This window comes from Leptodactylus fuscus, chromosome 3, assembly GCF_031893055.1.
Source record: "Leptodactylus fuscus isolate aLepFus1 chromosome 3, aLepFus1.hap2, whole genome shotgun sequence".
In the NCBI taxonomy this organism is placed as follows: Eukaryota; Metazoa; Chordata; class Amphibia; order Anura; family Leptodactylidae; genus Leptodactylus; species Leptodactylus fuscus.
In genome coordinates this window covers 229155301-229227389 of record NC_134267.1, presented here as the reverse complement: position 1 = coordinate 229227389, position 72089 = coordinate 229155301, and the positions used below count along the sequence as shown (strand labels likewise).

Genomic DNA, 72089 nt, shown 5'->3' with positions numbered 1-72089 from the left:
CCATACGTTCCCTGACCCAAATATTCAATGACATCGTGCTACCTGGTGGTGTCCTCCAACCTTCACAGTTTGGACGGTGATTTCCATTACAGATTTGTAACTGATGGTTGATTTCTTGGTTTTATGGCCTAAAGAACACACTATATGGAGGATTACTATGTGGCCATAATTCCTGCTTCAGTTCGCAGCATTTATATTCCAATGAATATTTGTCATAAATATGAAGCTTGTCCTAACCAGAGATATGTAAGTAAGATGGGAAATGTTCTTATTCCAGGGGCTCAAAGTAAGACTGAAAGAGAGAAAGCTCCATGACACATTCTGCTCGGCCCTTTCATATTAGGGGACCTTTTCATGATCACTTAGATATGGTGGATCTCACTGATCTCACATGACTTTGCTGGGACGCCTTGAATTGAAAGAGGTTTTCTGGGATTTAATGGGTCAATTATTAGGCAGGGGTCTGACACATGGACCCCCGGCTTATTAGGTTTTTGTAGAGGTCGCAGTGTTCATGGCAGCGCGCAGTCTCCCCAGCAATTACAGCAGTGACTGCCTGAGGCCGGGCCCACGTGGCATAAACTGTGTGGTCTGGTCATGGGGTTTTACAGTCCCTGGAAAGTGGACTAGAGGGAAAGCCTCAGTACATGGACCAAAGGCAGCAGCAGACCTTCCCTCCATCCTCTACAGATCCATTGGAAATGGTCTGACAAACACTTGGAATATAATCTGATACTGATATTCTGTACTGCTGCCAGATTTGGTTCTTTCTACATTAATTTTCACACACATTTTGGATGAGTGCCATCCATTTCTACACACTGGTATACATTGTATTGGCAGATGTAACGTTCTCTGAAATGTTAGATCCGTTCCATTATACTGGTGTGATGCAGTACTCGCTCACTCCATGAAGCATCTTCTGGTCTGTCTAGCATTTTCCAGTAACAATTTCCAACAATGTCCTCCTACGTGGTTTCAATTTCAGACCCGAGGTCAGTGAAGAATCTTCTGACATGACCAGAGGATTCTCTTCTAGATCCAAGTATGAAATAGTCACCACATCAATGGAGAACACAAGTGATTGGAGAAGAGACCATAGCCAAATTCCTTGTGTATATCAGATATAGCAAATCCATATGGGAAAGATAATGTCTATATAGTGGGGGGAACGGTAACATCATTGGCTGCAAACATTGTATACAGAACAGAGGTGTAAAATACTGTCACTACATAATAGACATGACCAGAGGAAAACGTGGATAATGTAATGTATAATCCACACACAGTTCCTTCTCATTATTGTAAGGCTGTGTATTCCTACATCCTATCTACAGCGTCTTATATGTAACTAAGGGTTATATTGTATTAAGTAGGACATACACAGCAGACCTTTCTTACCTCGGACTGGATATAGTCCATCTTTTCTGCCTTTGCCACCTCCTGAGCCATGAAATAGGATGTTTGAGCTGATAAATATGGGAAATGTTCTTCTTCCAGGTGCTCAGTGACCCTGAGACCGCCAACCCCATAGCAAAGACCCTGCTCAGTCCTGTCCTTCCTCTGGAGCGTCACAGCCAATGGTTTACCTAAAGACACAAATAGGATTTACAGCGACCTCCTAGATCTCACATGGAAACTTTTACATTAGACATTTTCATTAATGTATTTCAATACGGTGGATCTCTCTAATCTCAGTGATATCCACCTACAATCTTATGTCTGAAGCCATGTATCTATGGCCATGTTGGGATCCTTTAGCTTTAGAAGGGGTTTCCATCCTAATTCTCAGCTGAAAGCCAACAGTTTTCTTGTAAGGTATACGGCCTCCTATAGGAATTGCTTAACCGCCCTGCCGAGTTCCCAAAAACAGTTTGCCTTCCATGAATTCTTCTCTACGCTTGCAAAGTGCAAAGCTCACCCCAAATACTGCTGGGATTGTAATTGAATAAACAATATTACCACTTCTATTTTTCAGAACTTTCTTACTTTGCACCATTTTTCCCACCCCTAAACACTTCTGACCTATACTGTATATTTCCTAGATTACTATACAGGACACGTATAGCCGGCTGTATTTCTGCTATTAATCATAGACCTATATTGTCTTCCATGATCAATACTTGTCCATATAATCCCTGTCCAAGATCTCAATGCCATTGTGCTACCTGGTGGTGTCTTCCAACCTTCACAGTTTGAGTGACGACATAACCGTTTAGTTGGATAATATCCAATCCATTCAACAATACCGTACCCCCTTCAATGAAACTGCTTCTGGTTCCCACTGCTTTACAAGACTGAAGAATTTCATCCAGGATTTTGCAAGAAAGATTGTGCCATCATGTCCCAACAACCCATATCCAACCATGTCCGTAAGTGGTTATGACTTCAGACCCCAGAGTCAGTGCAGCATCTTCTGACATGAGGATTAACAGAGGATTCTCTTCTTTCTCCATGCTTGGCCTAGTATCTTATATTGTTACTACTTCAGTATCCAGTGTCTGGCATGTCCAACAATATGAAAAGATAAGACTGTAGCTCACCAAAATCTTCACAGGTTCTCAGGGTGCACGGCCAAACTCCTCTGGACTAATGGAGTAAAAATCCAATAGGTCCGTACTCCCAAGGAAACCCTTAAAATTTAACATTTAATGCGACATCTTAAAATCGCATATGTTCAAACCCTGCTGATAGGGACGAACACCTTGGGGGCCTCAAACACATTCTTGAGGCAGGGTTACCATCCAAGAACAGTTGATAACCAAATCACCAAAGCCACCAGGATACCAAGATCGGAGTTATTTTCCTTTTACCAAATCTTAAAATCGGGTATACAAAATAACAAAATGATACAAAAAAGTGAAAACGCGCAAATGTGATTTAAAAACCCATCTGGCTGACGCGTTTCAGGGTACTTCTACCCCTTAGTCATAGCCTATTTTAACTTTTTCTTTTGTCGGTCTTATACACTTAGTTGGAAACTCTTAATTCCATGTGAAGGTAATTAATTCATTTGTAAATGTATACGTTTTTAAAGGTGGTTTTTTTTTTTTGTTTTTTTTTTTGTTCCTCTTTCCCTGAACCGAACCCATGCTTTTCTTAAAAAATGATTTATACATCCATCAGTCCATACCACCCCAGAACACATCAATCCACTTATACCTCCTCTCTCCATAATATCTACTTCTTCTGAAGTTTTAGAGAAATCCTATCATATTCTCATGTTTAACCCCTTAAGGACCAGGCCATTTTTTGGTTTCGCATTTTCGTTTTTCCCTCCTCACATTTCAAGAGCCATAACTTTTTCATTTTTCAGTTCACAGAGTCACATGATGGCTTATTGTTTGCGGGACAAATTGTACTTTGTAATGGCAGCATTCAATATGCTGTGCAATGTACTGGGAAGCTGGAAAAAAATTCAGAATGAGGTGCAATTGGAGAAAAAATGCATTTGCGCCATTTTCTTATGGGTTTAATTTTTACAGCGTTCACTGTTTTGTACAAATGACATGTTACCTGTGTTCTACGTGTCAGTACGAACGCGGTGATACCAAATTTATATAGTATTTGAAATGTTTTGATACTTTTAAAAAAATGATAAACTTTGCAAAATAGAAAAAAAATTTTGTCATCATGTTCTAACACCTGTAACTTTTTCATATTTCCATGTATGGAGCTGGTTGTGGTGTCTTTTTATGCGAGACAAGATGACGTTTCTATTGATACCATTTGGGGAAAGATCTGATGGTTTGATCACTTTTTATTCAATTTTTTATAGGAGGCAAAGTGTTGAAAAAAACGCTTTTTGGCTGTTTTTATTTTTTTTGCCGCTACGCCGTTCGCAGTACGGGATAAATGTTTTAATATTCTAATAGTTCGGGCATTTTGGAGCGCGGGGATACCTAATATGTTTATGTTTAATGTTCTTTAATTACTTTAATAGCTAATCTAGGGAAAGGGGGGTGATTTGAACTTTTATATTTTATTTTTTTAATACTTTTAAAAACTTTCTTTTCTTCTGTTACATTTATGATCAGACCCCTTAGGTACCTTGAAACCTAGGGGGTCTGATCGCTCATACTATTCACTGCAATACTACAGTATTGCAGTGAATAGCAGAATCGCAGCACTTCTATTAGAGGCTGCCTCTGGCATCGTCTAATAGATCTCATGCAGAGACAAGCCTGGAAGCCTTCAATAGGCTTCCGGCTGTCATAGCAACCGATCACCGCCCTCATGTGACGTTCAGGAGGGTGGCGATCAGGGAAACATGGCGGCGCCCATGCCGCCTGCGCTGTTTACACGCTGCGGTCGCGTTTGACCGCAGTGTGTAAAGGGTTAACAGCAGCGATCGGCTCGGGCACCGACCGCTGCTGTTATTGGCAGGTCCTGGCTGTATTATACAGCCGGCATCTGCCGTGTATGGAGCGAGCTCAGCGTGTGAGCTCGCTCCATACATCCCCATGCGACCCATGACGTACAGTTACGTCAAGGGTCGCTAAGGGGTTAAGGTTCTAACACTAGATAAACCATATTGACCAATAGGAGCTCGATCACGTGACTCTTTATCCAATCACCGATTACTATAAGATTCATTCATATTTTTCTATGAGATTCCATTCCTATGCCCTAGTTAGGTCACCTGACAGGTTTACACCTATCTTGGTAGGCCTTTTATATACGTATGTACAGCTATACCTCATTTATATCTCCCTAGTTTTTATTCATTTTATATTCTATCCATTATTCCCCAACTCCCGATCTATATTTGTATATTGAAAAAATCTTCATTACTCAGATGTATTTCTAGTTACCTATATCTTTTAGTTTAATAAATAAGCGCCAAATCCGTTCTGACGTTCATACCGCTTGGATTACGACTAAAGACATAATACACTTCCCTTTTTAAAAGGGTATTACTATGGTTTCCACCTCTCAGATTTTTCATCAATTTTTTCAATTCCAAAAAACCGCAGTGTATCTGTATTTCCTTTGTGTCACGCGGCACCTGTGTTTTCAGATGTCAGTTTTTTACTGTCCCTTTATATGTTCTAGGATACGGGTTTTTAAATTTCTAGAAGTACATCCTATGTAGTCTCTACCACGTTCAATGCATCTTATACAATACATTACATTTTCAGTATTACAATCTATATGATCTTTAAGTGTGATTCCTTTGACTTGATGGTGTATCTGCATAAAGTACACTTGACCATACCGCATTTCGTAAAACCGGGACTGACCTTATAGGAGTCTGAATATGGTCTCATAGGTAGGTAACTTGGAGATGGTATATTCCCCAAGATTACACATTAAATCCCTTCTCTTAAAAATTTTTCTGTTACTGGATCAGTCTGTAGGATAGGTAAATTTCTTCTTAGGATTTCTGAAATCTTATTAAATTCTAAACTGAATGCTGTTGATAAAATGAATTGAGTCCTCCTCAACCTCTTTTAGTCATTTAGGAAATTAACTCGTCCTTTCTTAAAGCTCTATTCAGTATCCAGTTCGAGTAGCTTCTGTCTTTGTCTTCAATAGTTTCCTTGCTTAATTTATCCAGTTCCTCCCTATTACTACAGGATCTTTTTGTTCTCACTAGCTCTCCAACAGGGATACCTTTTATTGTATGGTGTGAATGGCAACTATTTCACCTAAAAATTGTATTCCCCGATGATGGTTTTCTGAACAGGGTTGTTGAAACTGAGCCCTCATCCACTGGACCTGTGAGTCTGACATCTAGGAAACTAATAGATTCCCGTTCATGGGCATACGTAAACTTAAAACCTAAAGTCCCATTTGACATGTTGGCCTTCCATGGCACATTAATGGAGTCCAAAACTGAGAGCACTGAGCTTCATGAAGACAGGTCTTGGGAGAAGAAAATGTTAAACCTGCATAAGGCATCTTCTGTAACATTCTCCCAATTATTCGGTATACGGGTACAACCAGAAGTGGTTTGCCAGTAGATAAAAAGCTGATACGTAATGTCAGATTCAATTGCTTCCTCCCAGGGATAATAACCTGTTAATCCAACAAATAGAAGGACACCGAAAGCCCAGATGTCTAAGTTAGGTCTTACAATTAACCTTCATTGTAATTTAGGTCACAACCCTCGTGGCATAAATGTTATGGTGTGACGACATGGAAACCACGCTCCCCTCTTACCGGGTCATGACTGCCTATTTGTAGTGTCAAGCACAGAAATGAACCCCCCCTTTTACACCACCACCTTCCTACCATATGTTGGCACCACATTCTTACATGGAACTAAAACCATAAATTATACAACCATATAAATCAGTATAAATAACCAGTATCAATAACAGCCCTGAACGGAGGTCCTTGGAACTACAAAAGAGGGTCTGGCACCCACCAATATGTATAGCCAGATGTCCCATTTTCTTGCCACCATCTGTAACCCCCAGCTCAGTGGCACTGCACCTTACTACTTAGGTAAAGCTACTCTAACTCGTGTTAGACCTACCATGCAGCAGACCATCCATTACCATGACCAGACAATATTTATTGGGGGGAGGGAACCCCACTATGATTCTCCCTCCCCCCCCCCAACCAAATTTCACCATCTCCAAGGACCCCCACCCGCCAGAGCAGACACTCTTTAACACCTTAAACGTGCGACAAAACACCCTCTCAATGCCATCCTGTAGACCCAATATATAAAGGGATACAGTTGAGGTCCCGAAGTGTGACGTTAGGGTCCCACCCCGTCTTGTAAATGAACTTCACACCAGATTGTGCAACTCAATAACCATTTATTGTAGAGTAAACGTTTTCGGTCATAGGACCCTCTTCAGACTCTACATCAAAAATACAAAGACCATAGTGTTACAAAATTAATGTAGGATAAATACAAATATCATAATGTGCTGGTGATAGTGCCAGTAACAATATATACAAATATACAATAGAGCCATGTATAAGATAAGGTAGGGTCTTTGAACAGGTTCCTTCATTTGGAGTCCATAAGCATGTATGATAGAGCAGATAATGAGTAATGACCTTGTGTAATGATATAATACATCAAGGGTAGATGACATAAAACATAACGTTGTAAGCTTAATACGTATCTATATTGAGGTAAAACAACACTATCTCCTGGTGTGATTCTAAATACATAAGGTTACAGTTGTCATAACTAGAGATGAAAGAACAGTAAAATATTCGATATTCGTTTCGAATAGCCGCTCAATATTCAACTATTCGATCAAATATCGAACCCCATTATAGTCTATGGGGGAAAATGCTTCATTTCTGGAGATCCCACCATTAGACTCAGGAGAGTCACCAAATCCACTATCACACCTCAGCAAATGATGACAACACATCTGCAATGCAACTGGGACATCAGGGGAAGCATGTCTGGGGACATCTAACACACCAAAGTCCCTCTATTACCGCACTATCACAGCCTAACTATACACTTTCCACATTCAAAAAAAACCCTCTATCAACGTGGGAAAATATCTGGAAACCTTCTTTCTTCTCCAAATGGATGGACACAAACCCCAATTTAAGCTCAACAAACAGTAACAAGCACCCCTTTAAATCACGTTCCCCATGACAATCACAGATGGAATAGGCAATGGGAAATCCTTCAGTCCCCACCCTGAACTGTCATTGTGGATGTGTGTGTGTGTGTGTGTGATGTGGTAAGACCTTCCAAAATTCACATTTCTAGCCCTTAATATGAGCCCTTCCAAATTAAGTTAGAGGCCCTTAAGCTGAGCTACCAGCAGAGATTGAGGCCCTTCAGGTGACTTCAGCCTTTTACCAGCAGAGATTTGTTGGCCCTTTGGGTGAGTTGAGCCTTGCACGAGCAGTGTTTTATTTTTTGGCCCTTGGGGTGAGCCCTAAAAAATTGATTTGCAGGCCCTTGGGGGGTATCCATGAAAAATTATTTAAAATTGTTCTTTAACAATTTACATAACGGTGAAGGGGCTGGGGTTGGAGGAGGAGGAGGATGAGTGAATTTGGTGCTGGCAGCCCCTCTCCAGTACCTGGACTGTGGACTGGATACCCAGCTGGATATCCACATCCTCGCCCATGTCCCCTGCTACATGATTTGCAGTTTATCTGTATACAGTGTTCCTGCAGTGTAGCTCTGAAAAGAGCTGTTTTTTTTCCTGCCTATAAAACACTACAATCTGTTTCTCACACTGAGAACAAGCTCTCTATCACTCCAAAATGAAAATGAGACAAAGATGGCCGACACTATTCTTGTGACCTCTGATTCATATGTTTTCGGCAGCCAATGGGTTTTTCCAATTTTTTTACAATTCCTCCGTTGTCATAGTTCATGTCTCACCTTCCCTGCACAGTTATTGGTGAAGGCGAGGGGAAGGTGGGAGGGGATACAAATTTTTACTGTTTGCGGCCTGGTATTCGATTGGAATCAAATAGCTACTTGATCGAATGGTGTTCGCTCATCTCTAGCTTCTATATGTTCCAGAACTTGAAAACGCAGTTGGGCAATGGAATGATTTTTCTCTATGAAGTGTGCAGGCAACAGTAACTGCGTGAATTGGCATTTTATATTGGACTTATGTTGCCTTATGCGGTCTCGCACATGCTGGGTGGTCTCCCCAAGGAATGCGAGATCGCACGGGCATTTGATCAAGTATACTAAGAGTAGATTGACACGTGAAGAACCCTGATGTTTTGTAGATGCGCCGTGTGGTGGTGCACATTTCATTTACATTCGAGCACTGTAGGCAACCAAGACACGGGAATGTGCCTCTCCTTGGGGTGTCCAAGAATGTCTGCCTTGGTACCCTCTGCAGAGCTCAAATCTGCCTTTACTAAGGAGTCTCTAAGATTTCTTGGTCTTTTGTAGCACGGTAGGAAGTTCTGAAATTCCTTTACTTGTGGAAAGGATCACTGCAATGTGCCCCAGTTTCTGTGGATGATTCTGTGAATTTTGTATGCAAATGATTGGCATGTGTGGATAATAGGAATGCGTTTAGAATTGTCTCACACCATCCGCCCCTATCTCCCTTAATACTCGTTCTGGATAACCTCTCTCACTGAATTTGTTGTTCGTTTCTACTAGTCTCTTCCCTCATTATAGGACTATCTACCATCCTGTTCACCCGCATGTGTTGTGACTTAAGGAGGGCTCTTTTGGTAGATGGTGAAAGCTTTTGAAATGCAACAGACTATTCCTCTCTATTTCTTTTACATATAAATCAGAAGTTAGGTTCCCCATCGTGTCTTTTGTAATTAGTGTGTCTAAGGAGTTTATACCAGAGTTGTTTTAGTTGTCTAAATTTCAGCTCAGTCCATACCCCGTTTGTGGTCTTTGAATCTAAGGAGGGACTTCACGTCTCCTATCCAGATACAGAAGTTGTCTATAAAACTCTTCCAAAGTTTGCAGTATCTTTGGAAATGTGGGTTATTATTAGAGATGAGCGAACAGTAAAATGTCTGAGGTTCGATATTCGTTTCGAGTAGCCCCTCAATATTCGACTACTCGAATCGAATATCAAACCCTATTATAGTCTATGGGGGGGGGGGGGAATGCTCGTTTCTGGGGTAGGCAACGTTCAATCAAATTATACTTACCAAGTCCACGAGAGAGGGTCGGGCTGGATCCTCCGAGAAGTCTTCTCCTTGCAGCGTCCCCGCGGCGTCTTCCGGCTCTGAATTCACTCTGCCAGGCATCGGGCCTGGGCAGAGCCGACTGCGCATGCCCGCACTACAAGCAGACATGCGCAGTCGGCTCTGCCCAGGCCCGATGCCTGGCAGAGTGAATTCAGAGCCGGAAGACGCCGCGGGGAAGCTGCACGGAGAAGACTTCTAAAGGTAGGAGAAGAACCAGCATTGATTGGCCGACTGTATAGCATTCAGCCAATCAATGCTGGTTCTGCATCGAACTTTTACATTCGAACAGCGAGTGGTACTTGATCGAGTACGAGTATTTCGAATACCGTAGTATTCGATTGAATACCTACTCGATCGAGTACTACTCGCTCATCTCTAGTTAATATACAGTATATCCATTCGTGTTCAAAGTCCGCCATGTACCCGTTAATATAAGCTGACTACATGGAAAGTAACTAACATAGCCTGTGGAGGAATAGGGGTAGCTTGGTGGATGAAATTCAAAAACATTGTGGTATCTAGGAGGAAGGATGGAGTATTCTTAATTTGTGGTGTAAGGATTTTTTTCACGAAATATTGCCAGGGGGATAGAACCGATTCAGCGGAGGCAACTATGGGTTGGTCTGGTGGCTTGTCTAGTCTTTTGTGAATTTTTGGTAGTGTATAGAATACAGGGAAAACCATTATAGGTGAGTAAACTATAAGGGGACGTTTAAAATATAAACTTCATTGAAAAATCATTTAAAAAAGACACACTATAAAAGTGTGAATGATAGGATAAAAATCCACCAAAACTGAGTAACTGAGCTAAGATATAAATGATAGGGTTAAAAGTACCTAGCTGTATAGATTTGACAGCTATTGCACTAGTCCCACAGCCTGTTTCCAGTGTTTACTGACAGCTGCAAAGCTAAATGCAGCTACCACACTAAGTACTCCAGCCACACTATGGCTGATAACACCTATCTAGCCTAAAGACAAATAGACTGACCCTACTAATATTTAACTCCACCAAAAACATACACCTTCCCCGGAATCCCATAGAACAATAAGTAAATAAGACTCCAATTATGGATAAAATAGTGGAGGTCGGCCACAGCTTTATTGAATGGAAATTACACATATGAGCAGAACTTTGATAACCCCGATGACCTATATGATGCGTCACCAGGATGCCCAGACACTGGTGTGCATGTAAGAGATGTTTTCATGGGTGACGCCTCTACCTTCTCCTGATGACTGAGGCTAAAGGGGATAAGGTCCTGGCGATATGCCACCAGCACGCGGTGTAAACCTACACCGGGGGCCGACCCCCCTCCAAAAGCATGAACAATGCCCGTTCAATGCCGTCTTCAAATCCAGATAAGATGTCCAAGCCAATATCTGTCAAATGAACCCCATCTCTCCGCAGCAAACCATGGTTGCCCCCCTCCAGTTGGCGATGCTGGACAACCACTCCACCTCTAGCTCTTACGTGGCGCGAAACTCGACTCGGTTATGCGACTGGCCCGCTCCAGTGCGGCCGGGTCCCGGGCATCCCGCCAGCGGGCCCTGGGGACAACCTCCGACCAAACCAAGATAAAGTCTATAAAGAAGGCCGGAAAGCAATCAAAGTCCGACCTGATCAAAGAAGTTAGCTCAGACAGCCGAACAACCCCCAAGTCATTGCCATCAGCATGGATCACCAGCACCACCGGGGTCTGGGAGATTCTACCGATGCAAACCACTTGGGGCAGGAATTGCAACCAACTCAATCCACGGACTCCATGCCATCGCAGTTCTGCGTTTTCAAAGCCGAGCTGCAAACCGCCAGGTCTGACCGCTGTGCGACGTGCTGCCCAATATACGAATGCCCAAGTATCCAAACTATAGGAGCAATGCTATGCGCAGACCACGTAGCAGCTGATACCAAATCACGTAGCAGCAGGGTCATCAAGGATGGATTATGTCCCAAAGCGAAGGGGGGCACTGGCAGCCCACGGAATCTGCCGTCGGGTGCAAATCCATGAAGCGTTCCCACTAAAAATGAGAGAGGGCATCAGCAATCACATTATCAACACCCGGCACATGACGAGCCCTAAAGACAGTGTTTAACTGTAAACACCTGAGAACCAAACGGCGTAACAAAGATAAAACAGGAAGAGAACTAGAGGTTAGAGAATTAATGACGGACACCGCGCTCTCGTTGTCACACCAAAACAGAATGCATTTATTCACCATGGCTCCAAAGCAACCACCACTGGGAACAACTCCAGAAAAGTGAGGTTCCTGGTGAGGCCCTCGGCAACCCAGGACTGGGGCCATGGAGCCGCAGACAAACGGTCACCAAAAATCGCACCATAACCAATCGAACCAGAGGCATCCGTGAAAAGCTGGAGGTCCCGGCTACCGACTTCAGGTTTGGAGAAGCAGGAAACACCGGTATAATCTAACAAAAAAGACTTCCACACTTTCAGATAATCCTGCAGGACACTGGTTATACGCACATAGTGATGCGGCATGCGGATGCCAGCAGCTGCCATAGACAGGCGACGAGAAAAAAACTCTCCCCATAGGGAATATACAGCATGCGAAGTTCAACTGACCCAGCAGCGATTGCAACCAGACCAGCTGAACTTTTTTGGTTGACAGACAAAAATCCACATCTGCATTGAGGCGAGACAACTTGTCCTACGGGAGCTGAAGGACCATACGGTCTGAGTCACTCAAGATTCCCAGAAACGAAAGTGAAGAAACCGGTCCCTCCGTCTTCTCTCGAGACAATGGAACGCCAAATAACCTGCGAAAAAACGAAAAGTATTAAGTATTCAAAGTGTAGAACTGGATGGACCAACAAACATATAATCATCTAAGTAGTGTATTACCGATGAGGAACCCGTCTCCTGTCGTACAACCCATTTCAAAAATGTACTAAACATCTCAAAATAACGGCAAGAGATGAGCACCCCATGGTCAAACACATCATAATAAAACTGACCCCCAAACTGACAACCCAATAAATGAAAACAATCGGAATGTATCGGGAGGAGGCAGAAAGCAGACTCGATGTTGGATTTTGCAAGCAGGGTGCCACGACCAGCCTTAACCACAAGCGCCACTGCCCGGTCAAAGGAGACATAGGAAACAGCAGTCTCCTCCTTCGGAATTCCATCATTGACCGAATCACGCGGAGGGAATGACAGATGATGGATGAGTCTGTACTTTCCGGGCCAGCTTCTTCGGAACGAAGCCAAGGGGGGAAACTCTGAAGTTGGGGAACGGAGGGTCTACGAAAGGGCCAGCCATACGGTCCAATTCGACCTCCTTGTCCACCTTTTCTTGCGCTATAACATCTTTTTGAACAGAACTACTGCACCCAAAAACTCTGAACATTTAAATTTTAAAAATTTTCCAGTAGCTGCTGCATCCCAACCCCCCCCCCCCGGCTTATACTCGAGTCAATAAGTTTTCCCAGTTTTTTGTAAAATTAGGGGGGATGGCTTATATTTGGGTCGGCTTATACTCGAGTATGTACGGTATATTGTGCCCAAAAACAAGGACAATTATAGGTGAGTAAACTATGAGGGGACGTTTAAAAAAAGACACACTATAAAATAGTGTCAAACCCAGGTGAAAGGATAAAAATCATGTTAGTTAATTGCTCCTGAGTGAGGTCACTCAGTTTTGGTGGATTTTTATCCTATATCCCCTTATAGTTTATTCACCTATAATTTCCTTGTTGTTTTTGGGCACGATATACTCTATTATTTTCAGTTATTTCTAGAATACAGGAGTTATGGGTAGTAGTTTGTTCAGGGACTCTACTGTTTCATCATCAATGGTGCCTAGTTGTTTGTGATGTTGGAGGGTTGTCTGGATCCTATGAGTAATTCGTTCAAGGGGGTTGTGGGTAAGTACCTTGTATATCTCAGTATTATGTAGTTGGCCTAAGATCTCCTCTAAGTCTTGTTTGTCCACTATTACAATTGGCACCACCTTTGTCCGCTGGTTTAGTCCTCCAGTACTTTCAGAGCCTGTCTTTGTCTGCTAAGGTTGGAATTGTAGGAAAGATGATTATTCTCCATATCCCTACGGAGACTATTCATGTCTCTCTGGATCAGTGGTATTGTGGTTTCAACGCAGGGATATTTTTTGGGGGAGTGAAGGTGCTTTTGAATAAACTCACTGTGATGAAGAATTCATGTATCAGTAGGATTATCTGTATTACAATACAGTTGCAACACTTACACCTCCTCTTCTCACATCTGAAACTCCCATTGTGGAGATGAGTGAGTGTCAAAGATGTGGGAGCAGAGTTCTTCTTCAGCCTGCTGGGAGAAATTATACCTTTTAAAAGTTCTGGCTCTGCGAAAGGTGAATCTTCGGACAGTAGGAGTAGATTTCTTTAAGTGGAGATCATTTAATAGAATGTGCCAGTGTTTCATGACAACAGTACGAATGGCGTTGAGTTTGTATCCCACCTCTGAGCCTTTAGATCTTGGTAGTAAGCAATCTTGTTGGGTGAGGGAGCTGGCCTTTCGTTCTGCTGCTTTGATTTTTTCCTTTAAAGTAGATTTAATCTCGGAACCTATGGGTTAAGATGGCGCTGTGGAGTTGGAAATCGCGTTCGTCTGTACAATTCCGACGGATGCTCTTGAACTGACCGAAAGGTACGTTCTCTTTCCATTTTCGATAATGACAACTATGGAAATCCAGCAGTGCTTTACAATCGACCTCTTTGAAAAATGTTTTGGTGCGGCTTATTCCCTTCGCCCATCAGAATAAGATCAAGATATTCCACAGTGTCAGAGCTGACCTTGCCTGAAAAGGAGAGGCCCCAGTCATTGTTGTTGAGAGCCCTGGTGAAATCTTGAAATTCATTAGCAGAGCCATCCCAGATAAACAACAGATCATCGATGTAGCGTTTGTAAAAAAAAAAAACAAAACAAAAAAAAAAAGTTGTTGCATTTCACCAATAAGCTGAGCCATAAGTATAGGTATCTTCAAACCATCCCACATATAAATTTGCATAGCTCGGCGCAAAACGGGACCCCATTTAGGTCCCCCGTTTTCTGCAAGAAGATTTTGTTCTCAAACTCAAAGGCCTTGTTCTCTAGAATGAAACGAATCCCTTTGACTATAAAATTTCTTTGCCTTAGTGGTAAAGCCGTGTTCCTGGTTAGGTATACGTCAATGGCCGATATACAAACATGAAAAAGGTATAAAGGGCCGCAATGTCCAAAGCAGCCCATAGATAAGAGGGTTTCCATGATTTCTGTAGTATTTCATTCAGAAGGTGAGTGGTATTTCGTAAGTAGGATGGAGCGTGTTGACCAATTTTTGTAAGTGTACGTCCACATACTGAGAAGTTACGAGTCAGATCTCATTCCGGAGATGATAGGCCTGCCTGGCGGGTCATTGAGACCCTTATGAATTTTAGGTAGATGATAAAACAAGGCGAGGACCAGATCACTTATCGTTAGAAATTCGCGTTCCTTGTTCAGAATGCCTGTGTCGAAACCCTCAAGTTTTTGGTGCTGTAAAGATTGAGCCGCTGTCTGATCCTCATTCAGGACCATACATACCAACAAAGAAAACACCTGGCTACAGTAAATAACCAAAAATAGTAAATTTTTGTTAATACATTAAAATACATAAGACAGACAATGGACGATATACAAATAACAAATACGGAGGAGTGATTGAACCCAAAAAGAAATCTGGTGGTCAAGAGGTATTGAAACAACATGACAGTAAAGAGTGCTAGGATCCCATGTAATGCCTATATAATGTATATAACATCGCATATATATAGAGAATAGAAAGCCTGTGCGTATAATCACAAAGTGGTGGAATCGCCACATCACTGCTGCAATCTTCGACATAAGTACAGAAAGACATACATGGAATCCCCTGTAAACGTATTATCTATACCCTCATGAGAACCAGATCACGCCCGACGTGCGGTTCGCCCTATCCAGGGCTTTGTCAAGGGACAAAGAAGGACTTGGCTTGTAGGTATTTAAAGAGTTCTAATTCAGAACATATGTGTTTACAACCTGGATGTAATAAAGCATACCCATGCTGTTTCGGCAGTGTGAGATCACCGTTGTGTATATACGTGCTGACCGAAAGCAAACGAAGATGGCGGAATATCTTCATACTGCGCATGCGCCAATATCTAATTCACCACAAGAGGGCGAACCTACAATGAGGATCACTCCCAAAATGGCCGCCACGCTCACAAAAGGCAAAAAAGTCTTTCCCAAAATGGCTGCCACGCTCACAAAAGGCAAAAAAAGTCTTTCCCAAAATGGCCGCCACGCTCACAAAAGGCAAAAAAGTCTTTCCCAAAATGGCTGCCACGCTCACAAAAGGCAAAAAAGTCTTTCCCAAAATGGCTGCCATGCTTGCATAAACTAGCAATCAATGATGATGGAATCAAGGTACACAATATTACTATAACAGTGAAGGACCCAGAAAAGTTTTACTTGCACCAAGAAAATCAATCTACTACAGTTTAAATCCTATCAATATAATATAAAAAAATGACATATACAAAATTATAATGACATATGATGTGATATTGCATGTGTATAATGTCATGAGATGTGACCTATTAAGTGTCCATAAACTTATTTTATCACATATAAAAAAAAGTGATACATATACTCTCATGTGATATTGCATGTGCATAAATATCATGAAAGGTGACCTGTCACGTATCCGTGAAAATGTTTTATCGCATATACAAGATACAAAAAGTGAAACCATTAATCGTGAAAAAACAAAGTGCGTAGTGTGAGTGAAAGTGCATAATACAAAAGTAAAAGTAAACTTTTTCTTTTTTAAAAAACTTTTTTTCAAAAAATTCCCTAAAGTCCTTTCCTCAGATTTTTTTCTTTTAGGCAACTGAATACAGTCCACACTAACGAAAACCAGAGGCCACACATTCCTGCAAAAAATACAAAAAACAAGACGATAAACAATGCCAGATACATCAGACAACACATTAAAAATTAATTAAACTATATATTGACCAATACTGTGAGGACACAACCCAACAATCGACTATTCATGAATTACAAATATGCCTATAAGAATGGGGCAAAGCTGATGTTCTCATTCAGGCCCATCGGTTGTGTTATTTCAAGATGATAGATCCAGCGGCTTTCCTTTTGGGCCAATGTTTTTTTTCCAGTTCCCCATTCTTGGTCCCGGAACAATTTGATCTATTACCCTTATCCTTAATAGGGAAGCATCAGAGTTGTGATACAATTTAAAGTGTCTCGGGATTGTTGTTTAAGAACCAACATCCTGAGTTTCTCTCGCATTAATGATGTCTAAGACATGCTCCCTAACACGGCGGCGAAATTCTCAAGTAGTCATGCCCACGTAAATAAAATTACATGGACACAGGGCAAAATAGATGACCCCAGATGAAACAATTAAGAGGGGTACGAATCTGATAAGTATGTCTGTTCCGAATCCCAGAATGTATCTGCTGTATCTACATTGGTACAGGCCACACAATGGCTGCATGGTCTACATCCTGGTTTGGGGCCATGTAAACTGAGTTTTTTTTGCCCAGAATTACCTACAAAGTGGCTCCTGACCAGTGAATCCCTTAATTACGGGAACGTCTGTACGTTATCACTGGAGATTGATTTAAATATAGTTTTAGAATCGGATCTAATAAAAGTAAATCCCAAAATTTTTTGAGAATTGTCCGTTGTTGCCCATATTGTGAATTGTATGTTGTGATATAACGAACCTGGTCTGATCGAGCGTCCAATGAGGAGGAAGGATTTTTCTTCTCTTTGAGTAGTTCAGTGCGGTTAGCAGACCTTGCTCTAACATAACTCTTCCCAATAACCTTGGTATCATAGCCTCTGGCTTCAAAATACCGTTCCAGGTCTCGTGCCGCTACCTCAAAGGATGCATTCGTTGAACAAACTCTTCGAGCTTGCAAGAACTGTCCTGTCGGGATATTGCGGATGAGTTGTTTCGGATGGGCGGAATTGAAGTGGAGCAAAGAATTTGTTGCGGTTGGCTTAGGATACAGGTCAGTGTTGACATAACCATCTTTATCCACACTTACTTTGATGTCCAGAAACTCAATTTGATGACTATAGGACCAGGTGACCTTAATATTTTTATCGTTGTTATTGAGATGTCCCATAAATTGTTCAAGTTCTTGTATAGACCCCTGCCAAATAAACAGGACATCATCAATAAATCGCCACCAGTTTTGAACATGTTCTGTGAGAGGAATTGGGTCGGTTAAAAAGATGGTTCTTTCCCACAGCTCCAGGGACAAGTTTGCATATGAGGGCGCACAAGACGCCCCCATTGCTGTTCCCTGGAGCTGCAGGAAAACCGACCCCTCAAAAAGAAAAAAATTGTCAAAACAAATCTCAATAATCTCAGCAAAAACTCACCTAAAGGTTTCTCCATGTCTGACATCTCCAAGAATGTTTTGACCGCTAGTAGGCCATCGTCATGCCGAATCGACGTATATAACGCCTTTGTCACATGTGACCAAATACATGTCGTCCTCCAAATGTAGACCATCTACTTTCAAAAGAATGTCAGATGAGTCCTTGATGTAGGAAGGAAGGATTTCAACAAGTGGTTTTAGGTGGTAATCAATAAACTTACATGCAGGATCACATAGACTACCAATACCTGAAACTATGGGCCTACCTGGGGACATGTGGGATTCTTGTGCACTTTTGGCAACCTATAGAAGGTAGCACACGTTGGAAATTTGGGAAGTAGGTATGACTGATTTTGAGAAATTACTCCATTAACTGCCGCCTGCAATAAAAGGGATAGCTCTGATGTAAACTGCCTCAATGGATTATACATCAGTTTTTTGTAACATGACGCATTTCTCAATTGTCTCATGGCTTCCTTTCTGTAGAGGTTTACGGGCCATAAAGCCACTTTCCCCCCTTTATCGGACTGTTTGATTACGATGAACGACATGGAGGATAATTCCTGTATTACCTTTCTCTGATCAAATGTGATGTTATGATTGATAATTCTAGGGGGAATTTTTTCAAATTCCTTACCATTTACAAAAATAAGTCGATATGATGTATCATATTTAATGGTGGGAACCTAGTTGAAGATGGAATTATCAATGAGGGAAATAACTTCTTTACCGGTGCCTCTTGTTCATCTAAGAGGGCTTGCAGTGTTTGTTCGGCCTGTTGTTCCTCCAATGTGGTAAGTATGCCCTGTGATTCATCCTTGTGAAATATCTTTTTAAAAAGTAACTTTCTAGCGAAAAGATGGAGATCCTTCACGGCTGTGAAGGCATCAAATTTAGTAGATGGTGCAAAATTTAAACCAAGTTGCAACACTTCTAACTGAGGTTTAGTTAAACTCACATTACACAGATTAATTGCCTGCAACGTATCACCATGACGGTTTGGTTCTGTTCCCATAACATGGTTTTCTTTTTATATCCAGCATCCGCAGATTATTTTATTTTATGCTAACGCGTGAAGTGTTTCTCACGTGTGAAGGACATAACAGAATCACCACCGGTAGAACCAGCAGATGACATGGATGAAGAACGGGCCCTGGGTGAACCTTCTCTCGATTGCCACTTATAGACCCGATTGCTGCGTACATCATTAAGATATCTTTGATATTTTTTACTTTTCCCATGTGATTGCTGCCTTATCCAATTTTTTAAAAAAATTTCAAAATCACGGGAACTAAGTTTTTTCTGTAATTCTGTCTCAAGGCGTTTAATATCCAATGCTAGTTCATCCAAACATTTTGTATTTTGGTCTATAATCAATTGCATTAATTCACGGCTACAATTGCAGATTTCTTCCCACTTCTAAATGAACTCACTGTTGTCAATACCAAAAGATGGGAACACCTGCACCCTTAATCCCCTAGGTATCAATTGTTTGGAAATATAATTACTCAAGGACACCTTATTCTGCTACACTTTTAGAATGTCTCTAGGTGGCAATCCTTATGGTGAAGGGGATAGAATTTGGACTTGGGTCTGAGTTCGGTATGTGCAATACCCGGCTTGATGTAGTATCTTATTCCTCTTCTTCCACCTTGGTATCCAGTGTCTGGCATGTCGGCCTTGTATGGCAAATAAATGTAGTCCAAGATTGAGAGAATTGAACTTCATGAAAGGGGTCTTGGGAGAAGGACATGTTAAAAATGCATAAAGCGTCTTTGGTAACATTCTCCCAATTTGGTAGACGGGTACGGCCAGAAGTGTCTTTCCAGTAGGTGAAAAGCAGGTACGTTGTCAGATTCAATTGCTTCCTGATGGGTGAACTCCTAAAGATTTGTTCTGTTTTCAGGTTTGGGTGGTTCAGTCCAGAGTTTGGCACAAATCGGCATTTGAAGGCTTTAATTTCAATCCCGGCATTGTTATACACCTAGGACTCTATTTAACCCCTAAGACCAACACAGGCAGAGTGACAGTGACATGAGTGTCTATAGAAAGATGAATGGTAACCAGAGAATACATTGTGGGAAAATCCGTGCAGAATGTCCATGTATTACACAGCTTATTAATTAGTGTTCAGCATGCAATACCATGTTTGACCTCTGGAGGCACTATAGGGAAACTGATCACTTTGTCAGGTTCCCGCACAGAATATTTCTGACTAATCAGTCCCTGTGTTTCAGTAACAGAGCATCCAGAAATCTCCTTTGATTCATTTAGACACTTTTGACAAAAAAAGGATTATCCACAGTGTAATAGAAAACCGTATAATTCCCCTTATTGGCTAAGGCCCCACAGAGGAAAAAATCGTGATGGCAATGCATTGTGGTTTTTCCCGCAGCGCTTGTCACAAAGTCTGTAGAGATTTCTTCCAGGGGCGGATCCAGGGCCGGGCAACCGCCCGGGGCCGGGACCTAACAAAATGGTCCCGGTCGGCATGTCCCAATTCCAACTGAGCTCAGCGTTAAAGCAGGAGCTGTCACAGCTCAGCTCCTGCTTTAACGCTGACCCCTGGCATATGTAGCCGCGATGTGATGACGTCATCACATCGCGGCTACAATGTGTGTATGTGGGAGAGAGCTGCGGGGGAACGAGGAATGGTGAGTGAGTGTATGTGTGAGAGAACTGCATGACATTGGGGCAGATGAAGTGGGGGGGAGAACGGCATGACACTGGGGCAGATGAAGGGGGGGAGAATGGCATGACACTGGGGCAGAGACGGGGAAATGAAACTGTGGGCAGATAAAGGGGGAGAATGGCATGAAACTGGGGACAGAGATAGAGGGGGAGACATGAAACTAGGGGTAGATGAAGGGTGTATATGAAAATGGGGAGAGATGGAGGGGGAACATAATTTACGGGTGACTGTAGAAGGATTATACTGTGTGGAATCACATGAAAATTGAATGAGAATGGGTGGAGTCAACATAAAAGTGGGTGGGGCCTAATTTGCTGCGGCGCGCTGCGCGCCACGTTTTGTTCCCTCTTTCTAGTCTTCAACAGTTGGGAAGTACAGGTTAGAAGTGCGAGACCCCCAGTAAGTAGGTCCCCGCCAAAGTCAATTGCCCAGGGCCCCGCAAACCCTGGATCCACCACTGATTTCTTCTGCGGCCTTTCTGCTTCCATTATACCTATAGGGAAACTGCCGGTGTTTCCATAGGTATAACTGACGTGGTGATTTCCAAAACTACAATAGTACTGGAGATTGCAGTGTCTGCTGCATGTATTTTTCTGTAATATGTAGATGGGATTCACAAGAATACAGTGTATAGCTGTAATACATGTAAAAATGCACTAGAGGGCACCAGTATAGTTATAGATTAGGTAACGGCATGTGATACGATTGTCTACTACCTAACAGACTCTGAATACTCTGAATATATATATTTTTCAATATAGCCACATGGAGCTTTCTGTATGAGTTGTAGCTTATATAGGTGACATTTATATTAACAAATAAATAAATAAAAATCTCATGTGGAAAGAAGTGACCACATGATGGCTTTGTCTAATCATAGATAGAAAGACATGATAGGCATGAGAGAGAGAGAGAGATATGAGATACCAAAGTCCAAAAGACTTCCACTTTAAGAAGGCCACCCCTTTTATGTGAAATGATATATGGCTGAGGCCCCACATTGTGTGAATGCAGCGTTTTGGCAGCCTTCTACATTACCTGCAAAGTTAAGGGAATCCTGGCTAATCCCTTCTGCACATTACAGAGAGATACCCGCAGCAGAGAAGCTGTCCTGTGATATCTTACAGATGTGACTTTACAACCCACTATACTGGAGAGAGACTATAGCGGCTCAGATTTAGAAAGTTACACAAGTAGTCTTACAATTAGGGTTGAGCGATCGTGTTTGGAAAAGATCGGATTCCGACCGGCGATCGAGAAAACTTCACGATTGCCATCGGAATTCCAAACACGATCTTTTTAGGTGGGATCGAGATCGTGATTATTTCCCACAATGCTTTGCTACTGGCCAAGCATTGTGGGAACAGCTAACAATGTTAGCTTTCACACTGAGTATACACTCCGCTCAGAATGAGCGGAGCGTATACTCAGTGTGAAGGCTCCGCTGCGGTTCCATAGGAATGAATGGAAGCAGCCGGCACATGGCCTTAGCCCCCTGCGTGCATTCATTCTAATGGGAGACTAGCTATCATCTCTAGTAGCTACTTACCTGCAGAGATGGCTGGTCCGGTGCCCGGTGTTCTCGTTCTTCTTCGCCTCACTGCCCCCGCCTCCCAGGTTAGTGTTTAAAGAGCTAGGAAGAAGGTGGGGCTTGTGGCTTAGGAGAGTGGTGGTGGGTACAGGGTGGGGAGATGTGTCGTCTCCCCTCCCAGTACCCACCCAGACTCTCCTAACCTGGGAGACGGGGGCAGCGAGGCAAAGAACAACAAGAATACCAGACCAGCCATCTCTGTAGGTAAGTGGACACTAATTAGCCAGAGGATTAAAAAAAAAAAATCCTCTGGCTACTTAGTGATTAAAAAAAATCACTACACAGCGTGGATTCTAACAATTAAAGCGTTCAATTGTTAGATTCCATGCTGTATAGTGAATAGGATTGTTTTTAAAATTCGATCTCCGATTAGTAAAAAAAAAAATCCCATTGACTTGCATTGGGATCGGAATTGGGATCGAGATCGGGTTCGAATGTAAAATGATCGGAAATCGGATTTCAAAATCGATCCTGAAAAGTCGAGATCCGCTCAACCCTAGTTACAATATGCCGGGTTTATCACAGACAATTATGTAGAATAAATCTGCTGTATCTTCATACTGTCTAGTCTGTATTTTTTCCATCCCCTTAGCTGGCTTACTGTGGTCAGATAGATAGATAGATAGATAGGATACTATCTATCTATCTATCTATCTATCTATCTATCTATCTATCTATCTATCTATCTATCTATCTATCTATCTATCTATCTACAAGTCCACTCTCATCTTGCAAAATGATTGAAAGTTCCTTGTGGGAAAAGCAAAAACCCCACCTATGAACCCTCATTGGCTGAGGCAGAAACGATACATTTTCCCTTTTCTGAGACAGCCCTCCCACCTTGTCATCATGTCATGGACATTTTTTTTTCAGCATTTCAGTTATAGTACAAATGGCCGTATATTTAATCTACTATCGCCATATCCACCCTCACTTCTTCTCCTACCATGGCTCTCTATGGTAATAGTTCTCTTTTGATTTATGTACTTTTCCATTTTAACTCCTTCTGTACCATATGCTGAATACTTGGATTAGCTCCTATCAGTGGCATAACTAGGAATGGCGGGGCCGCGAGGCGAACTTTTAACATTCCCCCTCCCCCCCGACTGACACAGACGCTGGAGACCTTGACCGCCCCCCCTCCCCCCCACGCATTCCTGCGCACTCTATTATGTCCCTTAGTGGCCCCGGCACACAGTATTATGTCCCACTGTGGACACCCATAAATAATTATACTCAGACCCCAGAGTATAATAATCGGAGACCCAGGGGAGAAAAACATTTAAAAAAATTTGTTACTCACCTATCTCCCGCCTCCTACGCTGTCGGCCTCCAATGTAGTTGATCTTCAATGATGTCAGATGTCACGTGATCTGGGACACAGGCCGGGGTCATGAGACGTCAGACGACTAGGCCGAAGCCTGCCCGGATCGTGGAGAGGTAAGTAACTGTTTTTCATGTTTCTTACCTCTCCCTGGCCGCCGATCATTATACTCGGGGGGCCCGAAAAGACCCCTGAGCATAATGATAGCGGCGGCAACAGCTGTCACCGGCCCCTAATATCCCGGGCCCTGTGGCAGTTGCCTCTGCTGCTACGGTGGTAGTTATGCCACTGGCTCCTATCAAGTTGTTTCTTATGCAGTTTTCAGTTATTTTATCATTTTCAGTTATATTTTCTGGTTTCTTTGTGATTGTATTTAATGTAGCATTTTATTTGATCTTGAACTTCATCTGTGTTATCAATATGTATTCCAGGTCCCCGTGGCTTTGTATATATCCTGCTCCAGACATCTGCTGGCACAGGACGGATTTGGAGCGAAATGTTCAATTCCCTAAGCTCCTTTTTTCTGGGATCCTATATACAGTGTATGTCAGCCTCCTTATTGCCTGTGCACAGTTCTCATATGTTTTGCAATACTTGTGGGACATGTAAAAGAAGAAAAAAATTCAAAAAGTTTAAAAACCTCACCTTTAATATTTAAAAAAAACCCACAAACTAAAAAATAACCTGTTAAACCCAGTTTACATCTGTGTTCGGTATTCCGCTTGGGGACCCCCCCAACAGAATACTGAACGCATTAAAAAGCGGAGAGCAAGGAAAGCAACTAGGAATGGCGGGGCCCCGTGGCAAATTTTTGACATGCCCCCCCCCCCCCCCCAACCGACGCCGAAGACCTCGACCAAACCCCCCCCTACACATTCCTGCACGCTCTATTATCCCCCCTAGTGGCCCCTGCACACAGTATTATGTCCCACTGTGGACACCCATAAATAATTATACCTGGGGTCTTTCCAGACCCCAGAGTATAATAATCGGAGACCTGGGGGAATAAAAACATAAACTGTTTCTTACCTGTCCTCCGGCTCCTACTCTGTCTTCTCTGCTACTGTCCTTCTGCAATGACGTCGGACGTCACATGACCCGGGACCCAGGCCGGGTTCATGTGACATCAGAGACGTCAGACAACAAGGAAGGAGACTCCCGAGTATAATGATAGCAGCGGTAGCGGCTGTCACCGGGCCCCTAATGTCCCGGGCCCTGTGTTAGCTGCCTCTGCTGCTATGGCGGTAGTTACGCCACTGGAAACAGGTCTTGGGCATCTCTCCATGTGCAAGTCCAAGTCCCCACTATCCAAAACCACCATGCATCATCGTAAAAACAAAATGCAAAAAATGATGCGGGAAGAAGAGAACTGAAATGATAGATTTGCTTATATACATAAATTTGATGGAAACGTCCTAATTTTGGATGAGCTGTTTGCACAGTATAACTGTAATGTATCTTGTGTAGACTATTCGGAGTAATTGCTTGTGTAATTTTCACGCCTACATAACAGAACCGTTTCCTTCCTCGAGACATGACTTAGTATGCATCTTCTCATTAAGGAGAACATCCGAGTAAACATGTTGTGGGGAGAATCCCAGAATAACGACAAATTCGCGAGTTAAACTAGGTAACGTGAAAAACAATGAGACAATGGAGAGATTGTGACTGTGGTAAGTGGAACATTAAATATCATTAATAATCTTCCTTGTCAACACACGCATTCTAACCAGGAAATGTCTTATGTAAAATGAAGAGACTCTTCCCATATTAAGTATCACATTGTCATTTCATACAGTACGTCTAAAGTGTCTACGGATGTGTAAGTCGGCGATCAGACGACCGATTCTACCATTCTGTCTGAAAATAAATCATTACAAAAATCTGCCATTTGCAAGTGTCCTGACTAAGCACGAGCAAAGTGAGTTGGATTATTAAAAATTTCTGTACCCAAAAATCACTCTTATACTCAGGAGTTTCTCCATACCTTAGATTATAAGAAGCAGAGGCTTAAGTCATACTCACCTATCCTGGCTCCATCACAGCATTTGGCACTAGTCCTCATGCCCTTTGGGCCTCTTGTGTCCTCCTGAATGATGTTGGTGGTACCAAGGATCTGCTGAGACCTGTTTTTGGTCTCTGTGATCATGTGAGGCATGCCAACATCATGGAGTTCATGTCTATGCATCATGACATCAGTGCACCGGACATGACTGCACTCAGGACACTGACAGAGCCCATGAGAGGTGGGTATGACTGTGGGCGTGTGTTAGGATTGGGTCCTGCAGGGTTCCCGTCCAGCGCATAGCGCCACCTGCGGGCCAATCCAACTATCTGCATCGTGCAGTGAAGTGTCTGGAGTCTAAGTCCAGCTTTTGGCCCACTGAGCATACTCAGACATTTTGGAGCTGCTCAGAGGCTAAGTCCCATTTTGGCCATACTGAGCATGATCGGTGACATCATGGTCACCGCCCTGTTGGGTGGGGACTAGCCTTTATATGGTGTGAGCCGACGCCCGCCCGGTGCTCACACTTTGACTAAGTACCTTAAGACAGTAGGTTAGGGCCAGGCTCAAGTTAATGGTAGGAGCAGTCTCTAGGGATCTAGGTAGGATTCCTTGGCTCTGCCAGTGGGAATCAGTAGCCCATTTAACTGTCTACTCACTTTGTACTCCTAGCTGCTGCAGGAGCATGTTTTGTTGCTGACCTGGGGTGATGGTTAACCCTTGGCAGCCTTGCTGTACTGTGCACCTGTCCAGTGAGGTTAACTGGCAGGGTGTTGTTGAAGATTGTTCACATTGTTTACCATGCCACATGACTGCCAGTGCAGTTTAACTGGTAGCACGCTGTTCAGACTTACAGCCGCCTGCTGCCTTTGTCCCTTGTTCCACATCTGGTTGACTCGTCCTCGAGTGCTTATCCAGACCTATGGAGAACCTTCTGTGGCTTTACTCTTAACGATATCGTCACTGCTGATGGTTTCCTCCCAATGGAGGAACTATTCACCCTACTCCAGGTAGACTCTGCCACGTTTCTACATAAAAGACATCTGGAGATGACCTTTCGCAAACTGCGAACATTATACACTCCTAGACTGTACCTCACCGAATTCGAGAAGCTACTATTTTCAAAGACGACGATGTTGAGGAAAATTTCCCATTGCCTCCACCACTTTATAGACCCTCACCTGCCTCTTAGGCCGAAATTCTTATCAGACTGGGAAGCGGAACTCCAAATCACTCTTTCCGAGGAGCAAGTGGCTGTAATCCTGTCTCAATCTCATGGCTTTTCCCCATGCATACGGCTCCAAGAGAATAATTACAAACTGCTCTCACGCTGGTACAGAACCCCGGACTGGTTGTTCCGGAAAAACTTACACCCATCTGACCGCTGTTGGAGATGTCTTTCAGACGTTGGTACGCCTCTTCATATCTGGTGGTCCTGTCCTCTCATACAGGACTTTTGGTGTGCGATACGGGATGTGGTTCGGAAAGTTTCTGTCCCATACTTTGATCTTACTCCAGAAATAGTACTCTTCTCTCTGCCTTCAGATGACTACTCCCCGAAGAAAGATAGGTTGGTCACACACCTTCTGTCTGCTGCGAAGTCCCTCATTCCTCTTCACTGGATGAGCACCTCTGCCCCTTCCATTCAACAGTGGATTGATAAAGTCAATCAAATTTCAAGATTTGAGGAACTGATGAACTGGTCCTCTCGTTCACATGACCGTTATGTTAAAGTCTGGACTCCCTTGCTCATGTTGAAGCAGTAGTATGCCCATTGCCTATCTTCCCCCCCCCCCCCCATTTTTTTCTTTCCCTTTTTCTTGCCCCTCTCTGTTTTCTGCCCTGGTTTTCTCTGCCCTTCTACACTTGCTGCTTCTTTCTCTTCTTTTTTTCTTTTTTTTTTTATGTAGATTGTGAGCCCCACATAGAGCTCACAATGTACATTTTTCCCTATCAGTATGTCTTTTTTTGGAATATGGGATGGAAATCCATGCAAACACGGGGAGAACATACAAACTCCTTGCAGATGGTTTTCTGCCCTTGGTGGGATTTGAACACCAGGACTCCAGCGCTGCAAGGCTACAGTGCTAACCACTGAGCCACCGTGTGGCCCCTCTTTTTTTCTTTTTCACTGCTCGCTCCTCTGCTTTCCAACTATATTTTCTATCTTTCTCTCTCCTTTCTTTACACTTTTTTTGAGTTATGCTACGCTCCTGACTGCTATTTCACTTATTCCTCTCTGCGACTTGTTGTGGCGGTGCCTTTTTTCTTTATGCCACAGCTTGCTCCTATATGGATACTGTTCTTTTGTATCTTTCGTTTAATAGCCTATGTATGCTGGATCCACACAGTTAACTGGATGTTATTTTCTTCTCTCTGTACGAGTTTGTACTTTCGTACCGCGCTTGTCTCGTGGTCCTATGTTCTGGACTTATTTGTTGCTTTGAATTTCATCTAATGTTCTTGTAAAAATTTTATGAAAACCCAAATAAAATTTGAATTGATAAAAAAAAAAAAAAAAAAAAACCAAAACAAAAAAACCTTACAGCCGCCCATCTGGGCCTGTGGACCTCGCTGCAGTGTCTGCAGACTAGCGGGTCTGTAGTTAAAGTTTATTTTTTATATATATACACAGAACCGTAACAGCGTGGTTAAGTCCCTGCTCTATAGTGTGATCATAGGGAGGGATTTTCCTCTGTTTTAGGATATGTGTAAAAAGCAGAGTTTACCGTGTCCTGAAAATAAGAATGTTGATAATGTCTTGCCTAAAGTTAACCCTGAACCTTTTGATCTTGACAGGGAAACACTAGCTGAAGGGATGACCCAAGATGGCAATAAGTTTCCCCTATCTGTGTTAGCTGGTGACGTTGAAGATCAGGAGGGAGTTCCCTAGATCCCGGAGCTCCAGGTGTCCTGTGACAGTTTTGGGATCCTAATCTGGCTCATGCCAGAGAAAATATAACCGTGGTAAATGATGAACCCCAGTATCCAGGGGCTGATAAGCAGTTCCCCTATATGTCCATGAACCAGGACCTACTGTATAAGGTGAAACAAATACGGGGAGAAATTGTTGAGCAATTGGTGGTGCCCCGGGCCTATCAGAGGGTAGTGTTAGATATGGCGCATAATCCTGTGTTAGGAGGACACTTTGGGTACGAAAAGACCAAAGAGCGCATTCTACACAGTTTCTATTGACCAGGAATAGCTAATCATATCCAAGAGTATTATAACTCCTGCCCAGTGTCAACTAACTGCCCCTGTGTCACACTTCAGGAGTCCTTTGGTTCCCCTACCCATTATATAGAGGTACCCTTTGAAAGAGTGGCCATGAACTTGGTAGGTTGTGTTGTAAAGTCTAAAAGTATATACTAGTGGTGTTAGATTATACTACACGATACCCCAAGGCCGTACCGTTATGACACACTGTTAAGTTAATTGCAAGGAGCTCTTTTATATGTTCTCTTGGACAGGTACCCAAGGAGATCCTGACTGACCAAGGGACTCCTTTTATGAAACCTCTGATGTAGGGTTAAGCACTGTACTGTCCCAAATGGTGGGTGGTGAAGAACACCCAGTCACCTTACTATGTTGTCATATTATTGTAAATTCTTTTAAAGGGACAGTCCAAGTCCAATACTCTGATGCCTTCTGCAAGGCCTGAGGGGCGAGTCACGATGACTTAGCTTCATCATTGGTATTCTATCTATGGTACACGAACCACCCCCTCCCCTTCACTAGGTATAACACAGCCTGCCCAGAGTGTTCTATAGCAAGATGACAAGTATGTACAGAGAATGAGAGCAGCGCTGTGGACAATTCTACAACTCCATCATCTGTGCACTAATAACAACTACGTGATGTTCTTCCGTTAAGCTCACACTAATAAACAAGACTGGATTCTTTGCAATGTTCTGACTTCCTGAGACATGACAGTATAGGGTGTGTCTCGTCTTGTGCTTCGTCCAGGACAAGTCGGTTAATTGTCAATGTTGATTTATGTTTCAAATATTTTGTGAAACATTTTCCTTAATCAACAACTTTCTTAGCACAGATAAGGTTTTGCCATTTTTTGGGTTTGCTGTGCACAAACCACTATTATAGTCTGGGTTCTGTTCAGACCCCTGAGTCTAATAAGCGGAGGCCCAGGGTAGGTTCCTGAGCTCCATCATGGCTCCAGGGCAGGTTACCATCCTTTTCGGCCTTTGCCTCTTCCTGAAGTGGCCCAGGTTAATGATGATGTGAAAAGTATCAACTTCATGGCACTTAGATGTAAGTGTCAAGACATTGGCACACTCTAAAGTCTTCTGAGGCCCAATAACAAATCTCAACGGACCCCTGGAGTCATTGATGGCCTTCAGGATGCAAGAAGAGACTCAAGGGAAATGGGGACTGGCAATGGAAGCTATGATGGAACGCTGCAGAGGTGAGTATGACAGTTTGTTAGATTTATATACCTCATCTGGGCCTAGCCTCTGTTGTGAGAATGACAGGCAGAGTGCTGGAGTCCTGCTATATTAGCCCAAGGTTTCTGACCTATGTGTGGTCCATGGTGGGTCTGGAGTAGGCTTCAGCGCAGGTGTGGGTCATAGGATCACTACCCATAAAATGCTGTAGTGCCTGCTCTTCAGGGCAGATCCAGGGAATGAGAGGAGGCATCTGGGTCTGTTTGTTAATGTGGCTGGTAGTAAGCCACATGTATAGTTAGTTTATTGTTACTTTCTAAGAGCTCGGACGAGCAGGATTTTGTTTCACATCTTTCTTTGCCTGAAGTCAAGGCTGTATTTTATTTTGCTCATTTTGTGCCTGAAGTAAAGGTTTAGTTCCTGTTTTTACTACATAAACTGGTTTGCCGCAAGACTTGTGTCCATGTCTCTGGTTGGGTCCACACCATTATTGCTTCCGAGCTACCTCCCCCACATGTGTATATATATGTACTAATTTTTTAATGAAAAGCTGAAATAAAACAAAGTCCTCCAAAACTCTTCTGTGACATGTACAAGTACTTTGGGACATACCAGTGCCCTTACCTTTTTAAGTCCCATGCTTGCTGGCAGTACATCCTAGTTTATATAGGGAAACCATCAAACATGTTCTATGCTGCATAAAAGATGCAATCAGCCAACAAACAGGGGTTTATTGAATTGCCAGTTGATCAGCAGCACATTTACACAGGTCATGTAGAAGGAATTATTGTTCCTAGAAAAGGTAGTTCCTTTATTATTGTCCCATGTATCAGGATTATATATAGGCTTAAAGACTCGTGCTAAGCCAAATTTGACCGAGATTTTTCAAATTGTTCCATTTTTTACAAAACTGAACAAATGGAGATCTGTCTTGGGTGAATAAGAATGGCCATTCTTATGCACCCCAAAATAAACATATATGTCACCTTACCTTATTTCTGAGGCTTGTGATTGGGTCACCACCAGTCATATGGGCATGCCAAATATTCTACACTATGTTTTATAGATAGGTTCCTAGGAGTCCTGATATGGTTATACACTATGTTTTAACATGTGGTTTATACAGAATGTGTTTGACCCAAAGCACATCTTAGAGTCAAGCCACCATCAGTCTTACCCATCAACGATCATGTGGAGTGCACCAACATCATAGCTGTCTTTCTACCCTGGAAAGACAAGAAAATGACCCCTGATTCAGTAACTAGTTCTCAGAACAGGAGCACTAACCAGACCCTGTTAAATCGATAGTTATAGAAGACAGGCATTGCATCCCTCCCTTGATTCTGAGTCTGAGCAGTAGATTCCATAGTCTTCAAGTTCTGCCCTGGAGTGTTGTCTTTCTGATCGGATACTCATATTACTAACCCTGCTTGGTTTTTCCATCTCTCACGCTGCCTGTCCTGACTTCCTGCCTATTGCCTGAACTCCACTAGCCCAAGCCTCCGCCTGCATGACTACAGCCTGTGTCACAAGGGCGCTCTGTTTGGTAAAATGTATTTGCTTGGACTGGTAATACTATATGTATTTTCTACTGTTGTATAATGCTTAATGTATTTTTGCACTTTTCTAGTTTAAAGAGAATCCTACCACTCCATTTCTGCTACGTCATCCTTTTAGTAGGCGCAGTAATAGCTTTGGTGTTTCTATAAGGTTAAAGGAGTTAGTTCGTAGTCTAGGAACGAAAGATAGGTGAATCCAAAAAAATGCATTTCATCTTGTGATTGGATAGAATTGGCAGTGGATGACGTATACTCTGCATTGTCTTAATTTCTTTACCCCCAGAGTATAATAGCTGGTGGCCCAGGGGAAGTGTAAAAACAAAAAAACATCTATACTCACTTTGCGTTACCTCCCCTGGACCTCCTCATGGTGTCCATTGCTTTGTGTCTTCCTCCTTGCGGAGCTTGCCACTCTTCCGTGGTGTCATGAGTCCAGGATCACCACTAAGGCCTGTGATTGGGCTTTAGTGGTTACATGGGCATGCTAAGCATCATGACCGATTCCCATACCCCCCACTGGGCCCCAGAACCTCTCAGAAGCAACCTTGATGTTGAGAGAAGATCTCCACTGCTGATCAGTGACAAAACTGGTATCCATGGTTGAAACGAGCCCTGCATTCTCTTAATAGTGTCTAAGAGACAGGGCCATGTTAGTCCCCTGGGAAAAGGGACTTGGAACTAAAGACATCCCCCATATTCACCACAGTGAAAAGAGACAGAGAGCTAGAGAAGCGAGTGGAGTGCAGACTTTGTGACTGTAGAGAGCTCTGTGAGTACGCCTCTTGAATCTGGGACTGGAAGATTTCCATAATAGACTGTGTCATGAGCGACCATTGTCAAATTACTACTCCATATCCATAATAAGGGAGCGCCCTCTATTGGATTGCTTGACTGAGGCTCTGTCTTCCGCATTACATCATGGAAGACAGACTTGCCCATTCTCAGTGAGCGCCCTCTATTGGTGTGCATTCCTGAGGCACTGATTTCCTAATTACAAAATGGAAGTCAGATTTGCATATTCTTCCCATAATCCGTATCCAGTAAGTTAATCACAACTAATGTCAAGGACAACCCAAACCGCCATCTGGCAGGAGACCCACAATAGGGTGTGTCATGGAGGAAATCTTCTACCATTTACCATCCACGTGCTTACCCCCTTATCACTGCACTGCTTTAGACCCTGAAAAAGATTTTGGTGCCGAAACCACCTGATCAAAGAGGGAAAGAGTGGCCGCCAGCTTAGGTCTACTCCATGGCCTACTATGTTGCCCTGGACCATTGTACTTGTTCTCTCCTCAAAATAATTCTTAGGACTGTGTTGTGCTGTTACTCTGCTATTCTTCCTGGAAATGTATTTTGCAATTCATACCATTTTCCTTGTGGGGGGCCCTTACGTAACTGGCCTCTACTATTGTTACTCTCGGGACATTGTGTTCTGTCCTTTTGTGAAACTAGAAATGTATTTCTTTATTTTGACATTTGCCGGCCGCTCTTCCTTAAACACTAACAATGCACAGGTACTAGATTATTTACCAATCATATAAAACTGACCATAAAAGAAAGGAAACAGGCGTGAATGACTGTACCGGTAACGTGATCTGTCGTCTTCCTTACAAGAATTAGGAAATGACGACAAAGACAATGAAACAAAAGACAAAAGATTCCAAGAATTAAAGGGAACATATTGCTTTTTTTTCCTCCAAAATCCAAATAGGTACATGACCTTTCTTACCATGTGTACTGTGCCTTCCTCCCCCATCTTCTACATGGCTGGACATGTCCACATATGTGGTATTGAGAAGACCAGCATATTGTAAAACAATGTGATTTTGCAGTATTCTGGCACGAGATGTCTATCTTAAATTAGTCCGTGTGTGGTTACCTGGAGGATGATACAAATTGCAGGCAGTCGAGACGTTTGAGGTCATCTCATTGTTTTGTATTGAACTGGTTTCATGAAAAACTGGGGTCTTCAATCAAATTCAAGCCAAGCCAAGGTAAGGGTGGCTATATGTTTAAGTTCAAAAACTACTGGTAAGGGCTAGTTCACATCTGCGCCTGGGACTCCGTTCTGCAGGTTTCCGTTTCCTGCACAAAACTGGACAGAAGAAGGAAACCTAATACGGAGTGCCGAACGCTGGTGTGAGTTTTAGAGTATATTTAGATCGGGATCAGAGCTCCATACAGGATACAATTGTGGCTGCCTAAAGAGGTCATACATAATGTCCTATTACTTTCTTCTGCTGTTAATAATCACATTATGGCTGCAGCACATTTCACTCTTCTCCCTGAGGCTGTGGGTGTGTACAATAAGGAGCATATTGCCCCCTCCCCCCTCCATTATAACTACTAGTTCTTTAAATGTACAGTGATGGCCAAAAGTATTGTCCCCCCTGCAATTCTGTCAGATAATACTCGTCTTCTAGAAAATGATTGCAAGCACAAACTCTTTGGTAATATCTTCATTTATTTTGCTTGCAATGAAAAACAACACAAAAGAGAATGAAAAAAAAAAAGTCAAATCATTGATCATTTTACACAAAACTCCAAAACTGGTCCGGACAGAAGTACTGGCCCCCTCAGCCTAATACTTGGTAGCACAACAGTTAGACACAATAACTGCGCACAACCGCTTCCGGTAACCAGCAATGAGTTTCTTACAAGGCTCTGCTGGAATCTTAGACCATTCTTCTTTGGCAAACTGCTCCAGGTCCCCCCTGAGATGTGAAGGGGGCCTTCTCCAAACTGCCATCAGGAGATCTCTCCTCCCCCACAGGTGTTCTATGGGATTCAGGCCTGGACTCATTGCTGGCCACTTTACAAGTCTCCAGTGCTTGACCGGGATATTCCTATGTCATATGGGGTTAAACTACAACACAAACACCCCTACCCCCTCTATTAGGATCAGAATAACCTACTAACTAACTCTTGACCCAATAATAAGACACACACAAAATAGGTACGATGGAGTAAAAGCGAACACAACAGCCAATTTGTTGAATATTTTAACATATAAACAACAAAGCATTCTTAATGGAAGGTCTGGCAGGGCCCACATAAGCAAAGCAACACCATAAGAAACCTCCCAGCCGCATCGCACCGACACGGGAGCGGACAAAAATGTCCCGGTACTGCCGTAAACTCCCACTTACACCTTGATACCTTTATTCTTGCGATAAACAAACCTCTGCAGAGGTACCCTTCCATGGGTTCCCTGTATTTCACCGGAACTCCTCCTTAAAGTGTGCCCTGCAAGACCTTCCTACCGCTGGCTGTCCTGACAGAGAGGACGGTGTGAACCTGAAAAAGAAAAAGAAAAACACAAAGAGACCAGCAGGGAAACATGGGATGAAAACATGGAAAAAAGGGGAGGGCGGGAGGGAAAAACCCCAGGTAAGGAGTGACAAAGAGGGGGAAGAAGAAAGGGAGTTAAATAGCCCCTATAACATAAATAAGTGCCCCCTTGCCTGAATGTGACTCTAAATAGACCCAATTAACCAGAGGACATTAACCTCTGAGATGCTGCAGCACTTTTTGCACATTATGACAAGGCAATCCCTGTCATGCTGGGCATCTGCTGAATTCTTAAGCTCCGGCCCTCACTTTCTCTGAAACCATTTTCTAGTGCTGACCTGAAGTCTGTTTGGGGTCATTGTCCTGCTGGAAGAGCCCTGACCTCTGAGGGAGACCCAGCTTTCTCACACTGGGCCCTACATTATGCTGCACAATGTGTTGGTAGTCTTCAGACTTCATAATGCCATGTAAACGGTCAAGCAGTCCAGTGCCAGAGGCAGCAATGCAACCCCAAAACATCAGGGAACCTCCGCCATGTCTGACTGTAGGGGGCGTCTTCTTTTCTTTGAAGGCCTCTTTTTTCACTGTAAACTCTATGTTGATGCCTTTTCCTACTTTTGTCTCATCTGACCAGAGAACATTCTTCCAAAACGTTTTTGGCTTTCTCAGGTAAGTTTTGGCAAACTCCAGCCTGGCTTTTTTAGGTCTCTGGGTAAGAAGTGGGGTCTTCCTGGGTCTCCTACCATACAGTCCCTTCTCATTCAGACACTGACGGATAATACGTGGTGACACTGTTGTACCCTCGGATTGAAGGGCAGCTTGAACTTGTTTGGATGTTAGTCTAGGTTCTTTATCCACCATCCACACAATCTTGCATTGAAATCCCTTGTCAATTTTTCTTTTGCGTCCACATCTAGGGAGGTTAGCCACAGTGCCATGGGCTTTAAACTTCTTGATGACACTGCGCACGGTAGACACAGGAACATTCAGGTCTTTGGAGATGGACTTGTAGCCTTGAGATTGCTCATGCTTCCTCACAATTTTGCTTCTCAAGTCCTCAGACAGTTCTTTGGTCTTCTTTCTTTTCTCCATGCTCAATGTGGTCACACAAGGACACAGGACAGAGGTTGAGTCAACTTTAATCCATTTCAACTGGCTGCAAGTGTGATTTAGTTATTGCCACCACCTGTTAGGTGCCTCAGGTAAGTAACAGGTGCTGTTAATTACACAAATTAGAGAAGCATCATGTGATTTTTCAAACAGTGCCAATACTTTTGTCCACCCCTATTTATGTTTGGTGTGGAATTATATCCAATTTGGCTTTTTGACAATTCTTTTTGTGGTTTTCCATTGAAGACAAATTAAATGAAGATGATAATACGAAAGAATTTGTGATTGCAATCATTTTCTGGAAGAAAACGAGTATTATCTGACAGAATTGCAGGGGTGCCAATATTTTTGGCCAACACTGTAAGTACTGATGAGTAACTGTACAATAATTAAACAAATAGCTGAGGAATGTACTGCACACTGAAGACAAATACATGCGAGCAGGATCCCTAACAAAAGAAAAAAGCACAGTTAGGAAAATAATTTGCTGTCTGTGAATACTATTCCAGCTATAGTCACACAAATAGCCATAGAACACGTTTCATACATTGATAGCTGTGAGATGTGCCGAATGTTCAGCCAGTGCACAGAGAAAACAGGGTGCAGATGTGGAGGTTCTGGTGACGCTAACCTATCTATCTGCAGGCAGGGTTGATATGCTAGTGTCTGGTACCTCTAACATATCCTTCTGTGGGCATGGTTGATTTACTGGGTTCTGGTGACAGTGGCGTAACTAGAGTTTTGTGGGCCCGGTGCAGAATTTTTTTCCAGGGCCCCCACCCCCTGCTTTCAGTGTATTCTTGATAGTGCAATTACGGGTGCTGCAGCAGTATCTCAGATCACCCACAACTGCGGTTATTTAGAATACAGTGAGTGAGCAGCACAGCGCCCGACATGTAAACCATACTGATTGCTGTTGGAAACAGCTGATCTACAGGGTCCTCACAGTGTAAGAGATCACAGTGGGGTCCAACACCCAGGGCCCCTTTTTATAAACTTTTTGAAGGTATTGTGGTGCTTTTGAGAACTCTGTGACCCCTTCACTATTTACATTGCACTGGATCTTTTATAATTACCAATGCAATGTTATTACAGCCTATAATAATAGTGAACGACTGCTATATAACAGATTATGTGTGATGTAAACAGGCCCCCACAGTATAAAATGCTCCACAGTGGCATGTACAGTATTACTTGCTCCACAGTATAATTGATAAGGTCAAAGTCACGCTCATTACTAATTGACCAATAATCCCGGGTAACTGTCGTCGGCCTAATTGATAAGGCTGTGGGCCGGAGGTCATAAGATCACACCACTCTATGTGTTGGTATTCGTTCTTTTCTCAACCAAAGAATCTGTGCTGACGCACTTTTTATTGAGAACATGGGGGTTAAATAGTAGCAGACAAAGGAAGTGATATAACAACAACGTAAGTTTTCATATTCATTCCTGATTGTTACGATACATCTCAATCACACAGAAAAAGTTTAAGCAATGCCATATACACTCACCGGCCACTTTATTAGGTACACCATGCTAGTAACGGGTTGGACCCCCTTTTGCCTTCAGAACTGCCTCAATTCTTCGTGGCATAGATTCAACAAGGTGCTGGAAGCATTCCTCAGAGATTTTGGTCCATATTGACATGATGGCATCACACAGTTGCCGCAGATTTGTCGGCTGCACATCCATGATGCGAATCTCCCGTTCCACCACATCCCAAAGATGCTCCTCTATTGGATTGAGATCTGGTGACTGTGGAGGCCATTGGAGTACAGTGAACTCATTGTCATGTTCAAGAAACCAGTCTGAGATGATTCCAGCTTTATGACATGGCATTGCATTATCCTGCTGAAAGTAGCCATCAGATGTTGGGTACATTGTGGTCATAAAGGGATGGACATGGTCAGCAACAATACTCAGGTAGGCTTTGGCGTTGCAACGATGCTCAATTGGTACCAAGGGGCCCAAAGAGTGCCAAGAAAATATTCCCCACACCATGACACCACCACCACCAGCCTGAACCGTTGATACAAGGCAGGATGGATCCATGCTTTCATGTTGTTGACGCCAAATTCTGACCCTACCATCCGAATGTCGCAGCAGAAATCGAGACTCATCAGACCAGGCAACGTTTTTCCAATCTTCAATTGTCCAATTTCGATGAGCTTGTGCAAATTGTAGCCTCAGTTTCCTGTTCTTAGCTGAAAGGAGTGGCACCCGGTGTGGTCTTCTGCTGCTGTAGCCCATCTGCCTCAAAGTTGGACGTACTGTGCGTTCAGAGATGCTCTTCTGGCTACCTTGGTTGTAGAGATGAGCGAACACTAAAATGTTCGAGGTTCGAAATTCGATTCGAACAGCCGCTCAATGTTCGTGTGTTCGAACGGGTTTCGAACCCCATTATAGTCTATGGGGAACAGATACTCGTTAAGGGGGAAACCCAAATCCGTGTCTGGAGGGTCACCAAGTCCACTATGACACCCCAGGAAATGATGCCAACACCTCTGGAATGACACTGGGACAGCAGGGGAAGCATGCCTGGGGGCATCTAACACACCAAAGACCCTCTATTACCCCAACATCACTGCCTAACAACTACACACTTTCCACATTCAAAAAAACCTCTATCAAAGTGGGAAAATACCTGGAAACCTTCTTTACTCCCCAAATGGATGGACACAAACCCCAATTTAAGCTCAACAAACAGTAACAACCACCCCTTTAAATCACGTTCCCCATGACAACCACAAATGGAATAGGCAATGGGAATTCCAAAAGCCCTCACCCTTAACTGTCATTTTGAGTGTGTGTGTGTGTGTGTGTGTGAGTGATGTGGTAAGACCTTCCAAAATTCACTTTTCTAGCCCTTAACATGAGCCCTTCCAAACAAAGTTACATGACCTTAAGCTGAGCTACCAGCAGAGATTGAGGCCCTTGGCATGAGTAGAGCCTTGCACCAGCAGTGTTTTTGGCACTTAGGGTGAGTTGAGCCTTGTACCAGCGTGTGTCCCTTAACATCAGGCGGGCCCTAAGTTCTGCGCTTTGCACAAAAGTTCCACATTAACTAGGCTGAATGGTACAAAGATTAGTAGGCCCGAGAACCAGGAACAGGTCTTGCAATGGCTGTCGGATAACGCTTAAAGCACATTGTCCACCAGCCAGTCAGCCTCTACCTCCTCTTACCCAACAGTCTTGTCCTCCTTCCACCCAAAATTCCCAATCTTCTCAGAACAATAACCCCAACTGTCCCTGCTCCCCAGAGCTGTTCTCCCTTCCTTTGACTGTACCGCAACCTGCCCCTCCATTTCGCGATTCCACGGACCTAACAGACGAGTATCTGTGTCCAGATGCTCAAACACTAGAGTCTCCTCCATTCCATCTCCGGTCGATTTGGTGGCGGATGACCAGCAACCCACCCTCATCGACGACGATGAGACACAGTTGCTGTCAGGGCAGCCAGTTGACATGCGCATTGTGCAGGAGGAGGAGGCGAGACAGGAGTTGGAAGAGGAGGTGGTGGACGACGAGGACACCGACCCCACCTGGACAAGGCAGATGTCAAGCTGGGAAAGTAGTGTGGATGTTGAGGCAGGTGCAGCACCAAAAAGGGTAGCTAGAGGCAGAGACATGTCCAGAGGCAGAGGTCAGCTGCTTTGCCGAAGCCAGGCCAGACCCGGAATGTCCGAAGATGTTCCCTTTTGTACCCAGCCCAGAAAAACTCCCCCATCGAGGGCACGTTTCTTGAAGGTATAGAGTTTTTTCAAGGAATGCGCCGAGGACAGATATAGTGTCGTCTACACAATTTGCCTCTCGAAATCGAGTAGGGGCCCTGAGAAGAGCAACCTGTCCACCACTTCAATGCACCGTCATTTGGAATCCAAGCAATGGAATCAGTGGCAGGCAGCAACGGCAGGACAAACGTCGCCCGCCGTTCATGCCACTGCCTCTGCTCACAGTGCTGGCGATGCACTCCAGAGGACGAGCCAGGACATCACTTCATCTGCCTCCGCCACTTTGTTGACTTCTCCCTCATCCTCCCCTGTTTCTGTCTTATCTCCTTCTCCTGCACCATCAAAGGCACCATCAGGCGCTTCTTTACAACAACCCACCATCTCTCAGACATTGGAGCGCCGGCAGAAATACACCGCTAACCACCCACCCACGCAAGCCTAGAACGCCAACATCGCTAAACTGCTGGCCCAGGAGAGGTTGGCGTTCCGGCTTGTTGAAACTCCCGCCTTCCCGGACCTGATGGCAACTGTGGCACCTCACTATGCCGTCCCTAGCCGTCTCAACTTCTCCCGGTGTGGCGTCCCCGCCTTGCACCAGCACGTGTCACTCAACATCAGGTGGGCCCTTAGTTCCGCGCTTTGCTGCAAGGTCCACTTGACCACCGACACTTGGACAAGCGCCTGTGGTCAGGGATGCTGCAGTGCTTATCTTTAATGACAGGCAGGGTGAATGTGGTGGAGTCTGTTCCCCGGGTGCAAACTGGGGTGGCCTATCTCCTCTCCCAGGCCAAAATTCATGGCAGGAGTAGACTGAAACCCTACGACGCTGCAACCTCCACCACAGCTACTAGCGGCAAACGCTAAAACACTGGTGTGGGGAGACGTCAGCAGGCGGTGCTGAAGCTCATCAGCTTGGGGGACAGACAGCACAGTGCCTCCGAGGTCAGGGATGCCATCCTGGCTGAGATGGCATTTTTTTTTCCCTGCTACACCTGGGGCCTGGCATTTTTACGCCTGTGATAATGGCTGGAACCTGGTAGCGGCTCTGGAGCTTGCCAGCCTCCAACACGTTCCATGTTTGGCCCACGTCTAACCTAGTGGTGCAAAGTTTTTTAAAAACATACCCAAATGTACCGAAGCTACTGTTGAAAATGCGGCGCTTGTGTGCCCACTTTTGCAAGTGCACAGGAGTCGCTGCTAGCCTAAAAACACTCTAGCAAGGCCTACATCTGTCCAAACACAGGCTGTTGTCCGTCATTCACACACGCTGAAACCCTACAATACCATATCTTGAGCAGGGTGTGTGAGCTGCACAGACCTTTGATGGAGTTCCATCTACAAAACCCAAGGGTTCCTCAAAGTCAGCAACCAAAGTTTCTGCACCATGAGTTTCCAGGGGTGGCAGAGTTATGGCTAGGGGAAGAGGCATGGATAGGGATGATGTCTAGGGGCAAAAGCAGTGTGGATGTGGAGGCAAGCTAAGCAGGAAAAACTGGGGGTACAAGCTAAGGCATGGACTGGGGTGATGTCTAGGGGCAAAAGCAGTGTGGATGTGGAGGCAAGCTAAGCAGGAAAAACTGGGGGTACAAGCTAAGGCATGGACTGGGGTGATGTCTAGGGGCAAAAGCAGTGTGGATGTGGAGGCAAGCTAAGCAGGAAAAACTGGGGGTACAAGCTAAGGCATGGACTGGGGTGATGTCTAGGGGCAAAAGCAGTGTGGATGTGGAGGCAAGCTAAGCAGGAAAAACTGGGGGTACAAGCTAAGGCATGGACTGGGGTGATGTCTAGGGGCAAAAGCAGTGTGGATGTGGAGGCAAGCAAAGCAGGGAAAATGGTGGCTAGAGGCAAAGGGATGTCCATAGGCAGCAAGGGCAAAGATGCAAAACTCTCCCGTTTCAAGAATTTTCCTGACTTGTTTCCCCACAAAACATTCCTGGGAGGAGGGCTGAAACACCACCCTCCTCCTCCTCCGCTGTTAGATTTACCCCAGCTACGAGCTGAAAACGCTGCAACACTGGTGTGGGGAGACGTCAGCAGGCTGGGCTGAAGCTCATCAGCTTGGGAGACGGACAGCACACTGCCTCTGAGGTCAGGGATGCCATCATGGATGAGATGGCAATTTGTTTATCCCCGCTGCCCCTGGGGCCAGGTTTTTTAGCTTGTTGGAGGGCTCTGGAGCTTGCCAGCCTCCAACACGTTCCATGCCTGGCCCACATGTTCAATGTAGTGGTGCAATGATTTTTAAAAACATACCCCAAATTAGCTGAGCTAAGGGTGAAAGTGCGGCACTTGGACACCCACTTTCCCAAGTCTACAGTACCTGGAGCTAGCCGCAATACACTCCAGCAAGGCCTACATCTGCCTGAAGCACCTACTGTTGTGCGAGGTCACCACACGCTCTAACCCTAGATACCGTATGTTCAGCAGGGTGTGTGAGCAGCAGAGACCTTTGATGGAGTACCAGCTACAAAACCCAAGGGTTCCTCAGAGTCAGCTCCCTCACTTTCTGCACCATGAGTTTCCATGGGTGGCAGACTTATGGCTAGAGGCACAGGCATGGATAGGGGTGATGTGTAGGGGCAAAAGCAGTGTGGATGTGGAGGCAAGCTAAGCAGCAAAAACTGGGGGTACAAGCAGCCGGTGACATCATCACTGACAAGCACAGCTGTCTGTCAGCTGACAGGCTGACTTTCACCAAAATGAACAGACAATGGATAGACTCATCATATACATGTCAGTTACATGACAAATTTAGTGCAATTTGCAAGTCCAAGATGGTTTGGAGATCTGCGGAGAGGAATCTCACCACCTCTTGCGGGTGCCATCATTTGGAAGGCAAGCCCTGGGCTCAGTGGGTGAGAGCAAGCGCAGGATAATCGTCGTTTGGCCTGGCGGCCACTGCCTCTTCCACTGTTGACAGGGCTGGCGCTGCAGTCCAGACCAGGAGCCAGGACACCTCCACATCTGCCTCTGACACTTTGGGGAGTTCACCCTTATCCTCACCTTTTCCTGCCATTTCTCCTTTTGCCCGCGCCATCATGCGCCTCTTCCCAGCAACTCCCCATCTCCCAAGCCTTTCATTTCATGCTAAAGTACAGCGCAACCCACCCACATGCCCAAGGCTTCAACGGCCTCATCTCAAGAAATCTGGCCCAGGAGATGTTGGAATCCCGGCTGGGGGACACTCTGCCCTTTTTGGGCAGAGTGTCTACTGCGCCACCGCACTGTGCCGTCCACACCAGCACTTTCCCCCAAACATGAGGCGGTCCCTAAATTCAGCGCTTAGCCCTAAAGTTCCATGTGACCAGTTACGAATGGACAAGTGCATGCGGACAGGGACGCTACCTTTCAATTTGGGCACAGTGGTTGAATGTAGTTGAGGCGTGGACCGGGTCGCAAAATGTGGTGGCCTGACTTGTCTCCCCACACAACATTCCTGGGAGGAGGGCTGAAACACCACCCTCCTCCGCTGTTAAATTGACCCCAGCTACGAGCTGGAAACGCTGCAACACTGGTGTGGGGAGACGTCAGCGGGCCGTGCTGAAGCTCATCAGCTTGGGGGCCAGACAGCACACTGCCTACAAAGTGAGTCATGCCATCCTCGATGAGACGGCAATGTGGTTTTTGCCACTGCACCTGGGCCCAGGCATGTTGTCATGTGTGATAATGGCCGTAACCTGGGATTGGCTCTGTAGCTTGGCAGCCTGCAACATATTCCATGCCTGGGCCACGTTTTTAACTCATTGCTGCTAATCTTTTGAAAAAGGTACCCCAATGTTCCTGAGCTACTGGTGAAAGTGTGGCGCTTGTGCGGATAGTTTTTAAAGTGTATAGTTGCCGCTGCTAGCCTCTATGCACTCCTACAACGCCTGTACCTGCTGGAACAACGGCTGTTGTGCGACGTCTCCACACTGCTGGCACTAAACATATCATGTGTTGAGCAGAGTGTGTGAGCAGCACAGACCTTTGATGTAGTTCCAACTCCAAAACCCTCGGGTTCGTCAAAGTCAACTCCCTCAGTTGCTCAACCATGAGTGGCCATGGGTGGCAGACTTATGTGAAATCCCATCCCATCCATTGCACTGGACACGAAACATTAGCATGCGCTCAGCACAACTTCGGATATGGCAGATGCGTTAAGCAGGGTGCAGGGTACAACACAGACCAGGCCCGAGCACCAGGAACAGGTGTTAGAAATACTGCAGCATCTGCCATTTCCTTCCAATTTTGGGGTTTTGGACCCGCCACCGACTTGTCTGGACCTAAGTGGGGATCATGAGACACAGTTGCCATCAAGGCAAGCTGTGGTCATGTGCGGTTTGCAGTAAGGGGGCAGTGCGCAATTGGAAGAGGAGTTGGTGGATGACGAGGCCACCGACCCCACATGGACAGGGGTGATGTCTAGGGGCTAAAGCAGTGTAGATGTAGAGGGAAGCTAAATCAACAAAAAACCTGGGTAGAAGCAAAGGCATAAACTGGGGTGATGTTTAGGGGTGAAAGCAGAGTAGATGTGGAGGGAAGCTAAGCAGCAAAAACAGTGGGTAGAAGCAAAGGCATGCAAAACTCTACCCTGTTGGAAGACTTATTCCTAGGTCTGGAACACGTTAATGGCCCCCCTGGACAAATTACTGCCACTCAGGGGCCTAGTGTCACCAGGAGGGACAAGTATAGGCGCATGTTGTGGGAATACCTGGCCGACACCAGCTCTGTCCTCTCCGATCCCTCTGTGCTCTACAGCCTAAACTTATTTTCTCATCTTTTTTTCTGAACTGCACATCTCTTGCCTGCTTCCTTTGGGATCTTAGAAATGGTGGTCCACTTCCACAGATGGTAACTTCAATAGACAGTGTAACGGGAGTAGCTGAGGGATCGCTGTCTTAACCACTTTTTGGCACAAAATTAACTTCCAAAGCCAAATATGGTGCAAGTATATGATGCAAGGACACCTACACACCTATCTCTGACACATTGGGGAGTTCACCCTCATGCGCCCTTTTGGCCTGCACCATCATGCGCCTCTTCCCAGCCACTCCACATTTCCCAAGCTTTTCATTGCAGGCAGAAGTACAATACAACCCACCCCCATGCCCAAGCCTGTAACAGCCTCATCGATAAACTGCTGGCCCTGGAGATGTTGGTGTTTGTTTATGCTTCTGGAGACCCAGGCCTTCCGTCAGCAGATGGCAGCTGGGGCACCTCCCTATGCTGGGCCTAGCCGTTACTACTTCTCTTGGTGTGCTGTCTCTGCCTTGCGCCTGCATGTGTCCCATAACATCAGTCGGGCCCAGAGCTCTGCGCTTTGCTGCAAGGTCCACTTGACCACCGACACATGGACAAGCGCCTGTGGTCAGGGATGCTGCAGTGCTTATCTTTAATGACAGGCAGGGTGAATGTGGTGGAGTCTGTTCCCCGGGTGCAAACTGGGGTGGCCTATCTCCTCTCCCAGGCCAAAATTCATGGCAGGAGTAGACTGAAACCCTACGAAGCTGCAACCTCCACCCCAGCTACTAGCGGAAAACACTGTAACACTGGCATGGGGAGATGTCAGTAGGCCGTGCTGAAACTGATCAGCTTGGGGGACAGACAGCACAGTGCCTCCGAGGTCAGGGATGCCATCCTGGCTGAGATGGCATTTTTTTTTCCCTGCTACACCTGGGGCCTGGCATTTTTGCGCCTGTGATAATGGCTGGAACCTGGTAGCAGATCTGGAGCTTGCCAGACTCAAACACGGTCCACGCATGGCCCACGTTTTCCAACTTGTTGGTGCCATGTTTCTTTGAAACCTACACCATTGTGCCTGATATACAGGTCAAAGTGGGGCCATTTTCGTAAGTGAGAACTAGCCTCTGCTAGGCAGAAAACATTCAGAGCACACTCCTCTCATCTTCGCACCGTTGGCTGGCGGAGGAAGACGAGGGGGTTGGAGTGGCATCTGATGTCCCTATCCCACACGAGGCTAGAGGGTGCACTTCAGTGCATCCCATTGCTTCACCACAAATGGTGTGAAGGGGAGTGGAAAATGGAGGAAATGGAGAGTGACCCTTACAGTTGGGGCCAGCAAAGGCATGCCAAGTAACACACTGGCACACATGGCTGACTTCATCTTGGGTTGCTTTTCAACACATATTTCACATCATGAAGAACAAATAATACTGGATTTTTTCAAGCCTCGAACCCCGGTCTAGGTCTAATGTCTGTTCCTTTCTTATATTAGGGGAGAGGGAAAAAAAATTACTTCAGTGATACGTTTAGCGTACATAGACTGACTATTAATGTGTATCCCACTTAGTGTTGTTAGGGTTACACACCGTCACAACCTGGCTAAAGCTTCTATAGCTGTTAATAAAGTCAACATAACTTTACGGTATCCAAAAAGACAGCTGGTACCGACAGAGAGCAAGACAAATGTCACCCAAAGCTGTGAGCTCTGAACACCCACAGTGACTTTGGCGTCATCATCATTATAAGGGAGCGGGTGGTAATAAATAACTTGGCAGTGCCTAAAACCCAAAAAGCTTATACAACTATATTTACATTAAGATACACAAATGAAACTTTTCAGTAGCATGTCATGAGACAAGCTGATAAGCTCTTCCTTTGTGCAGTGCTATTTGAAAGTTAAACGCTGCCTTTATTTTAATTCTGGAGAAGGTGCAGACATTAGATTTAGAACATGTTGTCTTCATTGTCCAAATCCTCTATATAGGTAACGTGTTTTTCGGGCCGAGCTGTCTGGGAACGAGCTGGTGCAGCACTGACAACCTGGGTGAATATGGCAAGAGCCTGAGATGTAGGGTGAATGAATCCCCAAATTATTTGTGGAATTCCCAGTGAGACAATGGCACTGTATACCAGTATTAAAAATTGTGGGTGCACATAACCCCCATATATTCTTTGAATTCCCAGTCAGACAATGGCACTATATACCAGTAGTAAAAATTGTGGGTGCACATAACCCCAATATATTCTTTGAATTCCCAGTCAGACAATGGCACTGTATACCAGTATTAAAAATTGTGGGTGCACATAACCCCCATATATTCTTTGAATTCCCAGTCAGACAATCGCACTGTATACCAGTATTAAAAATTGTGGGTGCACATAACCCCCATATATTCTTTGAATTCCCAGTGAGACAATGGAACTGTATAGCAGTATTAAAAATTGTGGGTGCACGTAACCCCCATATATTCTTTGAATTCCCAGTCAGACAATGGCACTGTATACCAGTATTAAAAATTGTGGGTGCACATAACCCCCATATATTCTTTGAATTCCCAGTGAGACAAAGGAACTGTATAGCAGTATTAAAAATTGTGGGTGCACGTAACCCCCATATATTCTTTGAATTCCCAGTCAGACAATGGCACTGTATACCAGTATTAAAAATTGTGGGTGCACATAACCCCCATATATTCTTTGAATTCCCAGTGAGACAAAGGAACTGTATAGCAGTATTAAAAATTGTGGGTGCACGTAACCCCCATATATTCTTTGAATTCCCAGTCAGACAATGGCACTGTATACCAGTATTAAAATTGTGGGTGCACATAACCCCCATATATTCTTTGAATTCCCAGTCAGACAATGGCACTGTATACCAGTATTAAAAATTGTGGGTGCACATAACCCCCATATATTCTTTGAATTCCCAGTGAGACAATGGAACTGTATAGCAGTATTAAAAATTGTGGGTGCACGTAACCCCCATATATTCTTTGAATTCCCAGTCAGACAATGGCACTGTATACCAGTATTAAAAATTGTGGGTGCACATAACCCCCATATATTCTTTGAATTCCCAGTCAGACAATGGCACTATATACCAGTAGTAAAAATTGTGGGTGCACATAACCCCAATATATTCTTTGAATTCCCAGTCAGACAATGGCACTGTATACCAGTATTAAAAATTGTGGGTGCACATAACCCCCATATATTCTTTGAATTCCCAGTCAGACAATGGCACTGTATACCAGTATTAAAAATTGTGGGTGCACATAACCCCCATATATTCTTTGAATTCCCAGTGAGACAATGGAACTGTATAGCAGTAGCAAAAATTGTGGGTGCACGTAACCCCCATATATTCTTTGAATTCCCAGTCAGACAATGGCACTGTATACCAGTATTAAAAATTGTGGGTGCACATAACCCCCATATATTCTTTGAATTCCCAGTGAGACAAAGGAACTGTATAGCAGTATTAAAAATTGTGGGTGCACGTAACCCCCATATATTCTTTGAATTCCCAGTCAGACAATGGCACTGTATACCAGTATTAAAAATTGTGGGTGCACATAACCCCCATATATTCTTTGAATTCCCAGTCAGACAATGGCACTGTATACCAGTATTAAAAATTGTGGGTGCACATAACCCCCATATATTCTTTGAATTCCCAGTGAGACAATGGAACTGTATAGCAGTATTAAAAATTGTGGGTGCACGTAACCCCCATATATTCTTTGAATTCCCAGTCAGACAATGGCACTGTATACCAGTATTAAAAATTGTGGGTGCACATAACCCCCATATATTCTTTGAATTCCCAGTGAGACAAAGGAACTGTATAGCAGTATTAAAAATTGTGGGTGCACGTAACCCCCATATATTCTTTGAATTCCCAGTCAGACAATGGCACTGTATACCAGTATTAAAAATTGTGGGTGCACATAACCCCCATATATTCTTTGAATTCCCAGTCAGACAATGGCACTATATACCAGTAGTAAAAATTGTGGGTGCACGTAACCCCCATATATTCTTTGAATTCCCAGTCAGACAATGGCACTGTATACCAGTATTAAAAATTGTGGGTGCACATAACCCCCATATATTCTTTGAATTCCCAGTCAGACAATGGCACTATATACCAGTAGTAAAAATTGTGGGTGCACATAACCCCAATATATTCTTTGAATTCCCAGTCAGACAATGGCACTGTATACCAGTAGTAAAAATTGTGGGTTCACATAACCCCCATATATTCTTTGAATTCCCAGTCAGACAATGGCACTGTATACCAGTATTAAAAATTGTGGGTGCACATAACCCCCATATATTCTTTGAATTCCCAGTGAGACAAAGGAACTGTATAGCAGTATTAAAAATTGTGGGTGCACGTAACCCCCATATATTCTTTGAATTCCCAGTCAGACAATGGCACTGTATACCAGTATTAAAAATTGTGGGTGCACATAACCCCCATATATTCTTTGAATTCCCAGTCAGACAATGGCACTATAGACCAGTAGTAAAAATTGTGGGTGCACGTAACCCCCATATATTCTTTGAATTCCCAGTCAGACAATGGCACTATATACCAGTATTAAAAATTGTGGGTGCACATAACCCCCATATATTCTTTGAATTCCCAGTCAGACAATGGCACTATATACCAGTATTAAAAATTGTGGGTGCACATAACCCCCATATATTCTTTGAATTCCCAGTCAGACAATGGCACTGTATACCAGTAGTAAAAATTGTGGGTGCACATAACCCCCATATATTCTTTGAATTCCCAGTGAGACAATGGCACTGTATACCAGTAGTAAAAATTGTGGGTGCACGTAACCCCCATATATTCTTTGAATTCCCAGTCAGACAATGGCACTGTATACCAGTAGTAAAAATTGTGGGTGCACATAACCCCCATATATTCTTTGAATTCCCAGTCAGACAATGGCACTGTATACCAGTATTAAAAATTGTGGGTGCACGTAACCCCCATATATTCTTTGAATTCCCAGTGAGACAAAGGAACTGTATAGCAGTATTAAAAATTGTGGGTGCACGTAACCCCCATATATTCTTTGAATTCCCAGTCAGACAATGGCACTGTATACCAGTAGTAAAAATTGTGGGTGCACATAACCCCCATATATTCTTTGAATTCCCAGTCAGACAATGGCACTGTATACCAGTATTAAAAATTGTGGGTGCACATAACCCCCATATATTCTTTGAATTCCCAGTGAGACAAAGGAACTGTATAGCAGTATTAAAAATTGTGGGTGCACGTAACCCCCATATATTCTTTGAATTCCCAGTCAGACAATGGCACTGTATACCAGTATTAAAAATTGTGGGTGCACATAACCCCCATATATTCTTTGAATTCCCAGTCAGACAATGGCACTATAGACCAGTAGTAAAAATTGTGGGTGCACGTAACCCCCATATATTCTTTGAATTCCCAGTCAGACAATGGCACTATATACCAGTATTAAAAATTGTGGGTGCACATAACCCCCATATATTCTTTGAATTCCCAGTCAGACAATGGCACTATATACCAGTATTAAAAATTGTGGGTGCACATAACCCCCATATATTCTTTGAATTCCCAGTCAGACAATGGCACTGTATACCAGTAGTAAAAATTGTGGGTGCACATAACCCCCATATATTCTTTGAATTCCCAGTGAGACAATGGCACTGTATACCAGTAGTAAAAATTGTGGGTGCACGTAACCCCCATATATTCTTTGAATTCCCAGTCAGACAATGGCACTGTATACCAGTAGTAAAAATTGTGGGTGCACATAACCCCCATATATTCTTTGAATTCCCAGTCAGACAATGGCACTGTATACCAGTATTAAAAATTGTGGGTGCACATAACCCCCATATATTCTTTGAATTCCCAGTGAGACAAAGGAACTGTATAGCAGTATTAAAAATTGTGGGTGCACGTAACCCCCATATATTCTTTGAATTCCCAGTCAGACAATGGCACTGTATACCAGTATTAAAAATTGTGGGTGCACATAACCCCCATATATTCTTTGAATTCCCAGTCAGACAATGGCACTATAGACCAGTAGTAAAAATTGTGGGTGCACGTAACCCCCATATATTCTTTGAATTCCCAGTCAGACAATGGCACTGTATACCAGTATTAAAAATTGTGGGTGCACATAACCCCCATATATTCTTTGAATTCCCAGTCAGACAATGGCACTATATACCAGTATTAAAAATTGTGGGTGCACATAACCCCCATATATTCTTTGAATTCCCAGTCAGACAATGGCACTGTATACCAGTATTAAAAATTGTGGGTGCACATAACCCCCATATATTCTTTGAATTCCCAGTGAGACAATGGAACTGTATAGCAGTATTAAAAATTGTGGGTGCACGTAACCCCCATATATTCTTTGAATTCCCAGTCAGACAATGGCACTGTATACCAGTAGTAAAAATTGTGGGTGCACATAACCCCCATATATTCTTTGAATTCCCAGTGAGACAAAGGAACTGTATAGCAGTATTAAAAATTGTGGGTGCACGTAACCCCCATATATTCTTTGAATTCCCAGTCAGACAATGGCACTGTATACCAGTATTAAAAATTGTGGGTGCACATAACCCCCATATATTCTTTGAATTCCCAGTCAGACAATGGCACTATATACCAGTATTAAAAATTGTGGGTGCACATAACCCCCATATATTCTTTGAATTCCCAGTCAGACAATGGCACTGTATACCAGTAGTAAAAATTGTGGGTGCACATAACCCCCATATATTCTTTGAATTCCCAGTGAGACAATGGCACTGTATACCAGTAGTAAAAATTGTGGGTGCACATAACCCCCATATATTCTTTGAATTCCCAGTCAGACAATGGCACTATATACCAGTAGTAAAAATTGTGGGTGCACGTAACCCCCATATATTCTTTGAATTCCCAGTCAGACAATGGCACTGTATAGCAGTATTAAAAATTGTGGGTGCACGTAACCCCCATATATTCTTTGAATTCCCAGTCAGACAATGGCACTGTATACCAGTATTAAAAATTGTGGGTGCACATAACCCCAATATATTCTTTGAATTCCCAGTGAGACAATGGCACTGTATAGCAGTAGCAAAAATTGTGGGTGCACGTCACCCCAATATATTCTTTGAATTCCCAGTCAGACAATGGCACTATATACCAGTAGCAAAAATTGTGGGTGTATATAGCCCCAATTCTATTGCTAGGGGACTTGCAGGGTATTTCTGAGGTGAAGGTGGGGGGGCACACCGTTGGAACGGGGATTTGGGGTGTATATATGGGGTATACGGGAATACACTGTCAGTGTGTTCCATTCAGGATCCTGGGAAAGCTGGGTTGCGGCGATTGAGCCCGTCAGTGCCACGTTACACTGACAAGCTTCTCCCTGGAATTGAAGTTATATGTAAGCCCAATATATTCTTTGAATTCCCAGTCAGACAATGGCACTATATGGCAGTAGCAAAAATAGTGGGTGTATATAGCCCCAATTCTATTGCTAGGGGACTTGCAGGGTATTTCTGGGGTGAAGGTGGGGGGGCACACCGTTGGAACGGGTATCGGGGGTATATATCGGGTATACGGGAATACACTGACAGTGTATTCCATTCAGGATCCTGGGAAAGCTGGGTTGCGGCGATTGAGCCCGTCAGTGCCACGTTACACTGACAAGCTTCTCCCTGGAATTTAGCTCTTATAAGAGCTGTTGGTTGTCTTATCCTTCCTATCCTAGCCTGTCCCTGCCTACCCAGAATCTAAGCCCTAGCTAGCTGGACGGAAACCTCCGTCCTCGGTGAATTGCAAGCTCAGAATGACGCGAACCTGGGCGGCGCTGTTCTTTTAAATTAGAGGTCACATGTTTTCGGCAGCCAATGGGTTTTGCCTACTTTTTTCAATGCCCCCGGTGTCGTAGTTCCTGTCCCACCTACCCTGCGCTGTTATTGGAGCAAAAAAGGCGCCAGGGAAGGTGGGAGGGGAATCGAGTAATGGCGCACTTTACCACGCGGTGTTCGATTCGATTCGAACATGCCGAACAGCCTAATATCCGATCGAACATGAGTTCGATAGAACACTGTTCGCTCATCTCTACTTGGTTGTAACGGGTGGCTATTTGAGTCACTGTTGCCTTTCTATCAGCTCGAACCAGTCTGGCCATTCTCCTCTGACCTCTGGCATCAACAACGCATTTCCGCCCACAGAACTGCCGCTCACTGGATGTTTTTTCTTTTTCGGACCATTCTCTGTAAACCCTAGAGATGGTTGTGTGTGAAAATCCCAGTAGATCAGCAGTTTCTGAAATACTCAGACCAGCCCTTCTGGCACCAACAACCATGCCACGTTCAAATGGCACTCAAATCACCTTTCTTCCCCATACTGATGCTCGGTTTGAACTGCAGGAGATTGTCTTGACCATGTCTACATGCCTAAATGCACTGAGTTGCCGCCATGTGATTGGCTGATTAGAAATTAAGTGTTAACGAGCAGTTGGACAGGTGTACCTAATAAAGTGGCCGGTGAGTGTATAGCCAGCTACTCCTGGTCCTGTGTGGTAACTTTGGGGAGCTGTCTTGTGGCAGCAGCATTTGTTTTTCTTGCACCCATCTTGGATACAGGCGCCATCTTATCATATAACATTATACCAGTTTCAAGCATAAGCAGCTATATCTAGCATTCAGCTTTTAAGAATAACAATGTTTTTTTTTCATACATTACATAATTATAAACTTCACATTATTTGCCCCCACACAGTAAAGTACGCTTCACAGTGGCCATAAAGAATATAATATGCCCACTGTAGCACTCCACACAATATAATCACAGTATAATATGCTCCTCAGTGACACCCCCCCCCCCAGTATAATATGCTCCCAAGAGCCTCCCTTGAGCTAGTGCTATTATTATAAACGGGGGTCTCTTCAGTCCCCAGGGTAAAAGTAGAGGCTCCGGGGAAGTGATTAAAAATTACAAACCCTTATACTCACCTTGCCTTGTCTCTCCTGGGCATCTTCGCTCCATTTGTCTCTCTTCTCTTCTTTGGACCTCTTCTGCCTGCTACTGAGATAGCTGGGGCCCAATTACAGCACCTAGGCTTTCCCTGGCCACTATCATGGTCCATGGGACCCTGGCCACAGGCCACGTACCCTTCTGGGCCCGTCGTGGTCTCATCCCAAACAACCATGATCATTACGCCACTGTCTGGTGACATTAACCTATCTATCTGCATGGCTGGGGTGATATGCGGTACTGCTGACATTGAATATTCGATGCGCTTAACCCCTTGATGTTCGGCTGCTTACACCCATTCCTATGGCGGTGAGGTATTCAATCAAATACTACTCCATATCTAATAGTAACCTATCTATCTGCAGGATTGGGTTGATATGCTGGGTCTGGTGATAGTAACCTATCTATCTGCAGGGCTGGGGTGTTTTGCTGGGTTCTGGTGACAGGCTACCTTTAGGAACAGCAAAAGGAATTTTACTGCTGTGCCGTATTGTGCTCAGGTTAGTGTTGACAAGACAAACATTAGGCCTGGTCAATGGTGGTCCACTGTCCTCCACCAATGGGTGTTCTATGGCTGCAAAGGTTAATGGAACAGACTGGCATCATGGCTGGGAGCTGGTTCCACTCCACAAACTGTTTACCAAATTTGTTACATCTCCTTCAGCATTTCCTCATTCTGTCTTCCTTGCCATCAGGCTGTCCCCCTGTAGGCTCACAAACCAACCCACCTACCATAAGTATGAGAATGGGCCCTTAAACACAGTTATTTCCACCCTGTCTATCTGCTGTGCTGGGTTAATATGCTCAAGTGTCCTGAGAGACCACCACAGATAAGTGTCTTCAGGTGAAGCATAGGGTTGGTGCCTGGGTGGCAGCTTGGAGAGGGCAGGCTGTGGACAGCCATGTTTTATTCTGGAAGACTGTGGTGCTGTCCATGGTGGAGCCCAGAGGGGCTTCATATTACCATCGACCCGGTGATATGCACTTACCTATTGCACCTATTGCTCCTGCACATGTGTGTACCAGCAAGCAAACCTCACCATGAAGAGTGTGCACAAGTGAAGCCATAGAAATAAGATTATGCCGCCATACTGTATACAAACAATAGACTTCTATAACCAGTATTACCTCAGGACGTTGGCCACGAGGAGCTCGTACAACATTCCTTATGATTTATGCTTCCATGTACTCACACATTCTTAGAAACATGTATCCGGCATGTAACATGTAGCTCAGGTTATATAATATTATCTTACAACAATGTAGCCGTATGTTTGATTACAAAAAAAGTCATCCAGGAAGTCTTCCCGCTCTCTGCCTTATATATACACCATTCAGAGCTGCTACAATTTACATCACCTGAGGCTCTTCTCCAATATACACCTCCGAGAAGAAAGCAAGACCCAAATCCAGGTAACCGGAGGGCAAGAGACAGATAGATAGATAGATAGATAGATAGATAGATAGATAGATAGGAGATAGATAGATAGATAGGAGATAGATAGATAGATAGATGGATAGATAGATAGATAGGAGATAGATAGATAGATAGATAGATAGATAGATAGATAGATAGATAGATAATGTAGATAGAATGTTTCGGATTTTCCTAAACATTCTCGGAAACTAAATTTGTTGCATTTCACAATTCATATGTAAGAATAGATTGTACTAATTTCTCTGTAAATTGCTTCAAATTAAGGACAGCACTCCATGTGGTAAGGGATGCTATTACACCTACAATGCTATTACTATAACCTTAGTTGAACTGCATTGGATTTATTGGAATTCTTTACATGTCAGAAACAAAATGTAATTGACCAATTCTGTAGTTAAAGGGAGTGTCTGCGAGTACAGGCTTGTGACTGATTGTTACATTTTCAGAGATGTGCCCCGTGTAAGGGATAAATAGAAATGTAGCGGAGACTCAAATAAATGGAAATACTACAAGTAACTGAGGGATAATAATAAAAATAGTCAACCCTTAGAATGTAACAGAATGCACCAAACATTACTGAAAGTAATACAATCTGATTTAAAAATGTTGCAATCTATTTATATATTTTTCTATTTATCTCCTATATCTCTATCTAAGATCTCTTTATCTATCGCCTATCTATCTATCTATCTATCTATCTATCTATCTATCTATCTATCTATCTATCTATCTATCACCACTTCATAACTTACTATCTGTATCTCTTATATATAATCTCTCTCATATCTATCTCTCTCTAATATCTCTATCAATCTATATCATATCTATTTCTGTATCTCATATTTATCTTTTACCACCTCATAACTATCTATATCTATCTATCTATCTATCTATCTATCTATCTATCTATCTATCTATCTATCTATCATCTATCTATCTATCTCCTATCTCTCTCTCTCTCTCTCTCTCTCTATTTCCTATCTCCTATTTATTTGCCTATCTATCTATCTATCTATCTATCTATCTCCTATCTATCTATCTATCTATCTATCTATCTATCTATCTATCTATCTATCTATCTATCTAGTCTGTCTTTCTATCAGGGGGTGTAGTTGTGATATTTATCAGCAGAACCATAACTCGAGCTATAATAAAGAACTCTGTTGCTATGTCAGATTCACAAACACCTCCCCCCCCCCAGTATAGAAACAAGCAGAACAATAATCAGAGACATAAAATACAATAGAAATAATACTTGAGTTGTCTATTTTACAGCAAGATGAAGCTGAGCCTTGCCAACTGCCTGATGATGACACTAATACAGGTGTGTACAGTGCCTAAGCAAAACTTGCATCACAAATAGCTCACTATGTAGATCCTGACACATTGTAACAAACTGATGTCTTTATAGGGAGGGATTCTCACCAGCTTCGCCTTCCCTAGTAATGACAAAGAAAAGATTGCTGTGATCTCCAACTCCATTGAGTTAATAGAAAACTGTGAAAACGTCTCAGACCCGGTGAGTGTTTCTTACTGGACAGTAAGAAAAATAATATTAATAAGTAAGAAAACTTGTGAACAATGTTTGTCAAAGATTCCGTTCTGATTCCTCAATTCCATATTGAGCTGCCGGTGACTGAAGGGGAACCCTACTTATAATGGTGGGAGGTTTGTCTGCGTAAGATGGTGGAACCAACTTATATTGGTGTGAGGTTTGTCTAAGTAAGATAGGGGAGCCTACTTATAATGGAGGGGGGTTTGTCTAAGTAAGATGGGGGTGCCTACTTTTATTGGAGGGGGGTTTGTCTAAGTAAGATGGGGGTGCCTACTTATAATGGTGGATGGTTTGTCTAAATAAGATGGGGGAGCCTACTTATATTGGTGGGAGATTTGTTCTTGTAAATTGGGGGAGCTTACTTATATTGGTGGAAGGTTTGTCTAATTAAGATGGGGAATCTAATTATAATGGTGGAGGTTTGTCTAAGTACGATGGGGAGCCTAGTTGCGAAACTGGTTAGATAGCGCTTGGCTATCTCCGCTACTCCTATTGAAATAAATTGAGGGTGTATATGTTACACGACCGTCCTTCCATTCAGAATAGAGGATCAAAGTCTCCCATTCTCCTGATCAGTGGGGGTCTGAATGGTGAGACCCCCACCAATCAACAAGTTTAACTTACTTTTGAAGGAAAACATCTTATAAGCGGTATTCCCATCCCAAAGCTATATGACCTTTATGATTGGTGAGGCTCTCACCTCTGTGACTTACTAATTTTAAGATTGAAGGAGCCACAATGGTGGAGTAAAAATAGATCCCCTTCTTTTCCAACACAGCAGTACTCCCAGCCACCCACTTAGTAGGGCACAATAGCTAGTTAGTACCCCCAAAATATACTTGTGCAGGGAACACATTGAAGGGGATACAGTACTGCTACTATTACAAAGTGATGATCTATCCTAACAAAATGGCCTAACTTTTTAAATCGAGAATGCCCCTTTAAGACTTAGTGTCCCGGCTCTGGTATATCTAGCACTGGTTCCGCATGTTACATGTGCCCTTGTATTACAGATGATAGCTTACGCGCCTTCAAAACTTGAAGACTTCGCCAATGGGAAGCACAGAAAGATTCTACGAAAACGGGCAACTGGAAGAGAAGTGGTTATTGCTTATGAGGATATTCAGAGAATGGTAAGTACCATATAGTACCTATAAGTGATAGGTGCCAAATACTGTGCTCTATTCATTCCCATGGGCTATAGGAAGACCCCTACCAGTTAGAATCTTCAGACAGAGCCTTCCACATTACTACTTCTCCCAAATTCTAAATGACTGGCCATTTTATACATAACCTACCCCGTCCTGACCCGAGGAATGCCCCTGAATCCTCTTGTTGTAAACTTATTTCCATGTCTACCATAGAACCCTCAACCTTTGCTTACATTATACTTATCCATTGCAGGACTGATCCATTTTTCCTGATATTTTGAGAGCTATAATATATATTTTTTTCCATTGGGTTAGTGAAATAATTCTTGCATCTTTTTATGATGACGCCCAGGGCTTTAAATTTGGTGTCATTTTTATTTTTCCGTGGTTTTTTTCCTGATTTTAATATTCGACAAAATGTAAACAAAAAAAGGAGGGGAAAATGTTTTTCTCTCTCCCATTTATCCAAATCTGTTCGGCTATTCTAAAGCTATAAGCCCTGTTAGTGCTGAAACAAGCTAGCCAAGTGGGTGATCACACTGCATGACATTTAGCACACAGAGACCTGGTCCCTAGAGAAACCACAGGGATGTTAGAACTTAATTTGCATCAACACTAAAAGGGGCTTATATCTGTAGAATAGCTGAATGGATTTGGATAAAAAAAAAACACCAAAATGCCCAGGGTGACATGATATGTATGTCATTGGACTTTTCAGAACTAGCTCATTTGCAAACAGAGTTAAAGGTGTTGTCCAGGAATTTGGAAAAACTGGAAGGTCAAGATGTATAAAAACCTTATGTGCCCCCAATGCTTTAGTGTCCACCGCCAAAGTCCATTCTGTTGCACGTGGTGTCTCCGACCCCAGAAGCTCTGTAGTCTCAGTGGCCACATGAGGCACTGTGAATTTCTTGTAATCTTACATCTACCCTGGGCCCCTCTGGAGTTTACCAAATTCCTGGACAACCCCTTTAAAGAGGACCTTTCATCAGATTGGGCACAGGCAGTTCTATATACTGCTGGAAAGCTGACAGCGCGCTGAATTTAGTGCACTGTCAGCTTTCCCGATCTGTGCCCAGGGTAAAGCGCTATCGGTCCCGGTACCGTAGCGCTTTACAGTCAGAAGGGCGTTCTTGACAGTCAGTCCAGTACGCCCTTCTGCCCAGCAGCGCCTACTGCGCTGTACAGTGTGAGCGGGGAGGAACGCCCCCTCCCTCTGCTCACAGTACTCGTCCATAGACGAGGGGGGAGGGGCGCTCCTCCCCACTCCACAGTACAGCGCGATAGGCGCTGCTGTGCAGAAGGGCGTCCCTGGCTAAGTGTCAGAAACACCCTTCTGACTGTAAAGAGCTACGGTACCGGGACCAATAGCACTTTGCCCGGGGCACAGATTGGAAAAGCCAACAGTGCGCTGAATTCAGCTCACTGTCAGCTTTCCAGCAGTATATAGAACTGCCTGTGCCCAATCTGATGAAAGGTCCTCTTTAAATAACATTTTTGCTGCCTTTAGCCACCACTAGTGGGAGCTAGTGATAAGTATCTACTTCTCCAGGGTATAGTTTAATCAATGGATATATTATGCAATGGAGATATTCACAACTGTTGCATAATGCACTGTCTATACATTGTCTTTAGGTTTAATGTAAATGACTTTGTACTTTTGGAATATTCCAGGCTCAGACGCCAATTTCAGCATTGTCAGGCAATCTCGCGGACGTGCAGAAAATGATTCTTGATTGTCACAATAATTACCGGAGGGAAGTTAAGCCATGTGCAAGTAATATGCTGAAGTTGGTAAGTGAAATGAAGTCCATAAGAAGGATTAGCAAGTGTTGCATCACAGATAGATGATGTCTGGACACATTGCATTCTATCACTTGCCCCTCGGAATGGCACCTCCTGGTGGTGAACTGTGCAAATTAAAATTGTAGTAAGGCACAGGGGCATAAGTTCTCCCGTCGGCAGAAGATGGAAATCTGAAAGTGAAGACCGGGGCGCAGATGTGAACCTGCCTATACTGTAGATTTGTCAAGGGCACCCTATGTCATACAATTTCCTATTCTGAGAGGTTCATTTCATGCTTATCACATTTTCTATTACAGACTTGGAGTGTACACGCTCAAAAAACAGCCGAAGAATATGCCAAAAAATGCCTATTAGGACACAGTCCTTCAAGTCAGAGACGAATACCCAGTAAGCTTCAGTAATGCTTCCAATGTTTAGGGGGACGCTTTATCTTTCTGCCACCATGTGGCATGGATTTTGGGCAGAGATGTACCGAGAGGCAGGGCCGTTTGAACCCATTAGTGGGTCAGATGTAAAGGTTACATAAGGTCCAGCGCTTCTCCTTCTGCGAGAGCAGGTGGGGAATCGGTAAGTGAGGTTGCGGGCCCGTGAACCCCACAAACACTATCATTTTACTCAGGGAATCTGTTCATACCCCTGAGTATGATGATCGGAGGCCCAGGGAAGGTGAGGGAACATAAATAACACTGTTACTTACCTCTCCTGGTTCTGGAAGGTTTCAGGCCTACTTGGTGACGTTCAGGGGCTACTATGGGGCATAAAACTGTGTGCAGGGGCCACTATGGGACATTATACTGTGTGCAGGGGCCACTATGGGGGATAATACTGTGTGCAGGGGCCACTATGGGACATAATAGTGCATGCAGTAATGTGGAAGGCTGATAGGGCGGTCGTGTTCTTCGGGGATGGGCGGTCCGACGGGGGAAGGGGGCCGATGTCAGAAGTTTGCCACAGGGCACTGCCATTCCTAGTTATGCCAATGTGAGACAAGAGCTCTTGCTATTTAGATGTTTGTATATTGAATATCTTGATTTATTATTCTGTTTACTGTTCTTTCATCTTTTTAGATTTAGGATGTGGTGAAAATATATTTTATTGTAATGAAAAAGTCGATTGGAAAACTGTGGTGGATTCTTGGTACAGTGAATGTGTCGACTTCACTTATGGAGTAGAACCCGTTTCGGATAGAGAGACCGGACACTACACACAGGTACACTAAGAGTCCTTCAGGAAAGACACGTAGACAATCAATTTTGACAATTTCATTTACATGTCCTTCCTTACCTTTCCTCAACGTGTCTTCTCGATATATCCGGAGATGTATGGCATGAGATGATCAGCTTTGAAAAAAAACAACTGGTCTTCTACCACGAGATGTTATAGGATTACCACCATACCCAATACTCTATGTATAGGTTTTTTATATTTTCCTGCTTTTGCACCCTTTAAAAAAACCATTGGATTTTGGGGTGCCATATTGGGAAAGTCAATTTTGTCAATGCTGGAGCTTCGAGAGGTCTTTTTTTGTGCGGTAGGAGTTGAAAGATTCAATAGTAGCATTTTGATCTCCATATTGGGCTAATTCATGATAGATGTCTCTAAGTGGTCATATGCACATTGGGCCACCAAAGCCACCCTATTAAATTTTACTGTGGGGTTCAAAATGAGGAGGACATTATAGTGTACAGGCTACAAGGGGACATTATACTCTGTAGGGACTACAAGGAGAGGGGCATTAAACTGTGTGAGTCATATTAAGGGGGGCATTATACTGTGAAGTCCATATTAAGAGATATTATATATAGTGCGGCCCTATTAATGGGGACATTATACTTTCTTCAGCATAATACGCAGCAGTCTTACTCACCTCTCCTGTGCTCTGTTGTAGGTTCCCATATGCGTTCTTGTCCTCTTCAGGCCTCTGTCAGCCTCCTGAATGATGTCAGGAGCTGTACGGGACTGTTGAGATCTGTCATTGGGCTTGAAGGAAACAAATACTGATTAGAGATGAGCGAACAGTGTTCTATCGAACACATGTTCGATCGGATATCAGGGTGTTCGCCATGTTCGAATCGAATCGAACACCGCGTGGTAAAGTGCGCCAAAATTCGATTCCCCTCCCACCTTCCCTGGCACCTTTTTTGCACCAATAACAGCGCAGGGGAGGTGGGACAGGAACTACGACACCGGGGACATTGAAAAAAATTGGAAAAAGTCATTGGCTGCCGAAATCAGGTGACCTCCATTTTAGACGAATAGTGGATTTCAAATCCGGGTCATATGAGAATGTGAACTTTGTGACTATGAGACAGGGATAGCTGTACAGGCAGGGATAGCTAGGGATTACCTTTATTTAGGGGGGAATGTTATTGAAAATAACTTTTTGGGGCTCTATCGGGTGTGTAATTGTGATTTTTGTGAGATAAACTTTTTCCCATAGGGATGCATTAGCCAGCGCTGATTGGCCGAATTCCGTACTCTGGCCAATCAGTGCTGGCCAATGCATTCTATTGGCGTGATGAAGCAGTGCTGAATGTGTGTGTTTAGCTCAACTACACCGGTGGAGTAGTTATGCTAAGCACACAGATTCAGCTCTGCTTCAATCAGCGCTGGCCAATGCATTCTATTAGCTTGATGAAGCAGAGTGTGCACAAGGGTTCAAGCGCACCCTCGGCTCTGATGTAGCAGAGCCGAGGCTGCACAAGGGTTCAAGCGCACCCTCGGCTCTGATGTAGCAGAGCCGAGGCTGCACAAGGGTTCAAGCGCACCCTCGGCTCTGATGTAGCAGAGCCGAGGGTGCACTTGAACCCTTGTGCGCCCTCGGCTCTGCTACATCAGAGCCGAGGGTGCGCTTGAACCCTTGTGCACCCTCGGCTCTGCTACATCAGAGCCGAGGGTGCGCTTGAACCCTTGTGCAGCCTCGGCTCTGCTACATCAGAGCCGAGGGTGCGCTTGAACCCTTGTGCACCCTCGGCTCTCTGCTACATCAGTATGGGACACATTGTATCAAAGTATAACATAATATACAGTGTGTGTGTGTGTGTATATATATATATATATATATATATATATATATATATATATATATATATATATATACCTCCCAACTTTTGAAGAACTGAAAGTGGGACAAAATGTGTGGCGCGCGTAGTGCGCAGCGGCAAGTTTAGCTCCACCCACTTTTGTTGACTCCTCCCATTCTCATTAATTTTTCATGTGCCCCCACACAGTATAATCCTCCTACAGTCACCCGTAAATTATCTGTCCCCCAGATTCATGTCCCCCCATCTCTGCCCCCAGTTTCATGTCCCCTCCATCTCTTCCCCCAGATTCATGTCCTCCCATCTCTGCCCCAGTTTCATGTCCCCATATCTTTGCCCCCAGATTCATGTCCCCCTATCTTTGCCCCCAGATTCATGTCCCCCAATCTCTGCCCCCAGTGTCATGCCGTCCCCTCCTTCATCTGCCCCCAGTTTCATGTTCCACCTCAATGTCTACACACAAAAACCACTTAAACTCACCTTTTCCTCGCTCCCCCGCCACTCTCCGCAGTCTCGATAACACAGTTGTAGGTGCAATGTGACGTCATCACAGCCACAAGCCAGAGTGCAGCGGCAAAGCAAGGAGCTGAGCTGTGACAGCTCCTTGCTTTAGTCGTGTATGTATTCAACTCAGATCTGCGTCCTCTAGACACAGATCTGAGTTGAAATCGGGACCGCGGAACATGTCACCGAAATCGTGACTGTCCCGCGTACTGTAAGGGTGTGAACCTAGAGTGCGCTGTAGAGGCAAAAGCAGGGTTAAAAAGGACTGGACTGGATTCCAGAAAGGACTTTGAGGTTTCTTCTCACCAGTCTGGCTCAGAATATCTATTAGTGAGGTAGCGCCCTGTGTGTGGGCTAGGCTGTTTGCTGTTTTTGTTCCTGTTGTAAGCTGAATATAGCCACTAATTTTGGTTTACATTACCTAATCTGCTGTTTATTTGGCACCCAGCGCCACCAACACCTCTGTAAATCCAGGAAAACTCCTTTGATGCTGAATTACCCCCAATTGTCACAATACACACACAATTTTAGTGCAATATAAAACACAGTTTTTATGTGAGCTTGTTTTGAAAAGCTGGTCATCTCAAGGAACACGTATCTGAATAGATCTAGGCAAGAGGACAGGTAGAGGAGGACAGAGCTGTCCATGCCGGCTGGTTTTAATCCAATGCTAAATAAATGATACCATTTTTGTAATATTTCAGGTGATGTGGGCATCTTCCCAAAAAATGGGATGTGGCATGGCTGAATGCACAAATGGGCCAAGCAAATATGTTTACGTGTGCCACTACTGTCCAGCGTACGTATTACCAGTACAATGTTCAATGTATCATACGTTCTGAGTCTGAGTCAAACTCCAAACTAGAGAAAATTTTAAGTTTTCTATTGTGGGGAATAAAGTTAAACATTTTACACTAAGGTCCACATTAGTGCCGGGTGTCCATACTTCTGATCCGTCGGAGGGCCAGGAGAAGGGACAAACAGATGGAGCCTTACTGAGCCTATTGACTATAATAGAGTCCCTTAGCTGTTTGTTCTTTTTAACCAAAATCACTGGACGGAAAAGTTGGACTTGCAGGACAATGTGATTGAGTCTTACCAATGGAGAGACCAAGGCAGGTTTGAACCCAGACTTAGGTCCAGGACAAAGAATCAGTTCGCTGCCCCAGCTTTGTATCTAAATGCCCTGTCCAGCTTTTTGGCACCCGAGTTAAATGCCCCACCAACCACATCCTCTAACCCTACCCCTGTATACATGTATGAATATTTATTACATTTACATTTCCTTTTAAAGGGGAAACAAAGGACCCAAGAAATGTCCCTGGAAAGAGGGGGAGAGTTGTGGAGCCTGCCCAAATGCCTGTGAGGACAGACTCTGCAGTAAGTTCTTTAAGAATAAATATGGAGTTTTACTTTTTTTCATTCGGTCCAATCACTATGACTGGAGAAACTATAGAGGTCACACTGGTCACAGCTGTGACCTGGTCCAGAAGTCATGGTAGTCCACAGGTCAACCCTCTTTGATCTGATTCCCTCTGATGGCTGGCAGCCTGTGCATCATAAATCTATCACCCCACCCTCTGGTGCACTGGAGTGAGAAGATGATACACAGCCTTCCACCGTCAGAAAGGATAAAATTAACCCTTTATTGGTAAAAGTGACAGTCATCAGCATACAGTCAAGGAAGGATTCTGTGGGGGAGGTTGTGGTGTAAAAGGAAGGGGCGTGATTACTATGAGATGAATGGGAACAATGGGAGGATTGTGTGCACAGACAAGTCTTCATGGTGGTCTGGGCCCAGATAGAGAACGGAAGGAAAACGTAAATGCTGCTAAATGTGAACATGGCTGATGGTTCTGAGGATACATTGTGTAGAGGGTCCCAAACTGAGCTTTCACACCAGGACCTTTAGTTGTGCCTCTGTTGTGATACCTATTAGTATCAAAGCACTGCATCGGCATCCCATCGCGGCAAGCATGCGGAAAATTCACACGGCAGAAAAGGTTTCCGCCATGTGAACAGACCCTAATAGTAATCGCATGACTCATTAACAAAACCGCCATCATGTGCAGGCTAAAAAAATTTGGATAAAATACTGCAGCACGCTCTACTATCTTGTCTGGCTCCCCTATACTATACCACCACCCTTTAATAATTCCCATACAGTATACTGCCCGCCTTTATGGGCTCCCATAATATATTTCCCAACCAAATTTCATTGTCTCCTTTTTGGACCCCACACCATAGGCTACTACTCACCGACTCCTTTCCAGGTTTGCCTCCTCTTCCCTTTCCAGGGGCCGCCACACACTATGTAGGACGCAGAACAATGTCAGGTTGGTTTGTCATGACGTTATGCAGTCTCGGATGTAGTGAGTGGTGCCTCCTGGAGGTTCAAGCGAAGGTGGACTTGGTTAGGAGCCGGGATAGGTGAGTAGTAAGGATCAGCCATTAACCATTGGAATAATCCAATTATAGGCAATGGCTGATCTGAAAAAAATAAAAAAAATAAAAAGCCATAATACAACTTACTGTTGTGGAGCCTCCATGATATATGTGTTGCTAAATTTGCCCCTCTACACGGTATCCCCATAAGGCACAGGAAGGGGGGGGGGGGCACATGGCCCTCATAACATTAGCATCCACAGTACCCATGTTACATGGCTAGGTACCCCGTACACACAGGAAGCCATACTTAGCCCTCCAAACTGGGAGCAGGTCCTTGGGGTGGCTTTCTGCCCTGGTTATTGGGAGGGGTCTATGATGTCTATATGGCCTAATAGGAGACTACCAATTACTTAAGTGATATACATAACATCTATTTCTTTATTTTTAAGCAAATGGATGTCCAGTTGAAGACAAGTATAGTAACTGCAACCTTTTTGAAGGCCAATGTGTAACTGACTCATCTATGAATTCTGACAAATGTCCCGGGACCTGTCAGTGCAAAAAGGGAGAGATCAAATAAGTCCCGCGTCGGACCTCACTATCCATATCCAAGGAGGTCGTGTCCTCGTGAGTGCAGATGATTCAGCTTATATTTTACTATTAATTTATGCAGAAAACAATGGAAGATTTTAACATTTTCCTATAAGGGTAACCATTGTATGGACCCTGGATGATTGTAACTGTCATTGTAACCAATATATTCCTGCTACCGAGAAATAAAATGGATTTATAGTCACACACTCTGATATTTTGGTCATTTTATGAAAGTAAAGCCTGGGACATGGGCTGGGTAGTAGAGCTGAACATTTTGGAGGAGCAGGGATTTATTGGGTCACCTCTCCAATGTTCCCTTTAGAAGGCCACTGGTAAAACATAGGTATCAATGGGACATCTATGGGACACTCCACACATCGCGCTGTACTGTGGAGCCGGGAGGAACGCCCCCTCCCTCTGCTCAGACAGCTCCATAGACGAGCATTATCAGGAGCGGGAGGGGGGAGTTCCTCCCCGCTCCACAGCACAGCGCGATTGGCGCCGCGAGGCAGAAGGACGTCTCTGGCTAATGGTCAGAAACGCCCTTCTGACCATAGAGCACTACGGTACCGGCACCGTAAGCTCTTTACAGCGGGCACAGATCGGGAAAGCCGACAGTGCGCTGAATTCAGCGCACTGTCAGCTTTCCAGCAGTATATAACACTGCATGTGCCCAAAAGTGGTGAAAGGTCCTCTTTAATAAAACCCACAAATGGGGGAGGAACAAGGCGCGTCTGAATTTTAAGAGGGTGTTAAGAAATCAGGCACAGTCCAGTGCCCCAGAATGGAAATGTATACTACTCCTCTATGTATGTTATAATAATAGGGCCCGCAATCTGCCCTGCTCGGCCCAATCTCACCGAGGCGTGGAATAGGGAATGTGGTACATCTTTGGCTAAGAAAGGGCCTTTTGCTAAAGATATAGCAGATTATCAGATAACTTAGGGGTCGATTACAGTATATAGTACTGTCGGAGACATGGCAATAGGGTGTGCAGAGGTAGCAATCACTACCAGGACCTGGGGCCTAAGGGGGCGGCTAAGGCATCTCATCGACATAAGATAATACCAAGATTATACATTGCACTTGGTAAGTGAGGGCCCCGTTACAGATTTTGCATTGGGGTCCAGGTTCTTCAAGTTACATCTCTGAACAGTATTCTACATATATTCTGTTCTGTGCCATATTACATAATATTACACATATACTATATATAAGGTATTATATAGCATTATACCATATAGTATAATATTAGATATATTTTATAGATACTGTATCACAGAATATTATGCCATACAGAATTACATTATGTTACATATTATGCTATAATATAGTAACTCACACTGTTACAAAATATTGCTATATAATATATATATACACTCACCGGCCACTTTATTAGGTACACCATGCTAGTAACGGGTTGGACCCCCTTTTGCCTTCAGAACTGCCTCAATTCTTCATGGCATAGATTCAACAAGGTGCTGGAAGCATTCCTCAGAGATTTTGGTCCATATTGACATGATGGCATCACACAGTTGCCGCAGATTTGTCGGCTGCACATCCATGATGCGAATCTCCCGTTCCACCACATCCCAAAGATGCTCCTCTATTGGATTGAGATCTGGTGACTGTGGAGGCCATTGGAGTACAGTGAACTCATTGTCATGTTCAAGAAACCAGTCTGAGATGATTCCAGCTTTATGACATGGCATTGCATTATCCTGCTGAAAGTAGCCATCAGATGTTGGGTACATTGTGGTCATAAAGGGATGGACATGATCAGCAACAATACTCAGGTAGGCTTTGGCGTTGCAACGATGCTCAGTTGGTACCAAGGGGCCCAAAGAGTGCCAAGAAAATATTCCCCACACCATGACACCACCACCACCAGCCTGAACCGTTGATACAAGGCAGGATGGATCCATGCTTTCATGTTGTTGACGCCAAATTCTGACCCTACCATCCGAATGTCGCAGCAGAAATCGAGACTCATCAGACCAGGCAACGTTTTTCCAATCTTCAATTGTCCAATTTCGATGAGCTTGTGCAAATTGTAGCCTCAGTTTCCTGTTCTTAGCTGAAAGGAGTGGCACCCGGTGTGGTCTTCTGCTGCTGTAGCCCAGCTGCCTCAAAGTTGGATGTACTGTGCGGCGTTCAGAGATGCTCTTCTGGCTACCTTGGTTGTAACGGGTGGCTATTTGAGTCACTGTTGCCTTTCTATCAGCTCGAACCAGTCTGGCCATTCTCCTCTGACCTCTGGCATCAACAACGCATTTCCGCCCACAGAACTGCCGCTCACTGGATGTTTTTTCTTTTTCGGACCATTCTCTGTAAACCCTAGAGATGGTTGTGCGTGAAAATCCCAGTAGATCAGCAGTTTCTGAAATACTCAGACCAGCCCTTCTGGCACCAACAACCATGCCACGTTCAAAGGCACTCAAATCACCTTTCTTCCCCATACTGATGCTCGGTTTGAACTGCAGGAGATTGTCTTGACCATGTCTACATGCCTAAATGCACTGAGTTGCCGCCATGTGATTGGCTGATTAGAAATTAAGTGTTAACGAGCAGTTGGACAGGTGTACCTAATAAAGTGGCCGGTGAGTGTATATATATATATATATATATATATATATATATATATATATATCTTTTATTCAGTATTATATGATATACTATACAAAATACAAAAGCAGACTATACTATATATACTACATCATGCAATACTATACCATACAGTATGACATAATGTCATGAAATACTAGACTATACTGTACAAATGCACACTATCATATTATAGCTAGAGATGAGCGAACACTAAAATGTTCGAGGTTCGAAATTCGATTCGAACAGCCGCTCAATGTTCGTGTGTTCGAACGGGTTTCGAACCCCATTATAGTCTATGGGGAACAGATACTCGTTAAGGGGGAAACCCAAATCCGTGTCTGGAGGGTCACCAAGTCCACTATGACACCCCAGGAAATGATGCCAACACCTCTGGAATGACACTGGGACAGCAGGGGAAGCATGTCTGGGGGCATCTAACACACCAAAGACCCTCTATTACCCCAACATCACAGCCTAACAACTACACACTTTACACACTCAATACCACCTCTCTGACAGTAGGAAAACACCTTGAAACATGTGTATTTGGCACTTGCAGTGAGGAGAGCTTGTCACCAGCAGTGAATTTGGCCCTTGTAGTAAGTTGAGGTTGGCACCAACATTTGTTTTGAAAATCAGGGTGGATTGAGCCTCTAACCAGCAGAGTTTGGGCAAATTCATGGTGGAGGGAGCCTCTAAACACCCCAGTTTGGGCAAATTCATGGTGGAGGGAGCCTCTAAAAACCCCAGTTTGGACCAATTCATGGTGGAGGGAGCCTCTAACCAGCCCAGTTTGGGCAAATTCATGGTGGAGGGAGCCTCTAAAAAACCCAGTTTGGACCAATTCATGGTGGAGGGAGCCTCTAACCAGCCCAGTTTGGGCAAATTCATGGTGGAGGGAGCCTCTAACCAGCCCAGTTTGGACCAATTAATGGTGGAGGGAGCCTCTAACCAGCCCAGTTTGGACCAATTAATGGTGGAGGGAGCCTCTAACCAGCCCAGTTTGGACCAATTCATGGTGGAGGGAGCCTCTAAACAGCCCAGTTTGGGCAAATTCATGGTGGAGGGAGCCTCTAAAAAACCCAGTTTGGACCAATTCATGGTGGAGGGAGCCTCTAACCAGCCCAGTTTGGACCAATTAATGGTGGAGGGAGCCTCTAACCAGCCCAGTTTGGACCAATTCATGGTGGAGGGAGCCTCTAAACAGCCAAGTTTTGGGAAATTCATGGTGGAGGGAGCCTCTAACCAGCCCAGTTTGGACCAATTCATGGTGGAGGGAGCCTCTAAACAGCCAAGTTTTGGGAAATTCATGGTGGAGGGAGCCTCTAACCAGCCCAGTTTGGACCAATTAATGGTGGAGGGAGCCTCTAACCAGCCCAGTTTGGACCAATTAATGGTGGAGGGAGCCTCTAAACAGCCCAGTTTGGGCAAATTCATGGTGGAGGGAGCCTCTAACCAGCCCAGTTTGGGCAAATTCATGGTGGAGGGAGCCTCTAACCAGCCCAGTTTGGACCAATTCATGGTGGAGGGAGCCTCTAAACAGCCCAGTTTGGGCAAATTCATGGTGGAGGGAGCCTCTAAAAAACCCAGTTTGGACCAATTCATGGTGGAGGGAGCCTCTAACCAGCCCAGTTTGGACCAATTCATGGTGGAGGGAGCCTCTAACCAGCCCAGTTTGGACCAATTCATGGTGGAGGGAGCCTCTAACCAGCCCAGTTTGGACCAATTCATGGTGGAGGGAGCCTCTAAACAGCCCAGTTTGGGCAAATTCATGGTGGAGGGAGCCTCTAAAAAACCCAGTTTGGACCAATTCATGGTGGAGGGAGCCTCTAAACAGCCCAGTTTGGGCAAATTCATGGTGGAGGAAGCCTCTAACCAGCCCAGTTTGGACCAATTAATGGTGGAGGGAGCCTCTAAACAGCCCAGTTTGGGCAAATTCATGGTGGAGGGAGCCTCTAACCAGCCCAGTTTGGACCAATTCATGGTGGAGGGAGCCTCTAACCAGCCCAGTTTGGGCAAATTCATGGTGGAGGGAGCCTCTAAAAAACCCAGCTTGGACCAATTCATGGTGGAGGGAGCCTCTAACCAGCCCAGTTTGGGCAAATTCATGGTGGAGGGAGCCTCTAAAAAACCCAGCTTGGACCAATTCATGGTGGAGGGAGCCTCTAACCAGCCCAGTTTGGGCAAATTCATGGTGGAGGGAGCCTCTAAAAAACCCAGTTTGGACCAATTCATGGTGGAGGGAGCCTCTAAACAGCCCAGTTTGGGCAAATTCATGGTGGAGGGAGCCTCTAACCAGCCCAGTTTGGACCAATTAATGGTGGAGGGAGCCTCTAAACAGCCCAGTTTGGACCAATTAATGGTGGAGGGAGCCTCTAACCAGCCCAGTTTGGACCAATTCATGGTGGAGGGAGCCTCTAACCAGCCCAGTTTGGACCAATTAATGGTGGAGGGAGCCTCTAACCACCCCAGTTTGGACCAATTAATGGTGGAGGGAGCCTCTAACCAGCCCAGTTTGGACCAATTCATGGTGGAGGGAGCCTCTAAAAAACCCAGTTTGGACCAATTCATGGTGGAGGGAGCCTCTAAACAGCCCAGTTTGGGCAAATTCATGGTGGAGGGAGCCTCTAACCAGCCCAGTTTGGACCAATTAATGGTGGAGGGAGCCTCTATCCAGCCCAGTTTGGACCAATTCATGGTGGAGGGAGCCTCTAAACAGCCAAGTTTGGACCAATTCATGGTGGAGGGAGCCTCTAAAAAACCCAGTTTGGACCAATTCATGGTGGAGGGAGCCTCTAACCAGCCCAGTTTGGACCAATTAATGGTGGAGGGAGCCTCTAACCAGCCCAGTTTGGACCAATTAATGGTGGAGGGAGCCTCTAACCAGCCCAGTTTGGACCAATTCATGGTGGAGGGAGCCTCTAAACAGCCCAGTTTGGGCAAATTCATGGTGGAGGGAGCCTCTAACCAGCCCAGTTTGGACCAATTCATGGTGGAGGGAGCCTCTAAAAAACCCAGTTTGGACCAATTCATGGTGGAGGGAGCCTCTAAACAGCCCAGTTTGGGCAAATTCATGGTGGAGGGAGCCTCTAAACAGCCCAGTTTGGGCAAATTCATGGTGGAGGGAGCCTCTAACCAGCAGAGTTGGTGGAAATCAGGGTGGAGGGAGCCTCTAACCAGCAGAGTTGGGGGAAATCAGGGTGGAGGGAGCCTAGTATTAGCAGAATTGTGCAACGCTTATGGTGGATGAGTATGAGGATGCGGAGGAATTGGAGAGGTTGAGTACAGACATGGAGTTTCATGTTGGGGTGCTTTACACAGGTGGGCACAAAAATGACGGCTCTACCCAGTGGTGGTTCATTTTTATCAAAGTGAGCCGGTCGGCACTCTTAGCTGACAGACGGGTGCGCTTGTCAGTGATGATGCCACCGGCTGCACTGAACACCCTCTCAGATAGGACGCT

General features: G+C 44.3%; 1 protein-coding gene across 1 annotated transcript; it reads left to right on the top strand.

Moving 5' to 3' along the window:
- Window positions 1-33577: 33577 nt before the first annotated feature.
- Window positions 33578-66202, top strand: CRISP2 (cysteine rich secretory protein 2). The gene is made up of 10 exons (XM_075266834.1): window positions 33578-33611; window positions 56256-56304; window positions 56392-56499; window positions 57549-57668; window positions 59361-59480; window positions 59789-59879; window positions 60560-60702; window positions 63742-63836; window positions 64332-64417; window positions 65875-66202. The coding sequence occupies exons 2-10, from the start codon at window positions 56260-56262 to the stop codon at window positions 66003-66005; spliced, it is 939 nt and encodes a 312-aa protein (XP_075122935.1). The 5' UTR covers window positions 33578-33611; window positions 56256-56259; the 3' UTR covers window positions 66006-66202.
- The last annotated feature ends 5887 nt before the right edge of the window (window positions 66203-72089 follow it).

Coding starts and splice junctions, on each gene's coding strand:
- CRISP2 (XM_075266834.1), top strand. CDS start 56,260: ATGAAGCTGAGCCTTGCCAACTGCCTGATGATGACACTAATACAG. Junction 57,669..59,360: donor ATGAGGATATTCAGAGAATG/GTAAGTACCATA, acceptor GGAATATTCCAG/GCTCAGACGCCAATTTCAGC. Junction 60,703..63,741: donor AGACCGGACACTACACACAG/GTACACTAAGAG, acceptor GTAATATTTCAG/GTGATGTGGGCATCTTCCCA.